At 44.3% G+C, this 71808-nt stretch overlaps 3 protein-coding genes and 1 long non-coding RNA gene across 4 annotated transcripts; 2 read left to right on the forward strand and 2 right to left on the reverse strand.

Moving 5' to 3' along the window:
• Nucleotides 1-28965: 28965 nt before the first annotated feature.
• Nucleotides 28966-33830, forward strand: LOC125539921. Its single transcript, XM_048703455.1, has 5 exons — nt 28966-30274; nt 30467-30690; nt 30778-32332; nt 32547-32788; nt 32870-33830. The coding sequence occupies exons 1-5, from the start codon at nt 29056-29058 to the stop codon at nt 33581-33583; spliced, it is 3954 nt and encodes a 1317-aa protein (XP_048559412.1). The 5' UTR covers nt 28966-29055; the 3' UTR covers nt 33584-33830.
• A 459-nt stretch (nt 33831-34289) lies between these two features.
• Nucleotides 34290-35710, forward strand: LOC125534233. The gene is made up of 3 exons (XM_048697506.1): nt 34290-34470; nt 34616-34933; nt 35150-35710. Exons 1-3 carry the CDS (start codon nt 34436-34438, stop codon nt 35400-35402), a joined length of 606 nt encoding a protein of 201 aa, XP_048553463.1. The 5' UTR covers nt 34290-34435; the 3' UTR covers nt 35403-35710.
• Nucleotides 35711-37268: 1558 nt separating this feature from the next.
• On the reverse strand, nt 37269-40730 carry LOC125534234. The gene is made up of 6 exons (XR_007294430.1): nt 40433-40730; nt 40171-40218; nt 39964-40069; nt 38652-38773; nt 37725-37813; nt 37269-37649 (listed from the first exon to the last, which is right to left on the reverse strand). It is a non-coding gene; the product is annotated as an uncharacterized LOC125534234 (long non-coding RNA).
• A 40-nt stretch (nt 40731-40770) lies between these two features.
• Nucleotides 40771-48338, reverse strand: LOC125538051 (L-Ala-D/L-amino acid epimerase-like). The gene is made up of 5 exons (XM_048701359.1): nt 47602-48338; nt 41800-42017; nt 41361-41694; nt 41125-41186; nt 40771-40911 (listed from the first exon to the last, which is right to left on the reverse strand). Exons 1-5 carry the CDS (start codon nt 48336-48338, stop codon nt 40796-40798), a joined length of 1467 nt encoding a protein of 488 aa, XP_048557316.1. The 3' UTR covers nt 40771-40795.
• Nucleotides 48339-71808: the final 23470 nt, after the last annotated feature.

The raw sequence follows: 71808 nt of genomic DNA on the forward strand, positions 1-71808 counted from the left end.
GAGTGTTCTCTAAGCTAGCTAACCCCCTCTACGTTGCGCATGGGCCTCCTTTTATATGCTCAAGGGGTCACCGACAGGTGGCAACGTAGACGAGGGTAAAAATGGAAAGGTGATGCGGTAGGTACAGCTACCTGTTACAGTGTATCATACCTAACCCTGACGGCAGGGGACAAGGGTATTAAATGCCCGTCTGTGTCGCCTAAACAGTGCAAAAGGGACCGTCAGGGACGCCACCACTCGCCACGATGGCCAACTTGTCAGCGCCGCTTGCCACCGCGCGCCGCTGGCTGCACAGCCTCCCGCCACGTATGTCTGGAAGGGCCCCAGAGCGACACGTTGGTGGATGTGCTGGAGCGCGGTCCCAGAGAGGTGGCTTGCCACGGCAAGCGCCTTGCCGCTGTCGTTGTCTTGTCGCATCCGGAAGCTTGTCGCTCACCGGGCCTTGCCGGGACGCGTGGCGCGCCGCGGCAAGTTCCTTGAAGTGCCTTGGTAGGCCTTCCCCGCAAGCTCCTCTTGCCGGGGTCTTGAGATGCCTTGGTTTGGATACTTTGTTCTTGAATGGCTCCAAAGGAACCACGGAGGACCTTGGCGGTCACCCGACAAGCCTTGCCGCGGGACGCTGCGACTGCCCGTGCACAAGTTCGGGATACTAGGGTACCCCTACCCTAGTACACCGACAGGAGCCCCCGGGCCTGGGCCATACACGGTGCCGAGCACTGTTGGGCCAGGCCCAAAACAGGGCACGGGCACGCGCGGCCTAGGTTACGCCGTATCTCTCTCCGTATCCACCGCGCCCTCCCTGAACGGCACGCGTTGAATGCGGCGTCGTGGGAGAGATCGTGGGTGGTTACTTTATTCGGAAATGCGGAACGTCCGCCCCCTCCCTCTTTATAAGCAGGGGAAACAGGGGTAGTTCGCCCATTCGCCCGTTGCTGCTTCCAATCTCAGAAATCTCCGCCGCTCCCCCATCTTCTCAAAGCCGAAAGAGAGCAGCGCTCCGCCCCCCATCGCCACCAGCACCACCAACGCCGTCGACCTCCCCCACCACGACATTGACAGGGAGTTGGCGCAGCTGGGGATGGAGGATCTCGGGTATCCCTCCGACGAGAACCTCCAACCCAGCGCCAAGCTCGTCCTGTTCTTCAAGGGCGTGGCGACGGCCCTTCAGCGGCTCCGGGAGAAGATCCCAAGGCAGTTGGCTGACGAGTCGCGCAAGATTTGCGCGGGAGCTCTCCAGAAAGTGTTGATGAAGGTGGCCTTCCGCAATCCGGGCCTCAACCTCACCAACGTCCTCAGGCCCCTGCCGCCGGATGCTGATTTGGAGGCGCTCAAGGCCCTTATCGCACCCATTGTGGACCAGGTGAGCGGGATCAAGAGGATCGAAGGCGATCGCGTAGATTAGGCCGCCCATTTCTTCTTCTCTTGTCGCTGTTTGCCATGTTATGAAAACAATCTATTAGAGCCGCGACAAGCTATCTTTGTAATATAACGCTATTCTGGGTAATGATTGCAATGTTATTCCCTTTACTTGATTCCTTCCTTTGTATGTTTTTGCCCTACGCTTTTAGGGAACTTGTCGGTGCAGGCACCTGAGCCGCGAGCGCTGAGTGCGGGACGTCAGCAGCCTGCTGGCGGTGCCGCTACCGACAAGAAACCTTGTCGCAACTAGTTGCAGCTCACTTAAGTTGTTGAGCGGACTCGAAACAAAATAAGGGTGCAACTAGCTACGAGTTGGTTCCTCCGTGCACAGGTTTTCCATACAAAGTGCGGTCGTTCAAAGGAAATAACTTAAAATTTAAAAAATCTGATTGCTCAAACTTTGGCAACTTAGCTTTTCTGTTGTTTGCTTCCCGGCAAGGCGAAACTTTCTTGAACGACGCCTTGTCCATACCATTATCTTCTTCCTTCCCCCCGGGCAAACTTGTGGGCGAGGGAACCTTTCTTTCCTTGAGAAAAAAGAAACAAGAGAAAATAAAGATATGGAGCCTTACGGCTCGTTATTGCTTACCGTGGAGTAGGTGCTGCACAAAGTGTCAGATCATATATGCCAGAAAATAGAAAGCATGAAATCAACAAAATGTGCAGAGCACATGAGCTTTACTTATGCACGGGGTCTGCGCCCGGCTTTGTACAAAGGATTACATGCAACAGCGGCAAGACTTGTACAAAAGGTGGTTGCCGAAACAGGTTCCGGCAACCGCGCCTTACGGGTAAAACTTACGAAGATGCTCAATGTTCCAGGAGTTGCTCACCGGAATGCCATCTTCGGTCACAAGGCGGACAGCGCCAGGCCTAGTGACTCGTTTCACCCGGTAAGGGCCTTCCCACTTCGGCGTCAACTTGTTGGAATTCTTGGCGGACTGAACACGCCGAAGAACAAGGTCGCCTTCCTCGAGACTTCTGGCGTTAACTTTGCGGCTATGGTAGCGGCGCAAAGCTTGCTGGTAGCGAGCAGCTCGCACAGCAGCCTGAAGACGGTCTTCCTCAAGGAGCAGCGCGTCATCTTGTCGCAGCTGCTCTTGCTCAAGCTCATCATAAGCGAGCACTCGAGGTGACCCGTATACGAGTTTCGTGGGGATAACTGCCTCTGCTCCATAGACTAGAGCGAAAGGTGTCTGTCCAGTGGCTCGATTTGGCGTCGTCCTGATCGACCAAAGAACCACCGGCAGCTCCTCGATCCAGTTTCTTCCGCACTTGTGCAGCCTGTCGAAAGTTCTGGTCTTGAGCCCGCGCAGCACTTCAGCATTTGCCCTCTCCGCTTGACCGTTGCTTCTCGGGTGAGCAACAGAAGCGAAGCAGACCTTGGCGCCAAGATCTTGGACGTACTGCATGAAGGTGCGGCTCGTGAATTGTGTACCGTTGTTAGTGATTATCCTGTTAGGGATCCCGAAGCGGCAAACAATCGACCTGAAGAACTTGACTGCTGACTGTGCTGTCACCTTCCTCACTGGTTCCACTTCCGGACACTTTGTGAACTTGTCGATTGCAACGTACAAGTACTCAAAGCCCACGACTGCTCGGGGAAAGGGGCCGAGGATGTCGAGCCCCCAGACCGAAAATGGCCAGGATAAAGGGATCGTCTGGAGAGCTTGAGCTGGTTGGTGTATCTGCTTGGAATGGAACTGGCACGCTTCACACTTGGTTACTTGTGCAGTTGCATCCTGGAGGGCTGTCGGCCAAAAGAAACCTTGCCGGAATGCTTTGCCGACAAGTGCTCTTGCGCCAATGTGGTGGCCACATATGCCTCCATGTATCTCTGCCAACAGCTTTTGTCCGTCTTCCCGGTGAATACACTTCAATTTCACACCGTTGAGTCTTCTTCTGTACAGTGTCTTGTCGACAAACTGGTACATACTTGACTGTCGGGCTACTCTTTCCGCTTCTTCTTGCTCTTCGGGAAGTTCTCATGTCTGAAGGAAACGGACAATCTGCTGCGCCCATGCTGGAGCTTGTGGCTCGACAACAAGGACTAAAGGCAAATCTGCCGCTGCGGGAACATCCGCTTCTACGGCGAGAACCTGCGAGTCTGCCGGAGCTTGACGTTCCCCGGCAAGCTTGCCGGAGCAAAACTTGTCGGGAGCTTCTGCTTCAACGGAACAAACCCTAGGGCTTGCCGGAGCAGACTGCTCCTCAGCGCTCTTGGCGTTGATCTTGGGGACCTTCTTGGCGGCGGCTTCGGGAAGCTCTGCCGGCAAATAGTCACCAGAAATCAACTTCCTCTTCTTGCTCTGTCCAGTTGATGGCGTTACGGACGGCTGAGTCAGCTTGAGCACAAAGATCCCTGGTTCCACAGGTAATTTAAGTGCGGCGCACTTTGACAGGTCATCGACAATGACGTTCTGAGCTCTTGGAACATGCTCCATTTGTAGGCCGTCAAAGTGCTCTTCTAGCTTTCTCACTTCGTCGACGTAAGCTTCCATCAACGGACTCTGATAGTTCTTGTTCACTTGGCGGATGACAAGCTATGAGTCACCCCTGACAATGAGCTTCTTGATCCCAAGGTCTGTCGCGATCCTGAGACCGGCAAGCAAGCCTTCATACTCTGCAGTATTGTTTGTTGCTTGCTCCTTGGGAAAGTGCATCTGGACTACGTACTTGAGGTGCTATCCGGTGGGTGCGACCAGCAGCACACCAGCGCCGGTGCCTTGCAGCGAAAAGGCACCATCAAAGTACATCAGCCACTCTTTGCCTGCTTCCTTGACGGGGATGCTCATTTCTGGAATTTCTTCATCTGGTGTTGGCGTCCGTTCTGCTATAAATTCTGCCAATGCTCTGCTTTGGATAGTTGAAGTACTCTCAAACTTGAGGCCAAAGCTTGACAGTTCCAGTGCCCACTCAACAATCCTGCCTGTCGCTTCTGGATTCTGTAGTATCCTCTTCAACGGAAAGCGAGTGACAACTGTGATCTCATGTGCTTGGAAGTAATGGCGCAGCTTTCTCGAGGCCATGAGAAGGCCGAAAAGCAACTTCTGCACGCCAGAGTACCTTGACCTAGCCCCCTGCAGAAGGGAACTGACAAAGTAAACTGGGCGCTGCACCATCTTCTTCTGTATTTCCTCGCGCATCTGCGCAGATCCATCCTTGTCGGGACCAGAGCTTGTCGGGGAAGCCCCCTGCTTGTCGCTGGATGTGCTTGCCGTGGTTGCTGGCTCGTCATCTGCCTCCCTCTCCGCTACTAACGCAGCACTAACCACTTGATTGGTTGCCGCTATATACAGCAGCAACTTCTCTTGTGGCCTAGGTGCGACAAGTATTGGAGGGGAGGACAGGTATCTCTTCAAGTCTTGCAGCGCAGCCTCCGCTTCCGGAGTCCATTTCATTGGACCTGCCTTTTTCAATAATTTGAAAAATGGCAGGGCACGCTCAGCAGACCTAGAGATAAACCTGCTGAGAGCAGCCACGCAACCGGCAAGTCTTTGTACATCCTTGACGCGCTTTGGTGCTTCAACCTGCTCAATGGCCTTGATCTTGGTCTAGCAAACGCATGGTACCGTGAGTACCATGACGCTGCCAGTCCCGCGCCTCCTGAGATGGGCGCGGTGCATGTACGGACGCCGAGGTCTTGGAGTGCGCCCAGTCGTTGTGGGAGCCGGCTACGCCGCCGATGGGCAGCGCAGCCTTGTCCTTGGACCTGGCAGCACCGTGAGCTCTCTTGTCGACGCGCGTTCTTCCGCTGGCGCCTGCCCCATCAGCCGTTTGCTCCGGCGATGGTGGGTTCGGCACGGACGGAGCAGCCGCCTCCGAAACCTTCTTCTTCGGCGGCATGTCGATGAAGATGATGAGGATCTAGCTCGCGAGAACGCCGGATCTGGTTCACACAACCTTGACGCCCCTACCTGGCGCGCCAAAGATGCCAGGGTACTGATCCACGGGCACCTATGGGACCGGCGGACCGGGTCCCTTTCGGTTCGGCGGGGGCGGAGATCGTGCAAAGAGCGGATCGAGGCGAAGCACACGAGCGGTTTACCCAGGTTCGGGCCGCACGGATGCGTAAAACCCTACTCCTGCTTTGTGGTTTGTATTGAGTTCTTGCTTGGGAGCGCGGAGTGCTACAGTACACACCAGCAGCTAACGAGACCGTGCATGAGTGTTCTCTGAGCTAGCTAACCCCCTCTACGTTGCGCATGGGCCTCCTTTTATATGCTCAAGGGGTCACCGACAGGTGGCAACGTAGACAAGGGTAAAAATGGAAAGGTGCTGCGGTAGGTACAGCTACCTGTTACAGTGTATCATACCTAACCCTGACGGCAGGGGACAAGGGTATTAAATGCCGGTCTGTGTCGCCTAAACAGTGCAAAAGGGACCGTCAGGGATGCCACCGCTCGCCATGATGGCCAACTTGTCAGCGCCGCTTGCCACTGCGCGCCGCTGGCTGCACCGCCTCCCGCCACGTACGCCTGGAAGGGCCCCAGAGCGACACGTTGGTGGATGTGCTGGAGCGCGGGCCCAGAGAGGTGGCTTGCCGCGGCAAGCGCCTTGGCGCTGTCGTTGTCTTGTCGCATCCGGAAGCTTGTCGCTCACCGGGCCTTGCCGGGACGCGTGGCGCGCCGCGGCAAGTTCCTTGAAGTGCCTTGGTAGGCCTTCCCGGCAAGCTCCTCTTGCCGGGGTCTTGAGATGCCTTGGTTTGGATACTTTGTTCTTGAATGGCTCCAAAGGAACCACGGAGGACCTTGGAGGTCACCCGGCAAGCCTTGCCGCGGGACGCTGCGACTGCCCGTGCACAAGTTCGGGATACTAGGGTACCCCTACCCTAGTACACCGACAACGGCTGGCAGCACCATTGACACAACTCACTCGAAAGGGGACAAAATTCATTTGGGATGAAAAATGTGAAGAGAACTTCCAAGAATTAAAGCAACGATTGGTGACGGCCCCAGTTCTAGCAGTACCGATCAGTGGAATTGGATTTACAATTTTCTGTGATGCTTCAAAAGTAGGCTTGGGTTGTGTGCTTATGCAAAACAATAAGGTAATTGCATATGCATCTCGACAGTTGAAGACACATGAGAAAAATTATCCAACTCATGATTTGGAATTGGGTGCTGTTATTTTTGCATTAAAAATATGGAGGCATTATTTGTATGGAGAACGCTGTGAAATTTTTATGGATCATAAGAGCCTGAAATACATATTCACCCAGAAGGAATTAAACATGCGGCAACGAAGGTGGTTAGAATTACTTAAGGATTATGATATCAACATAAATTACCATCCAGGTAAAGCTAACGTTGTTGCTGATGCACTTAGTAGAAAGACTGATTGCAACATGGCATGTCTAATCACTACACAAAAAGACATTTTGAGGGATTTGAAAAAACTGGGTATAGAAGTATATGTACGTGATTCAACTAGCACTGTTATGGCATTACAAGTCAAACCTGATCTGCAAGACAAAATTCGGATGAAGCAAATGGATGACCCCTTTCTTTTGAACCTCTGAAAGGGAATAGAACAAGGAAAGCCATCAGAGTTTCATATACGAAGTGATGGGTCTGTATGGCTGAGAAACCGCATATGTGTCCCTGACCAGTCAGATTTAAAGTTGGAAATTATGCAAGAGGCACACTCCACACCATACACTGTGCACCCAGGGAGCACGAAGATGTATCATGACATTAAAGGAAATTTTTGGTGGCCCAATATGAAGAGAGAAATTGCAAAATTTGTTCTAGAATGTCCAATATGTCAGCAAGTAAAAGTAGACCATCAAAAACCAGTCGGTCTTCTCCAACCTTTAAATATTCCCACCTGGAAATGGGAAGAAATCAGTATGGATTTTGTCACGGGTTTACCTAGGACTTCTGCGGGATACGATGCAATATGGGTCATAGTGGACAGATTGACCAAAGTGGCACAATTTATTCCGATAAAGAAAACATTTTCTCTTGAAAGATTAGCTAAAATATATATCAAGGAGATAGTAGCCAATTATGGAGTTCCTGTTGACATTACTTCTGATCGAGATCCAAGGTTCATTTCAAGATTTTGGAAAAGTTTACATAAGGCATTGGGAACAAAGTTAAATTTTAGTACAGCATATCATCCGCAATCCGATGGACAGTCAGAACGAGTTATACAAATATTGGAGGATATGTTGCGAGCAAGTGTGTTGGACTTTAAAGAAAAATGGGATGAAGCACTTCCTTTGGTCAAATTCGCATATAATAATAGTTATCAATCAAGTATTAAAATGGCTCCTTATGAAGCATTATATGGCAAGAGGTGTCGATCTCCAATCTGTTGGGAAGAAATTGGAGAGAGGAAATATTTAGGCCCAGAATTGGTCCAACAAGCCGAGGAAAATTTATGCATTATTCGTGAGCATCTAGAGGCAGCACAAAGTCGACAAAAGACTCAAGCGGATAAGAAGTGGAGAGAAATTGAGTTTAAGGCAGGAGATTTTGTCTATCTGGAAGTTTCTCCAAAGAAAGGGACGAGACGGTTTGGGCTACGCGGAAAATTGAGTCCAAGATACGTCGGACCATTTCAAATAATTAATAAAGTTGGAGCTGTCGCTTATCGTTTGGAATTACCCCCAAATTTATCCGGGATACACAACGTGTTTCATGTATCCACTTTAAAAAAGTGTGAATTTCCACCAAAAACAGTAGAATTATCACTCACGGAGCTCCAACCAGATCTATCCTATGAAGAACACCCGATAAAGATTTTGGATATCAAGGATAGGGTAATGAGAAAAAGGACCATTCGGTTTGTAAAAGTCCAATGGAGCAACCACACAGAAGATGAGGCGACTTGGGAGAAGGAAGATGAATTGCGTGCATGTTTTCCTCATCTTCAGTTTACGGGTAACTAAATTTCGAGGACGAAATTTCTATAAGTAGGGGAGGATGTAACGCCCGTGAAAATTAGATTATGCAAAGTAGTATAGTAGTAATATTTTAAGCCAATTATAGAGATTATCGGATGGATTGATAGCTTGCACTAATAATATATATGATGGATGCCACTTTTTGAGAATTAGTAGTAGTTGCTTAGAACCCAAATGCATGTACACGTACTGGTCTAGGCAGACTTTTTTTTCCTTAATTTGTGAGAAGAGTTAGACCAGATATTTTGCTCAACAAGTAGCTGGCTGTAGGAAGGGTCGAGGAGGCAACTATAAATAAAATTTTTAGTAAATGGAAATGATTATGCTGCTGACTCAGGTACAGGCCAACAAGCTTATCTATTCCTGTTGTCAGACATACCTGTCAATTAGATCAATTTTACTTAGTGGCAATTAAAATAAAGATATGTGTAGAAGAGCCCGGATGGGTGGTAGATATTTTAGATCACCGCATGCATTGCTGTCCCTTGCACGGCTGCACGCCTATATAAAGGGCCAAGGACCGGGTAGCTGGACCTCACACCACAACCATTGTCTCTCTTCACTAGAGGTAGTAGTAGTAGAGTCATAGCTGCTGGTGCAGAGCAGGCGTTAGAAATCTTGCTGCTGTGTCTAGAGAATCAGGAGAAGGCAAGCATGTGTTCCATCTAGCTTCTCTAGATGTCCTGCTCCTTCTCTTTCTTTACTCATGCCATGCCGCTGTTGCTAGTACTTCTCTATATAGCTAGTCTGTAGCACTATTCTTGTTGTTAATTCTTTCACATCAGCTAGTGTGTCCTTGTACAGTACGCATGGTGGTTTGGATCTGCATGCTAGTTGTGAAAGATGCATGCGTCCTATCTCCCAAGAACTCCTCTAGATTATTTTGTCTTTTCTTTCTATCTATCTTGTACCACATGTCTTATTCTGACTAAGGATGCCTCACTTCTACTTGTTGGACCGGTACACTCGTTATGCTAAGAATAGCACATGCAAGACTAGCTAATCTTTGCAGAAGCTAGAGATGATATATTGGTGATCTTTTGAGATAATATTCCTCTTCTAATGTTCCAGTCCTAATGAAAAAATCTAACACTAAGGCATCACGACGGCAAAAATATTGTACCGGTCACAGTACAGGTATGGGACTGTCGAGATTCTCCGCCAAAAACGACACCCGTTCGGAAGCGTGTCGATGATGGATCCGTAGGAGCTATCGACACTAGTAAGGTCGGGTAGTCGGGTCTTAGCGGGTAAAAGAATCTTGCTCAACTAGAGCCTGTGTGGTTCCAGTTGAGACTGTTGACGTCGGAGTACCCCTCTTAAGAGTGTAAAAGCGTGAAATTTCACCCCTGTGACTCCCGGGTTGGGAAGCTTGCGGTCATGTGTGATGCCAAAATTATTATTCCTAAGCACATCTTTATTTTTCTACCATTCTTGTTTCTTTTCTTTTCTTACGGCTAATCCATATACTTGCTTCTGGTGTCACATATTTTCCCTGCTACATGTGTGCTTGCTGAGTATGTTATCATACTCATTCTTGCTATCTTATTTATTTTTGCAGAGATAAGCAATGGAAATGATGGTGAACAATAGAAGTAATACTACGGGAGGGGATGATATAAAGAAACTTGCATCCATGTACTAGCAAGAACACTTGTAGTCGTTTCTATGATAATGAATAAAAATGTTCCCAGTGTACTACCTTTGTTAACCTGATGGCCTAGCACGCTTATAAATTTGAATTGAATTTATAAGCATGTGGCAATTGTCACTGCTATGTTTTGGGGCGTGACATGTTTTGCGGAGTCCAGGGGCTAGACGCCAGGGTCCCTGGCGTCTGGGTCCAGACGCCGGGAACCCTGGTGTCTGGCCCTGGAGTCCGAGAAGGACTCTTGCCTTTCGGGTGAAACCGACTTTGTGGAGGCTTTTACTCCAAGTTTCGACCCCAGGGCTCAACATATAAATAGAGGGGCAGGGCTAGCACCAGAGACAGATCAAGAAACACCAAGCCGTGTGCCGGCAACCCTGTCTTCTCTAGTTTATCCTCTGTCATAGTTTTCGTAGTGCTTAGGCGAAGCCCTGCAGAGATTGTTCTTCACCAACACCGTCACCACGCCGTCGTGCTGCTGGAACTCATCTACTACTTCGCCCCTCTTGCTGGATCGAGAAGGCGAGGACGTCACCGAGCCGAACGTGTGCAGAACTCGGAGGTGCCGTGCTTTCGGTACTTGGATCGGTCGGACGTGAAGACGTACGACTACATCAACCGCGTTGATATAACGCTTCCGCGAACGGTCTACAAGGGTACGTAGACAACACTCTCCCCTCTCGTTGCTATGCATCACCATGATCTTGCGTGTGCGTAGGAATTTTTTTGAAATTACTACGTTCCCCAACAGTGGCATCCGAGCCTAGGTTTTATGGTTTGATGTTATATGCACGAGTAGAACACAAGTGAGTTATGGGCGATATAAGTCATACTGCCTACCAGCATGTCACACTTTGGTTCGGCGGTATTGTTGGACAAGACGACCCGGACCAACATTACGCGTACGCTTACGCGAGACCGGTTCTCCCGACGTGCTTTGCACATAGGTGGCTTGCGGGTGACAGTTTCTCCAACTTTAGTTGAACCGAGTGTGGCTACGCCCGGTCCTTGCGAAGGCTAAAACGGAGTCTATTTGACAAACTATCGTTGTGGTTTTGATGCGTAGGTGAGATTGGTTCTTGCTTAAGCCCGTAGCCGCCACGTAAAACTTGCAACAACAAAGTAGAGGACGTCTAACTTGTTTTTGCAAGGCATGTTGTGATGTGATATGGTCAAGGCATGATGCTAAATTTTATTGTATGAGATGATCATGTTTTGTAACCGAGTTATCGGCAACTGGCAGGAGCCATATGGTTGTCGCTTTATTGTATGCAATGCAATCGCGATGTAATGCTTTACTTTATCACTAAGCGGTAGCGATAGTCGTGGAAGCATGAGATTGGCAAGACGACAACGATGCTACGATGGAGATCAAGGTGTCGCGCCGGTGACGATGGTGATCATGACGGTGCTTCGGAGATGGAGATCACAGGCACAAGATGATGATGGCCATATCATATCACTTATATTGATTCCATGTGATGTTTATCTTTTTATGCATCTTATCTTGCTTTGATTGACGGTAGCATTATAAGATGATCTCTCACTAAATTATCAAGAAGTGTTCTCCCTGAGTATGCACCATTGCCAAAGTTCGTCGTGCCCAGACACCACGTGATGATCAGGTGTGATAAGCTCTACGTCCATCTACAACGGGTGCAAGCCAGTTTTTGCACACGCAGAATACTCAGGTTAAACTTGACGAGCCTAGCATATGCAGATATGGCCTCGGAACACGGAGACCGAAAGGTCGATCGTGAATCATATAGTAGATATGATCAACATAAGGATGTTCACCATTGAAAACTACTCCATCTCACGTGATGATCGGTTATGGTTTAGTTGATTTGGATCACGTGATCACTTAGAGGATTAGAGGGATGTCTATCTAAGTGGGAGTTCTTTAAATTTGATTAATTGAACTTAAATTTATCATGAACTTAGTACCTGATAGTATCTTGCTTGTTTATGTTTGATTGTAGATAGATGGCTCGTGCTGTTGTTCCGTTGAATTTTAATGCGTTCCTTGAGAAAGCAAAGTTGAAAGATGATGGTAGCAATTACACGGACTGGGTCCGTAACTTGAGGATTATCCTCATTGCTGCACAGAAGAATTACGTCCTGGAAGCACCGCTGGGTGCCAGGCCTGCTGCTGGAGCAACACCAGATGTTATGAACATCTGGCAGAGCAAAGCTGATGACTACTCGATAGTTCAGTGTGCCATGCTTTACGGCTTAGAATCGGGACTTCACCTACGTTTTGAACGTCATGGAGCATATGAGATGTTCCAGGAGTTGAAGTTAATATTTCAAGCAAATGCCCGGATTGAGAGATATGAAGTCTCCAATAAGTTCTATAGCTGCAAGATGGAGGAGAACAGTTTTGTCAGTGAGCATATACTCAAAATGTCTGGGTATAATAATCACTTGATTCAATTGGGAGTTAATCTTCCAGATGATTGCGTCATTGACAGAATTCTCCAATCACTGCCACCAAGCTACAAGAGCTTCGTGATGAACTATAATATGCAAGGGATGAATAAGACTATTCCCGAGCTCTTCGCAATGCTGAAAGCGGCGGAGGTAGAAATCAAGAAGGAGCATCAAGTGTTGATGGTCAACAAGACCACTAGTTTCAAGAAAAAGGGCAAAGTAAAGAAGAAGGGGAACTTCAAGAAGAACAGCAAGCAAGTTGCTGCTCAAGAGAAGAAACCCAAGTCTAGACCTAAGCCTGAAACTGAGTGCTTCTACTGCAAGCAGACTGGTCACTGGAAGCGGAACTGCCCAAAGTATTTGGCGGATAAGAAGGATGGCAAGGTGAACAAAGGTATATGTGATATACATGTTATTGATGTGTACCTTACTAGAGCTCGCAGTAGCACCTGGGTATTTGATACCGGTTCTGTTGCTAATATTTGCAACTCGAAACAGGGACTACGGATTAAGCAAACACTGGCAAAGGACGAGGTGACGATGCGCGTGGGAAATGGTTCCAAAGTCGATGTGATCGCGGTTGGCACGCTACCTCTACATCTACCTTCGGGATTAGTATTAGACCTAAATAATTGTTATTTGGTGCCAGCGTTGAGCATGAACATTATATCTGGATCTTGTTTAATGCGAGACGGTTATTCATTTAAATCAGAGAATAATGGTTGTTCTATTTATATGAGTAATATCTTTTATGGTCATGCAGCTTTGAAGAGTGGTCTATTTTTGATGAATCTCGATAGTAGTAACACACATATTCATAATGTTGAAGCCAAAAGATGCAGAGTTGATAATGATAGTGCAACTTATTTGTGGCACTGCCGTTTAGGTCATATCGGTATAAAACGCGTGAAGAAACTCCATACTGATGGACTTTTGGAACCACTTGATTATGAATCACTTGGTACTTGCGAACCGTGCCTCATGGGCAAGATGACTAAAACACCGTTCTCCGGTACTATGGAGAGAGCAACAGATTTGTTGGAAATCATACATACCGATGTATGTGGTCCGATGAATATTGAGGCTCATGGCGGATATCGTTATTTTCTCACCTTCACAGATGACTTAAGCAGATATGGGTATATCTACTTAATGAAACACAAGTCTGAAACATTTGAAAAGTTCAAAGAATTTCAGAGTGAAGTTGAAAATCATCGTAACAAGAAAATAAAGTTTCTACGATCTGATCGTGGAGGAGAATATTTGAGTTACGAGTTTGGTGTACATTTGAAACAATGCGGAATAGTTTCGCAACTCACGCCACCCGGAACACCACAGCGTAATGGTGTGTCCGAACATCGTAATCGTACTTTACTAGATATGGTGCGATCTATGATGTCTCTTACTGATTTACCGCTATCGTTTTGGGGTTATGCTTTAGAGACGGCCGCATTCACGTTAAATAGGGCACCATCAAAATCCGTTGAGACGACACCTTATGAACTATGGTTTGGCAAGAAACCAAAGTTGTCGTTCCTTAAAGTTTGGGGCTGCGATGCTTATGTGAAAAAGCTTCAACCTGATAAGTTCGAACCCAAATCGGAGAAATGTGTCTTCATAGGATACCCAAAGGAGACTGTTGGGTACACCTTCTATCACAGATCCAAAGGCAAGACTTTTGTTGCTAAAAATGGATCCTTTCTAGAGAAGGAGTTTCTCTCGAAAGAAGTGAGTGGGAGGAAAGTAGAACTTGACGAGGTAACTGTACCTGCTCCCTTATTGGAAAGTAGTACATCACAGAAAACTGTTTCTGCGACACCTACCCCAATTAGTGGGGAAGCTAATAGTGATGATCATGAAACTTTAGGACAAGATACTACTGAACCACGTAGATCAACCAGAGCGAGATCTGCGCCAGAGTGGTACAGTAATCCTGTTCTGGAAATCATGCTGCTAGATCATGATGAACCTACGAACTATGAAGAAGCGATGGTGAGCCCAGATTCCGCAAAATGGCTTGAAGCCATGAAATCTGAGATGGGATCCATGTATGAGAATAAAGTATGGACTTTGGTTGACTTGCCCAATGATTGACAAGCAATTGAGAATAAATGGATCTTCAAGAAGAAGACTGACGCTGATGGTAATGTTACTGTCTACAAAGCTCGACTTGTCGCAAAAGGTTTTCGACAAGTTCAAGGGGTTGACTACGATGAGACCTTCTCACCCGTAGCGATGCTTAAGTCTGTCCGAATCATGTTAGCAATTGCCGCATTTTATGATTATGAAATTTGGCAGATGGATGTCAAAACTGCATTCCTGAATGGATTTCTGGAAGAAGAGTTGTATATGATGCAACCGGAAGGTTTTGTCAATCCAAAGGGAGCTAACAAAGTGTGCAAGCTCCAGCGATCCATTTATGGACTGGTGCAAGCCTCTCGGAGTTGGAATAAACGCTTTGATAGTGTGATCAAAGCATTTGGTTTTATACAGACTTTCGGAGAAGCCTGTATTTACAAGAAAGTGAGTGGGAGCTCCGTAGCATTTCTGATATTATATGTGGATGACATATTACTGATTGGAAATGATATAGAATTTCTGGATAGCATAAAGGGATACTTGAATAAGAGTTTTTCAATGAAAGACCTCGGTGAAGCTGCGTACATATTACGCATAAAGATCTATAGAGATAGATCAAGATGCTTAATTGGACTTTCACAAAGCACATACCTTGACAAGATTTTGAAGAAGTTCAAAATGGATCAAGCAAAGAAAGGGTTCTTGCCTGTGTTACAAGGTGTGAAGTTGAGTCAGACTCAATGCCCGACCACTGCAGAAGATAGAGAGACAATGAAAGATGTTCCCTATGCTTCAGCCATAGGCTCTATCATGTATGCAATGATGTGTACCAGACCTATTGTGTGTCTTGCTATAAGTCTAGCAGGGAGGTACCAAAGTAATCCAGGAGTGGATCACTGGACAGCGGTCAAGAACACCCTGAAATACCTGAAAAGGACTAAGGATATGTTTCTCGTATATGGAGGTGACAAAGAGCTCATCGTAAACGATTATGTTGATGCAAGCTTTGACACTGATCGGGACGATTCCAAATCGCAAACCGGATACGTGTTTACATTAAACGGTGGAGCTGTCAGTTGGTGCAGTTCTAAACAAAGCGTCGTAGCGGGATCTACATGTGAAGCGGAGTACATAGCTGCTTCGGAAGCAGCAAACGAAGGAGTCTGGATGAAGGAGTTCATATCCGATCTAGGTGTCATACCTAGTGCATATGGTCCAATGAAAATCTTTTGTGACAATACTGGTGCAATTGCCTTGGCAAAGGAATCCAGATTTCACAAGAGAACCAAACACATCAAGAGACGCTTCAATTCCATCCGGGATCTAGTCCAGGTGGGAGACATAGAGATTTGCAAGATACATACAGATCTGAATGTTGCAGACCCGCTGACTAAGCCTCTTCCACGGGCAAAACATGATCAGCACCAAGGCCCCATGGGTGTTAGAATCATTACTGTGTAATCTAGATTATTGACTCTAGTGCAAGTGGGAGACTGAAGGAAATATGCCCTAGAGGCAATAATAAAGTTATTATTTATTTCCTTATATCATGATAAATGTTTATTATTCATGCTAGAATTGTATTAACCGGAAACATAATACATGTGTGAATACATAGACAAACAGAATGTCACTAGTATGCCTCTACTTGACTAGCTCGTTAATCAAAGATGGTTATGTTTCCTAACCATGAACAAAGAGTTGTTATTTGATTAACGAGGTCACATCATTAGTTGAATGATCTGATTGACATGACCCATTCCATTAGCTTAGCACCCGATCGTTTAGTATGTTGCTATTGCTTTCTTCATGACTTATACATGTTCCTATGACTATGAGATTATGCAACTCCCGTTTGCCGGAGGAACACTTTGTGTGCTACCAAACGTCACAACGTAAATGGGTGATTATAAAGGTGCTCTACAGGTGTCTCCAAAGGTGGATGTTGGGTTGGCGTATTTCGAGATTAGGATTTGTCACTCCGATTGTCGGAGAGGTATCTCTGGGCCCTCTCGGTAATGCACATCCATAAGCCTTGCAAGCATTGCAACTAATATGTTAGTTGTGAGATGATGTATTACGGAACGAGTAAAGAGACTTGCTGGTAACGAGATTGAACTAGGTATTGGATACCGACGATCGAATCTCGGGCAAGTAACATACCGATGACAAAGGGAACAACGTATGTTGTTATGCGGTCTGACTGATAAAGATCTTCGTAGAATATGTAGGAGCCAATATGGGCATCCAGGTCCCGCTATTGGTTATTGACCAGAGAGGTGTCTCGGTCATGTCTACATAGTTCTCGAACCCATAGGGTCCGCACGCTTAACGTTCGTTGACGATATAGTACTATGTGAGTTATGTATGTTGGTGACCGAATGTTGTTCGAAGTCCGGAATGAGATCACGGACATGACGAGGAACTCCGGAGTGGTCCGGAGACAAAGTTTGATATATGGGATAATAGTGTTTGGTCACCGGAAGGGTTCCGGAAATCACCGGAAGGGGTTCCGGATGTTTCCCGAAATGTTTGGGTACGAGAACACTTTATTTGGGCCAAAGGGGAAAGCCCACAAGGTTTTTGGAAAGCGCAAAAGGAAGTTTTGCGGAGTCCAGGGGCCAGACGCCAGGGTCCCTGGCGTCTGGGTACAGACGCCGGGAACCCTGGCGTCTGGCCCTGGAGTCCGAGAAGGACTCTTGCCTTTCGGGTGAAACCGACTTTGTGGAGGCTTTTACTCCAAGTTTCGACCCCAGGGCTCAACATATAAATAGAGGGGCAGGGCTAGCACCAGAGACAGATCAAGAAACACCAAGCCGTGTGCCGGCAACCCTGTCTTCTCTAGTTTATCCTCTGTCATAGTTTTCGTAGTGCTTAGGCGAAGCCCTGCGGAGATTGTTCTTCACCAACACCGTCACCACGCCGTCGTGCTGCTGGAACTCATCTACTACTTTGCCCCTCTTGCTGGATCGAGAAGGCGAGGACGTCACCGAGCCGAACGTGTGCAGAACTCGGAGGTGTCGTGCTTTCGGTACTTGGATCGGTCGGACGTGAAGACGTACGACTACATCAACCGCGTTGATATAACGCTTCCGCGAACGGTCTACAAGGGTACATAGACAACACTCTCCCCTCTCATTGCTATGCATCACCATGATCTTGCGTGTGCGTAGGAATTTTTTTGAAATTACTACGTTCCCCAACACATAGCATTAGTCAATGATGCAACTCATGAAAGAATTAATAAGGGAAGAGAAAATTCACATATAAATATACTATCTCAGAAATCTTTTGTGATTGTGAACCCTCATCAAAATATTATATGCCAAAATTGTTGAACTTGGACAAGAAAGACAACTTAATGGTTTATGTTTGTTTATATTCACAAAGAAGTCATATTGTCATAGATCCTTCAACATGTGGTGCTTGCCCCTATCTTTGCTAGCCAAAAATTCCGCACTAAGTAGAGATACTACTTGTGCATCCAAAAACCCTTAAACCCAAATCTTTTTCAAGTGTCCACCATACCTACCTATGGATTGAGCAAGATCCCTCAAATAAGTTGTCATCGGTGTGAAAAGGCAATAAAAATTGCTTCTAAATATGTGAGATCATTTAGTGTAAGAGAAAATTGAGCGTTGTACAAACTTGGATGACAAAGAATAAAAGCGACATACTGCATAATAAAGGTTGTCATCTTAAGGGGCAATACAACATGACATTCTCTTGCACTAAGGGATTGAGCATGCAAACAAATAAGCGCATGGCAACCTCTGCTTCCCTCTGCGAAGGGCCTATCTTTTACTTTTATGTATTTACTTTTATGCAAAGTCAAAGTTTTCCTTCTATTCCTTTTTATTTTCTCTTTTGGCAAGCATCATGTGGTGAGGAAAGATCTAGGCACATATGTCCAGTTGAATGTAGATAGCATGAGTTATTATTGTTGACATCACCCTTTAGGTGAGTATGTTGGGAGGCGAAACTATAAGCCCCTATCTTTCTATGTGTCCGATTGAAACGTTTTGCTCATGGGTAAAAGGTGAGTGTTAGCAACCATAGAAGACTATATGATGGTTGAGTATGTAGACTTGCTTAAAAGTCTCCAACACGTGACTCTTCCTGAAAAGATGATGAATTGTAGTTGCAAAGTTGACTGAGAACATAGTTTGTTGGTTTCTAATAGAATTTTTGCTTCATACTTCGATTATGTGATGAACTGTTACTTATTCATAGGAAGTATATGATGCAAGATCTGTGGTAAAAGTCCCATGTTTAATTTTGTTGCTGTTATAATAATCAACATGATGCTTCTTTGTCTGTATTTTGTTTTTATCGACACCTCTCTCTCAAAGCATGTGGACATGTTTTTTGATTTCGGTTTTTGCTTGAGGAAAGCGAGGTCTAAGCTTGGGGGAGTTGATACGTCCATTTTGCATCATGTTTTCTTACTGTTATTTATAATGTTTTTATCCATAATAATGCTTTTTGGAGTAATTCTAATGCCTTCTCTCTCATAATTTGCAAGGAACACACCAAGAGGGAGAATTCCGGCAGCTGGAAATCTGGACCTGAAAAAGCTATGTCAGGCCACCTATTCTGCACAACTCCAAATACGCTGAAACTTCACGGAGATTTTTTATGGATTATTTAAGAAATATTGGATCCAATAAACACCAGAGGGGGGCCACCAGGTGGGCACAACCCACCTGGGCGTGCCAGGCCCCCCAGGCGCGCTCTGATGGGTTGTGTCCTCCTCGGCCCACCTTCGGTGCCCATCTTTTGGTATATAAGTCATTTTGACCTAAACAAATAAGGAGAAGGCTTTCGGGACGGAGCGCCGCCATCTTAAGGTGGAACTTGGGCAGGAGCACTTTTGCCCTCCGGCGGAGCGATTCTGCCGGGGAAACTTCCCTCCCGGAGGGGGAAATCATCGTCATCATCATCACCAACAGCTCTCCCATCTTGGGGAGGGAAATCTCCATCAACATCTTCAACAACACCATCTCATCTCAAACCCTAGTTCATCTCTTGTATTCAATCTTGTTACCGGAACTATAGATTGGTGTCTGTGAGTGACTAGTAGTGTTGATTACATGTTGTAGTTGATTACTATATGGTTTATTTGGTGGAATATTATATGTTCAGATCCATTATGCTATTTAATCCCCCTCTGATCATGAGCATGTTTATCATTTGTGAGTAGTTACTTTTGTTCTTGAGGTCACGGGAGAAATCATGTTGCAAGTAATCATGTGAACTTGATATGTGTTCGATACGTTGATAGCATGTATGTTGTTATTCCCTTAGTGGTGTCATGTGAACATAGATTACATGACACTTGACCATATTTGGGCCTAAGGAAATGCATTATGGAGTAGCAATTAGATGGTGGGTTGCGAGAGTGACAGAAACTTAAACCCCAGTTTATGCGCTATTCCGTAAGGGGCCGATTGGATCCTAAAGTTTAATGCTATCGTTAGAATTTATTCTTAATACTTTTCTTGTAGTTGAGGATGCTTGTGGGAGGGTTAATCATAAGTAGGAGGTTTGTTCAAGTAAGAACAACACCTAAGCACTGGTCCACCCACATATCAAATTATCAAAGTAGCGAACACAAATCAAACCAACATGATGAAAGTGACTATATGAAATTCCTATGTACCCTCAAGAACGCTTTACTTATTATAAGAGACCGTTTTGGCCTGTCTTTTGCCTCAAAAGGATTGGGCTATCCTGATGCATACTTGTTACTATTATCGTTATTTGCTCGTTACAAATTATCTTGCTATCAAACTACTCGCTACTTACAATTTTGGCACTTGCAGACAACACCTTACTGAAAACTACTTGTCATTTCCTTCTGCTCCTCGTTGGGTTTGACACTCTTACTTATCGAAAAGAGCTACAATTGATCCCCTATACTTGTGGGCCATCAATGTGGACTATTTGGCATTCTCGCAACAGATTAAAGCATGACCAAAAGGGCCTGGATCCGGCCACCTCCTTGCATTTGATTAAGGAGTCACTAGTGCTGTTGGAGTTGCCACGGAATGCTACGAAAATACTCCCAGGTTATGGCTAGCGGCCCCCAGATGTAGGAACTATCAAGATCATGATGGATGGCGCAATCAATTTTGCTGAAAATTGCAGTGGTGCGGGTGGTGTCGCGCGATCGAGCACTGCATTCTTGGGAGCTTGGTGTAAACCACATGTGGGAATCTGTGACCCACTTATTGCGGAAGCTTTGGCAATGCGTGATGGTGCTCGCTTTGCCAAAATCCGAGGATTTACGCATGTGATCATGGAGATGGATTATCTGGAGATGATGCAACTGTGGAACATTCGTCACAATTCTCGTTCAATTGTGGCCCCTATCTTACTTGAAATTGGAGAGCTAGTTAGAGATTTTCCGTTATTTGATGTACTTCATGCAAATCAGTCGGCAAACGTTCCTGCATATCTGTGTGCCAAGCATGCTTGCATGCTGAATGTGACCGAGTGCTGGCTCGATGAAACACCTAGCTTCCTGTCTGCTGGCTGATTGTTCTAGGCATGCCTTGATTTAATAAAGCTCTCTGAATTATCGCAAAAGTATATATTTGAGTATAAATAAAAAATAAAAATAAAACACAAAACAAAAAAATGTGAAGAAGGAACAGAAAAAACGAGGTTGTGGCTTGATAACCCACAAGTATAGGGGATCAATTGTAGCCTCTTTCGATAAGTAAGAGTGTCGAACCCAACGAGGAGCTAAAGGTAGAACAAATATTCCCTCAAGTTCTATCGACCACCGATACAACTCTACGCACGCTTAACGTTCGCTTTACCTAGAACAAGTATGAAACTAGAAGTACTTTGTATGTGTTTTTGGATAGGTTTGCAAGAATATAAAGAGCACGTAAATAAAAACTAGGGGCTGTTTAGATAAAGACACAATAAAGTAAATATAGCTAGTGTGGAAAAGTGGTGGTAGGAGTTGCGAAATTGTCCCTAAGCAATTGACTACTTTACTAGACCGATAGCAATTCATCAACCACCGATAGGACAACGAAAATCTACTCAGACATCATAGGATGGCAATACATCATTGGATAATAATATGAAGCATAAAGCACCATGTTCAAGTAGAGGGTACAGCGGGTTGCGGGAGAGTGGACCACTGTAGATAGAGGGGGAAGGTGATGGAGATGTTGGTGAAGATGGCGGAGGTGTTGGTGTAGATCGCGGTGATGATCATGGCCCCTGGCGGCGTTCCGGCGCCACCGGAAGCGAGGGGGAGAGAGCCCCCTCCTTCTTCTTCCTTGACCTTCTCCCTAGATGGGAGAAGGGTTTCCCCTCTGGTCCATGGTCTCCATGGCGTGGGAGGGGCGAGAGCCCCTCTGAGATTGGATCTGTCTCTCTTTGTTTCTGCGCTCTTGTCTGGTGCCCTTTCACTGTTTTGTATATATATGGAGATCTGTAACTCCGATTGGACTGAAACCTTCGCCGTGATTTTTTTACCAAAAATTAGCTTTCTTGCGTCCGAAGAAGGGCATCAACCGCCTTACAGGTGGCCCACGAGGGTCAGGGGCGTGCCCAGGGGGCAGGCGCACCCCTGCCTCGTGGCCACCTCGGGCACCGTCTCGTGTTGATTCTTCTTCCCATATTCTCCAAATATTCCAAAAATATTCTCCGTCCATTTTTATCCCGTTTGGACTCCGTTTGATAAGGACATTCTGCGAAACAAAAACATGCAACAAACAGGAACTGGCACTGGGCACTGGGCACTGGATCAATATGTTAGTCCCAAAAATAATATAAAAAGTTGCCAAAAGTATATGAAAGTTGAATAATATTGGCATGGAACAATCAAAAATTATAGATACGACGGAGACATATCAGCATCCCCAAGCTTAATTCCCGCTCATCCTCGAGTAGGTAAATGATAAAAAAGATAATTTTTGATGTGGAATGCTACCTAGCATAATCTTGATCATGTATCTAATCATGGCATGAATATTAAGACACGAGTGATTCAAAGCAATAGTCTATCATTTGACATTAAGACAATAATACTTCAAGCATACCAACCAAGCAATTATGTCTTATCGAAATAACATAGACAAAGAAAGCCCATCCCTACAAAATCATATAGTCTGGCTATGCTCCATATTCACCACACAAAGCATTCAAATCATGCACAACCCCGATGACAAGCCGAGCAATTGGTTCATACTTTTTAACGTGCTTCAGCCTTTTCAACCCTCACGCAATACATGAGCGCAAGCCATGGATATAGCACTATAGGTGGAATAGCATATGATGATGGAGGTTGTGTGGAGAAGACAAAAAAGGAGAAAGTCTCACATCGACGCGGCTAATCAACGGGCTATGGAGATGCCCATCAATTGATGTCAATGTGAGGAGTAGGGATTGCCATGCAACGGATGCACTAGAGCTATAAGTGTATGAAAGCTCAAACTGAAACTAAGTGGGTGTGCATCCAACTTGCTTGCTCGTGAAGACCTCGGGCATTTGAGGAAGCCCATCGTCGGAATATACAAGCCAAGTTCTATAATGAAAATTCCCACTAGTATATGAAAGTGATAACTCAAGAGACTCTCTATATGAAGAACATGGTGCTACTTTGAAGCACAAGTGTGGTAAAAGGATATTAACATTGCCCCTTCTCTCCTTTTCTCTCTTTTTTTTTCTTTTTTTTCTTTTTTTTGGGCCTTCTTTTTTTTGGCCTTTATCTTTTTTTTCGTCCGGAGTCTCATCCCGACTTGTGGGGGAATCATAGTCTCCATCATCCTTTCCTCACTAGGGCAATGCTCTAATAATGATGATCATCACACTTTTATTTACTTACAACTCAATATTATAACTCGATACTAGAACAAGGATATGACTCTATATGAATGCCTCTGGCAGTGTACCAGGATGTGCAATGATCTAGCATAGCAAAGATATAAAAAATGGATAAGCCATGAAAACATCATGCTAGCTGTCTTACGATCATGCAAAGCAATATGACAATAAATGCTCAAGCCATGTATATGATGATGATGGAAGTTGCATGGCAATATATCTCGGAATGGCTATGGAAATGCCATGATAGGTAGGTACAGTGGCTGTTTTGAGGAAGATATAATGAGGCTTATGTGTGATAGAGCCGTATCGTATCACAGGGTTTGGATGCACCGGCGAAGTTTGCACCAACTCTCGAGGTGAGAAAGGGCAATGCACGGTACCGAAGAGGCTAGCAATGATGGAAGGGTGAGAGTGCGTATAATCCATGGACTCACATTAGTCATAAAGAACTCATATACTTATTGCAAAAGTTTATTAGCCCTCGAAGCAAAGTACTACTACACATGCCCCTAGGGGGATAGATTGGTAGGAAAAGACCATTGCTCGTCCCCGACCGCCACTCATAAGGAAGACAATCAATAAATAAATCATGCTTCGACTTCGTTACATAACGGTTCACCATACGTGCATGCTACGGGAATCACAAACCTCAACACAAGTATTTCTACTAATCCACAACTACCCACTAGCATGACTCTAATATCACCATATTTATATCGCAAAAGTATTGCAAGGAATCAAACACATCATATTCAGTGATCTACAGGTTTTATGTAGGATTTTATGACTAACCATGTGAATGACCAGTTCCTGTCATCTCTCTAAATAGATATAAGTGAAGCAAGAGAGTTTAATTCTTTCTACAAAAGACATGCCCACGCTCTAAAAAATATAAGTGAAGCAAAAGAGCATTCTACAAATAGCGGTTTTCTATGTGAAGAGAAACAGGCAATCCAAACTTCAAATGATATAAGTGAAGCACATGAAGCATTCTATAAAGCCATACACAAAAGATATAAGTGAAGTGCAATGAGCATTCTATAAATCAACCAAGGACTATCTCATACCAACATGGTGCATAAAAGAAAAATGAAAACTAAATGCAAAAGACGATCCAAGATTTGCACATATCGCATGAACGAAACGAATCCGAAAACATACCGATACTTGTTGAAGAAAGAGGGGATGCCTTCCGGGGCATCCCCAAGCTTAGACACTTGAGTCTCCTTGAATATTTACTTGGGGTGCCTCGGGCATCCCCAAGCTTGTGCTCTTGCCTCTCTTCCTTCTTCTCACATCGAGACCTCCTCGATCATCGAACACTTCATCCACACAAAGCTTCAACAAAAAACTCGGCAAGATCCGTTAGTATAATAAAGCAAATCACTACTCTAAGTACTGTTGCAAACCAATTCATATCTTGTTTTTTCATTATATCTACTGTAATATAACTTTTCCATGGCTTAATCCACTGATACAAATTGATAGTTTCATCAAAACAAGCAAACTATGCATCAAAAACAGAATTTGTCTAAAATAGAACAGTCTGTAATAATCTGAACATTAACCATACTTCTGATATTTGAAAATTTCTGCCAAAATTAGGAAAATAAACAATTTTTATAGAAAGACAGTGCAAAAAGAATCAGAACCATTTGACGTTCCAGTAAAAAATTAAAATCGCGCACTACAGCCAAAGGTTCTGTCCTGCACCGTACAAACCAACAAACATTATAAACATCCTAAAGGCAAACCTTGGCACATTATTTTTATAATACAATGGAATTGTACAAGGGGATAATTATTTTTATTGCAAAGTTTCTGTAATCAAGATTCACAAAGTTTCCGTGAGCATGAACAAAGTTCAAGGCTAGCTCCCACTTCAACAATGCTCGTCTTTCTCACTTTCGCTTTTCTTTTTGAAAAGTTTCGGGTTCCCTCTTTATTTTTTTTTGCTTTTAAACTATATGAAAGCACTCAACAAAAATAAATGACTCTCTAAAACTTCCGGGTTGTCTCCCTGGCAGCGCCTTTTTAAAGCCATTAAGCTAGGCATATAGTGCTCAAGTAATGAATCCACCCGGATCCCAAGGTATATCAAAGCCAATTTTAATTAGCAATGATTTGTAATTTAGTAGTGATCACAAAGTAACATACATCATGAAACAACGAAGTCTAACTCTCCCAGTCAAAAAAAAAGAAGTCTAACTCTCTTCCTATGCATCGGCATGTCATAAAAGAACAATTCATGCACACATAGTAAAGGCCAATGCATAGTATAAACAGTTTCTTGCAATTTTATCATGTGGGAAACATAGAGAGGTGGAGATATAGTTCCTCTCTCATAATAATTGCAAGTAGGAGCAGCAAGCACATGCATATTATATTCATCAAAATCATCATGTGCAATGGTAAAAGGCAACCCATCAATATAATCCTTAATAAGGGCAAACTTCTCCAATATAGTATAACCGGGAGAATTCAAAAAGATAATAGGACTATCATGCGTGGGTGCAATAGCAACAATTTCATGTTTAACATAAGGAACTATAGCAAGTTCATCTCCATAAGCATAATTCATATTGGCATCTTGGCCACAAGCATAGCAAGCATCATCAAAAAGGGATATTTCAAGAGAATCAACTGGATCATAAAAATCATCATAGCAATCATCCTTCGGTAAGCACGAAGGGAAATTAAACAAAGTATGAGTTGAAGAGTTACTCTCATTGGAAGGTGGGCACGGGTAGCTAATCCGCTCTTCCTCCTTTTGTTCTTTGCTCTCCTCGTCATCTTTTTCATCCAATGAGCTCACAGTTTTATCAATTTCTTCTTCCATAGACTCCTGCAAAATATTAGTCTCTTCTTGGACAGCGGAGTAGTCCTCAATATATGGTTCAACATATGCATTAGAAGCATAATTATCATAGCAATATTTAAGTATGGCAAAATTTTCAGATTTGTAAAGAGTAGCATCATACATTTCAATCAAAGAAGCAATTTCATAAGCACCCTTAAAAGCAACAAATTCTTCAATTTGTTGAACATCATAGTAGTTATAAACACCCTTAGCATACGAAGATACGATTCCATTATCAATAAACTCACATTGGTAGGGAAGGTGTTTCTTAGGGTTTTCAGAACAACAAGTAACATCATATATTTCACATAAATTCCAAGCATAGCATTGCAAACGATGAATTTGATCCAGTAAATGTTTCCCTTTTCAGATATACGGTGTCGCACATAACAAGCATGCTCATCTAAAGATTTTCCCTCAACTAAGCTAGTTGGGGTTTCAGCACGAGCACATAGGGATTGAAGATAATCCAAGTAATAAGCTTCAGGAGTGTGATAGATTTTGAGTGGTTCTTCAACCATTGGTTCTGTAGGTACAACTAATTTTTTTGGTATTTTGCGTTTCCTACCCATAACTAAAGATAGAAAACAACTAAGAACAACAAATAAAAATTACTTAGTGATAAAGCAAACAAGCACACACGAGAATATTCACCCCATGCTATTGCTCCCCGGCAACGGCGCCAGAAAAAGGTCTTGATAACCCACAAGTATAGGGGATCAATTGTAGCCTCTTTCGATAAGTAAGAGTGTCAAACTCAACGAGGAGCTAAAGGTAGAACAAATATTCCCTCAAGTTCTATCGACCACCGATACAACTCTACGCACGCTTAACGTTCGCTTTACCTAGAACAAGTATGAAACTAGAAGTACTTTGTAGGTGTCTTTGGATAGGTTTGCAAGAATATAAAAAGCACGTAAATAAAAACTAGGAGCTGTTTAGATAAAGACACAATAAAGTAAATATAGCGAGTGTGGAAAAGTGGTGGTAGGAGTTGCGGAATTGTCCCTAAGCAATTGACTACTTTACTAGACCGATAGACATTCATCAACCACCGATAGGACAACGAAAATCTACTCAGACATCATAGGATGGCAATACATCATTGGATAATAATATGAAGCATAAAGTACCATGTTCAAGTAGAGGGTACAACGGGTTGCGGGAGAGTGGACCACTGTAGATAGAGGGGGGAAGGTGATGGAGATGTTGGTGAAGATGGCGGAGGTATTGGTGTAGATCGCGGTGATGATGATGGCCCCTGGCGGCGTTCCGGCGCCACCGAAAGCGAGGGGGAGAGAGCCCCCCTCCTCCTTCTTCTTCTTCCTTGACCTTCTCCCTAGATGGGAGAAGGGTTTCCCCTCTGGTCCATGGTCTCCATGGCGTGGAAGGGGCGAGAGCCCCTCCGAGATTGGATCTGTCTCTCTGTCTCTCTCTGTTTTCGCGCTCTTGTCTGGTGCCCTTTCGCCGTTTCGTATATATATGGAGATCCGTAACTCCGATTGGACTGAAACCTTCGCCGTGACTTTCCCAAAAATTAGCTTTCTTGCGGCCGAAGAAGGGCAGCAACCGCCTTACGGGTGGCCCACGAGGGTCAGGGGCGCGCCCCCTGCCTCGTGGCCACCTCGGGCACCGTGTCGCGTTGATTCTTCTTCCCATATTCTCCAAATATTCCAAAAATATTCTCCGTCCGTTTTTATCCCGTTTGGACTCTGTTTGATATGGATATTCTGCGAAACAAAAACATGCAATAAACAGGAACTGGCACTGGGCACTGGATCAATATGTTAGTCCCAAAAATAATATAAAAAGTTGCCAAAAATGTATGAAAGTTGAATAATATTGGCATGGAACAATAAAAAATTATAGATATGACGGAGACGTATCATGGCTTGTGGCCTCCTGCGCGCCGGGCCGGCCCAGTCTCGCACTCGGCCAGACGAGTCCGCCCTACATCTCGCAGTACGCGAGACATAGACGCGGCCAGTTTTATTTATGACGTATTCAGCAAGCCACGCGTACAATAGGAAGTTTAGGTGCGTCTCGATCTACCGGGTCGGGCTAAGCCTGAGAGAATATATAGGCACACGCCCATCTCTCCGTATCTTGAAACCCTAAGTTGGGGACCTTTGCCTTTCCCCAAACAATAAATTGTTTTTGATACATAATGTACACTTTTCATAAAATCGAGGAACATTTTTTTATACACGTTTCACATTTTTCGAATACATTTTTTGAAAATAATTTTTTGATGGCTACCTACTTTTATTTAATATATGTTGCACATATATATAAATAATATTTCGTATACACGTTTAACATTTTTTAAATGGACCTTCAATATTTTACATACACATTGTATATTTTTTATATGAGAATATTTTTCTATACGTATTTAATATTTTCTATATACATGACCAACTTTTATCATACACATTGTATATATATTTTTGTATACATGAGAAATATTTTTTATATACTACATGTCTAACATTTTTAAATTTCTTGATTAACGTTTTTCAAATGGTTTATGTAAAAAATTTTTAGGCAAATATTTGAGTATAAATAAAAATATAATACTAATAATATGGTTTTTGGCCGGACGGGGCTGCCCTACGTCTCGCAATAAGCGAGACATAGACGCGCCCGGTTTTATTACCTGCCGCTTGCGGAATAGGTGCGTCCGTCTCGATCTATTACTGGGCCGGGCTGAGAAGAAAATATAAGGCGCACGCCCGTCTGCAACCGTATCTTGCAAACCCTAAGTTGGGACCTTTGCCTTTCCCCCAAACAAGAAACGAGAGCGGCGGCGGCGAAGAAAGGAGAAGGGATATTGGTGAGGAGGGTGAGATGGCCACCGCAGGGAGTTCGGAGGGAAAGACTGGCGAGTCGATGTTTAGCAAGGAGGGTGAGATGGCCACCGCAGAGAGTTCGAAGGGAAGGACTGGCGGGTCCATGTTTAGCAAGGAGGGTGAGATGGCCACCGCAGGGAGTTCGAAGGGGTGGGAGTACGAGTTTCGCGGGGTTACGATCGCCACCATAGAGAGTTCGAAGGAAAGGCCTGGCGGGCTTAGCAAGGAGTTCCATCAGGCTGGGCTCTGTTTGCAGAATAGTATTCGAGAGATCGAGGCCAAGATTTCGAAGATTGGACATTGCGACCAAGGTGAAGGGAAGAACTTCGATTATCTTCACGTGTTCAGATCGGATATGCTCGTCTTGTTGGCCAAGATCTTCCGTTTGGCCTATGAGGAGGACCAGCAGACCGCCGGTTGGATCGGCAATAAAGAAGAATCGATGGAGACCGAGAGCAAGATTGGCGACTGCAGAGAGATAGAAACTCTAGGGAAGTCGTCGAAGGGATGCAGAAGTGCCGGATACCTAGAACTCGAGAATCTGCTCCATCGTGCCAGAATCCAAATCGCTGAACAGATAGGCAGAGGCTTTCAATGCAGGGGGCTGCATGATCTGGTTGCAAAGGAGACCCAGGGGCACGTTGTTGGCCAGGCACACAGCCAACTCCCCTGGGATACCGTGCCAGATGTGACAACTGAGATCCTGTTAAAATTTGAGAAAGTGGTCGGTGACATTGACAAGCTATTTCAAGCAGAAAAGATCCGGAAGGAGGCAATGGCAGTGCTGAGGTTCGGCTTCAGACTGCACTTGTTCTCCGAGCAGATTGTGGAGCTGCGGCACGAGATGTCCAAAATGCTGCAATCGTTCTCATCAGTAAACAAAGATATAAGGAGCACATTGCTTAAGTTTATTTCTGAGCCATACTTAGGCCGTATCTGTAAATTGCAACGGATCTCTGAGCGTCTTAGTATGCTCCAGCGAATGTACCCAGATTTTAACACGAAATTGAAATCAACAATCATCAAGCTGAAATCAGAATCATTCTCCTCAGCAATGGAGGAGTTGAAGCAGGAGGAGGAGAGCGGCAGGGAAGGAGTGGCCGCAGAAGGCCATGGAGACCAAAAAGTTTCCATGGAGATGGAGGGGAAGAGATTCGCTTCCTATCGTCGCTGCTGGGAATGTATATGGGGCAACGACCGCAACTTCGAAGACCAGAGTGAGTAAACATGAATGCTGCTAGTTATCTAGCCTTAGTTATAGTTTTCTTCTTCACTTACTGCATGATTCCTTAGATGTTGGAATTTACTTCACTTATTGATTATGCTTTATTCTTCTTGAATGCGTAAAAGGATTCTGGCCACTATAATTACTTCATGTTTGACCTACTCATACTTTAACTTGCATACAGCATTATTGAGCCCCATGCTCTTTACACATTGCACAACCCGCATCCCAAGTGAAGCTGTCGCAGGGAGTACCTTGCAGATCTACTCCATCAAAATCTCAACAGCAAAAGAACTCACATTGCCACTGGAGGTGTACGGAGTGGTTGCAGTCCGAGATGCTGTGGACCGTCATCGCAATCCTCTATTCCTTCGTTCAAGAATGCATTGCCAAGTCCTCGAAAAAAATGTATGTATGGTATTTTCATGTTCTTAATATTCAGTTTGTTGCCTGCATCCTTGTTGATTAGTTAATGGCAAACGATTATGCGTGCAGGATTCTTTTTTGAGCTTGACTGGCCCGGTTCGTGCAATTGTGTCAATGGACACTGTTTACATCGAAATCCAACTAAAAGTAAAGGGCGCGACAGAATCTGAAGATACATCATTGATCAGTACATTTGGCTTTTACAATGGTGATAGTTCTGGTAGCTATCTCGCCAAAAACAGTTTGTGCACAGTGGAGTTATGCTATGAGCAACTTAAACAGTCGGTCCAAGCCACTATCGTGGGTGTGTTTGTTACACCCAAACAGGAATCATTGCCTTTTCCATATGGCGGCCGAGTGATTTGCTCCTCACTGCCTCAGGATGGTAATGAAGACATCGATGGGCTCCCACCTAGGGAAGTCTTGCTGCTTGATTCGAAAGGTGAAGGAATGTCTCTGACTAGTAATGGTTACCTTAGTCTGGCAAGACGTGTAGTTTCTGTGGAGTTAAAAGGAAAGCTGCAAGTCCTCATAATGGCTGAATCATCATCACAAAATGCTGAGATTGCTGCTCAATTCTTCTTCACACCCGAAAAATACGACACAAGTAAATGTGACTGTTCCCTCCCTGATGGCTCTAAGGTTGAGATTACTGTTGCTTGGTCCCTTGTTCCCTCGACGATGCTACAGTCAGGTGACAGTCATGAGGACAGTGGGATGGTGACCGCAAGATATTCGAAGGGAAGGAGTGACGGGTGCTTGTTAGGTGACTCGCTATGCATGGCTACACTCTCAATGCAGCAGAGTGTCAGTTGGGTCCAGGCCCGGGAGGATAAGATTTTGGAGATTGGACTTCGCGAATCCGTGGAACACTCGAATCTTCTGAAGTTGAAATTTGATATGTTGGAGTTGTTGGAAAATATCTTCGCTCGGGCCGAGTATGATACCCATAGCAAAATTTGCGACGACGGTGACGTTCGGCCCGAGTATGAAACCCATATAAAAATTTGCGATGACGGTGAGATGGAAACTGGAGGGAAGCCTTCGAAGGGAAGGAGTGGCGATGTTGAATTGTTGAGGATTGGCAATGAAGGCAGAATGTTGCAGACCCCGAGCAAGATTGGTGACGGTGGCAAATTGGTGTCCAAGCATTTCAAGGAGCAGATGGTCAGGTTCTCAATGTCTGTAGCCAGATCTGTCAGAAACGTGCTTGAGGAGGAGGCAGAGGCAGAGACCGAGACTTCGGGGGTGGTGCCGATGGTCGGCTTCAAATTAGGTTTGCTCTCCAGGCAGTTTGATGAGCTGTGGGACGACATGCGCCAGCTTGTCTCAACAGAAGCAAAATTTCTAGCAATATGCATGCTTATTCATGAGCCCTTCGCACGCTATTGCTCCACATTGAAGTTTATCTCTGCAGTTTTCAACCGGCTTTGTCGATGGGTGCCAGATTTGACAACGGCAATGGGATCGATAAGGGAGCATGAGGAGATAGAGGATGGGGATAAGGTTGGGAAGTTTGTGAATGAGTATGAAGAGGAGAAGAAGGCTGAGCAGTTCTATTTCAGTGCCCATCGTGAAAACTGGGAATTTAGTCGCAGCAACTTTGGCAGCTTCGAAGACACAAGTGAGTAAATGTGCTAGTGATATGGTTTTTAGTTAGTTTGCTTTTCTTTTTCCACTTGCTGCATGTCTCTAGCAAGCCAAATTGTCCTGTAAGCGTAAAGATTTACTCTACTTAGATTGATACTTCTTAAATGTGTAGTAAAAGCAATCTGTGCACTCTTTAGTTAGTTCACGTTAGATTTCTATCTAACACATACTTGACTTCTTGCATGCAGCGGTATTGAGCTCCATGCTCTTTACCCACTACATACCAGGCCACACCCAATTGGGTGCTGATGTTGGGAGGACCATGCAGGTCTACTCTATTAAAGTTGTAGAAACCGCAGAAACAGAAGGCTATGCCCTTGAGTGGCCACTGAAGGTATACGGTGTAGTCGCTGCACGAGATGTTGTGGACTATCGTCGCAACATTCTCTTCCTTCGCACTAGGGATGACTGCCAAATCCTGACAAAACAGGTACCATGGGTATTTTCCTGTTCTTTTTATTATTGTTTGCATCTTTGTTGGTAAATTAATGGCGAATAATGATGCTTGCAGGATCCTTTTCTGCACTTGACTGGCCCGTCTCGTGCAATTATTTCGGGGGACATACTGGACAACACTCTTATAATTGAAGTACACCTAAGACTAAAGGACATGGTGGAGTCTGAAGATAGAACGTTGATCAGTAAAGCCTTTGTTTATGATGAAGATGATCTTGGCAGTGGTGATAGTATTTCTGAGCATCTCCTCCAGGGCCTTTGTTCAATAGAGTTACGCTATGAGCATATTGAACAATCACTCCAAGCCACTATTCTCGGTATCCGTGTTATACAGGGCCCATTGTGTTGTGGCAATGGCATCAAAGTCTTTTGCTCAGCACTACCTAAAGATAAAACTCAAGACCGTGTTAAGTGCCCATTCGAGTGTGTTTTGCTGCTTGGTTCACAAACTGGAACTGTGCCTGTGGGTGGCTATCTAGATCTGTCAAGGCAGGTTGTATCAGTAAAATTAAGAGGGGAGCTGAAAATTCTCATACAGGCTGAGGAAATCAGCGGAAGTGTTGTCTTCAAAGCTGAAGACAGCAACATAAGTCGAGAAAGGTGCCGGCTTGGTGATTGTGAGGTCGAGATAACCATTGCTTGGTCCCTCCTTGTTGAAAGCCAGCATGATCTCTCGGTGGAGGGCTATATAGCGCCTTACGCAGAAGAATTAATTTCACCTATGCCTATCATGAAGCTTTATAGAAGTCGCTCGTTAAAGATGGTTTAGCATGCTCACCTGGGAGAAGGATTCATGCATCTGACATCTTGTGAAGTCTACCGTGAACTTGTTTGCTACTTGTTCCTGTACTATGCTCGTTATTTCTTTACTATGGTCTTGTGTATCCTATACGCTTAGTGCTATTCAGTGTGGACAAGGCCTGTATAAAATAAAATTGCTGTTGTTCCTATATTTTGTTGAGCCACTTTAGCTTCTTATTTTTGAATTGTATGCCAATTTGCATTTGTTGTTTGGATACCTGTTGATTTGTCTGTGAATCTGGAGATAGATGTAGATTTGTGTTTTCGACATAGCTGATTTTCAGTCCTTTGAAAAGCAGGCCATGGAAAGAACTTCGCAGCAAAAGCCTGCCTATCAGCATGGCCGCCTTCAAATATTTTCACCACACATGAGAATGATTCTGCCCAGAATCTACACAATCCTGCACAAAAGCGAGGTGGATGTTGCTTTTTTTTTTCCTTTGAAGATGGATGATCATTTAGTAGCAAGCAGAGGAGAGGGGCGTTTTGGAGGCCGAGCACCCTGGAGGCCGTAATCTCTGTCGACCATTTCAACATCTGGATGCGTGCTGTCAGCCTTCAGAGCTGTATACGATCGATAGTGAAAAGAAATACAACGGTGCCGTCTCGGTCGTGTTCACCATTTGCGTGGGCCTAACCTGCGCCTCGCGCGAACATGATGTTCTTGGTGGGCGGCTTTGAATTTGGCCCACTGCGCGGGCTGGCGAGCGGTCGATTGAGAGTAAATGTATCTTGTGGACCCGCTCGCTGACCCGTAGGGTACGCGTTTTCGGCCCGTCGACCGCTAAATGGATCTTAGCGGAGAAGATGCGCTTTCGCCATGGATGGCATGAAGTTCACTGCGAGGAATCAGATGTAGGTGTTCCGTTTAACTCTGAATTTTCGCCTATTTTCGGTCTTGGTGATGTCCCGTAGTTGGCGTGGCAGTGGTTTGGATTGTCGCTTTCCCGTATTTCTTCATCTGAAATCAGATCTGGCTCCGCGTTATTTCTCTGGGCAGATTCGTTCCTCGTTTGGAAGTTGGGGTTGTCTTGAGAGATGGAGTTGGCGACGCGCGCTCGATTGATGATGGGACCAGTGGAACTGCTGGTGTCCAAGATGGCTTGATTTCCTCTGAGCCAGTGCGCATGGATGGGTACCCCCTAGAAGACGAATCAGTTGAGCAGACGGAAGAAACATTTGTCACCGACAGGAATTGCAGCTCGTACAATGGTTGTGGCGAAGGGGTGGGCGATTCATGTGAGCTAGGCGCTGCAAATTTTAGAGAGGAGGATGGCGTGGTCGTGTTAAAGTCAAACGGATCTTATTGGACCAGGAGGTGACTTCCCCTGTTTTTTCATTCTAAACCTGTCACCTGATCTTTGCTATATATTTTCTGCAGATGTCTTTGTGTGAAATTCAGAAGAAGCCTGCTCGTGTGTCTTATTCTTTAGATGTTTGTTAAATGCATGGTAGCGAGCGCCTGGGGATGGCACTTGTAGTGTTTTTGCATTGAGAAAACCATCTTATTTAGTTGATATGGCATGGTTTGCAGGATCAGAATTGGCGAGGCGGCAGATGAGAGGGAGCAGAGTTCAAGCAAAGTGCCTGCCCTGGGGACTTCAGTTCGTGCTTATGTCGACAACAAGACTGGAAATGCTATTAATTCAGCAATTGGCACTAGCTTCGATTCTGTCGAGGAGGGCTACGAATTTTACAATCTCTACTCGTGGGAAGTTGGTTTTGGTGCCCGTTACACAAAAAGCCGTTTGAATGTACACCGGAAGAAGTGCACGCGCAGGAGATAGTGTGCGCCTGTGCGGTGAGTCACCAAGACCAACATTTTTTATCGTGCTTGTGAGGAACGATCATTTAGGTTAAATCTTACGTGGAGTGTGGTCTGTGAGTGTGTTTTCTGCAGGGTGTAAACCATTGTAGGCTAAGAGAACTCTAGCAAACCCCGCATCCCGCCGACCCGCAAAATGCGTTTGCAGTTCGCGGTAGGCCGGTCGCAACGGCGGACCCGTATAAAAGGATATTCGCAGAATATGCTTTTTTACGGGTCGGCTTTGCGAGGTCTGGTCTGGCGCCGCTCCCCCCTGCCCGCAAAACCTAAATTTGCACCTCAATTTGACACAACATAATGCATTTCTTTTCTTTTTCAACAACATTGAATACATAGGACATCACCAAAACTTTGCTAGAATAGCAAGACCAAAGAAAACAAGAACCACAAGTATGCATTTTAGAAGATTTCCAACTTCCATAACTGCTCCCACTAGTTGGACCAATATATTCTTCATGCATTCATTGTTGATCTATGGATTCTTGATTTTGCATTCTTCATTCTTCATCTTTGGTTCTAAAGAAGTAGACGTTGCTTCCCCTCTAGTTGCACATGCAGCCGCATCATTACCTTCGATTCTACTAAGGAGTGCACGAACGTCTATCTTTCTATCAATAAATCAATGTATTCGCCTTCCCAAAACCAAAATGAGCATCCATCGTCCTACACACATGATGATGTTCGAAATAAGCTATTGCGATTGAACCAAAGAATGAGCTATCGAAATGAGCCGAATGAAAACAGCACGTACCCCGTCGTTTTCGCATTTGAAGAACACCCATCTAGGGTGCTCCGGCGTGCCCGAAGTTAGCCGCAGCATTGTCTGCGTGCACTCGTCGCACTGTATGAGCGGCATCGGCGAGCCATAAAGCCTCAGTGCAAGCGCCGAGCCCGACGGACGGCCGAATCCATGCCCCCAAACCGTCGGCGGCGGCGACAGGACGAACCCGTACCTGCATGCGGCGAGGCGACTTTGTCGGGGCTGTGCGAGATGCTCCCCGACCATTCCATCGCTTGGCGCAGCCATCGGCGGCCAGAAAAGCCAAATCCGGCCGCCCGCGACGAAGGGTCGTAACTTCCTGGCCCGCCGACACAGGAGGAGGGGGGGCGGAGGGCAACCTCGTGCGTGTGGCGGCCTTTCGGCGTGCTCCCGCCGGCTACTTTCGCCAGAATCTTAGGCGGCGGGGCGAGGTTGTTGGTGGGGAAAAGCGCGGGCTGAAATGTCCTCCCCACTAACCGCTCCCGCAATATGCAGGGCACCGACGGGCCGGGGGGGGGGGACCAGCGTATTCACGGGTTGGGCTCAAGATTTTCCGTGCCCCTCAAAGTTTTTTGCGGGCTGGCCGCGTTTGCGAGGTCTGTTCAGGCGGGATTTTCCGCGCCGACCCGCATTTTGGTGGTTATTTTGCGAGTCAAGGCTTTTTGCGGGGTCTGCTAGAGATGTTCTAACATCAGGTCACTAGGTGTGGGTGCAAAGCAATGATGCGGCTGCTGAGGTCAGATGATGCTGGCTGGTATGTGTGCAAGCACAGGTCAGGTCAGATCCATGATCTATTAGTTAACTATGGAGAGAATTGCATCAGAAGTCACACCGGCACATAGATAGTTACACAAGGGACCTGGTTAAACAACTGAGGAAGAGCTATATAAGCATTAGCAAAATTTAAAGTGTTGTGGCAGTTTCTTTAGGACGATAAAGGACGTGCCATTCACGAAACGGTCCTTAAAAATAATATGCGGCAAGCAAAACTGGTAACAGTCGATCAATGATGCAACCAAAACCATAGAGCGTTCAATGCGATTAGGGCAAAGGACGCTGAATTTGAATACAATGTCCAGGATGAGATGAGGAGGGGGTGGGCAAGTATGATTGAAAAATACTAGTGGCTGGGGCGTGTCATTGGCACGCCTCCTGAGCGTTCATGTGCGCACTTATCTAGCTTATGCACCTCAGCAGATCTAGGTTGACCCTTAATGGCACTTATACACAACTGTAAGTGATTTTACTACAGAATTATTAAAAAAAGTGATTTGACTACATTGATTTATTACAAATATGCTATTATGAGGATCACATGTGCTCAAACAAGTGTTTTCATCATTCCAATTCCCATTGAACTGATCCTTGATTCTTTTTTTAAGGTAATGTTGAGTAGGAGAGTCTCCTGTATATTTCATCAAGTAGCTGATCCTTGAATCTGGTGCATACCTATAAGAAAGAACACATATTTATGTATATTCCATCAAGTATATGCTTTATCAACAAGTGAAGTTGAATGTAAACCTGTGCAGTTTGACCTCAAGTCCCACCATCCTAGCAACAGATGGATCATCATCCTTGTGGGTGTGTATGGAGTGCTTTTCATCCTTGCTCTAGAAACAAATTTGTATATATGATTTTATTCCAGCATACTGCCCCTTGATATGTTTTGCTTATGTAGAAATGCTTTAAAAAATACTCATACAGATTTCGTTCTTCATGTGCTGAAGTAAAAGTAGCTAGTATCCATATAAACACAAGTGATTCGGTTCATCTAAAACACACCAGGAAACGTAAACAAAAGACATATTGGTGGAATTTAGATCTTAGACTGAATATCTGAAACAAACAACAGGAGCAAGTCTCAGTCCAAAAATACTGCCTACGCCTAACATGTTAGAGAACATAAAACTAACACATACACCTAATCAAGTGGCCACCTAGTCACAGTAGCTCATGTGTTTTTTAAGCTCATTCCTAGAGAAACAAGGCATCCACTTTAATAGTAAACTCACACTGTTTATTTTTTTTGAAACATGAGCGCTGCTCATATGAAGTAGGATGCATGTACCACATTAATTCAATGTTCAATTAGTCGAAGGAGAGAGAATGTCAATGTAAATACAAATAGAATCCTATCGGTTCTCAATGTTCTGGAGAAAATGATGTTGGCGGGTTGCTCTCAACATCATTATACCGATGATGTTCTCTATAAGACCTCAACCATCGAGCGAGATGAGAAAACGTTGATATTTGGATTTTTATTTATAAAAATTCTTTAAGACCCCCCACATTCCAATTCCCATGAATCATTCAAGTCACCTCTGACCGATAAAATTCGAAACGTTGAGATTAAAAATGAAAATAGTAGAGCAAGGCATTAGATTGCAAAACTTAATAACGTAAACATCATACAAATTACGACACCTACAGGGTAGAGTAGGAGCTCACCTAGAGCTTAGGTGTTTTGCCCGCCATCTATACTCTGAATAAAATGGATGGCGATGAGCAAGGGGAGGGTCGAGAGGGCAAGCGGAGGAGCACGCGCCAGGGACCAGAACTGCTGCAAATTCCTGCACAAAAGGCGATCCTCTACTTAGTATCTCTAGATTCAGGCTGTAAAGAAAGTCAATACACAAACCAACTGAGACCATCAGTTTCAAGCTTACTCGAAATAAGAAAATGGCACGTGAATAATATCTCTTACAATATATCTATATTAGTCAGATCCACCGATTGATCAAAAATGGAATATGTTTCAGTTAATGATATCGATAGAAACATTTCTTTGTGTGTGCTCAGTGGGCAAAAATATGCAACATACATGTCCTCTGAAGCTAATATGAGATCATCTTGAGTAATAGGCAACCACGCCATAACCGGATTAATAAACTTTGAAGCAAGCTAACAAAATCTGTGAATAAGTATTACTGTTCAGATGAACTAAATAGGCTCCATGTACTACCCATGTATACCGGAATGGAAATCCTCATATACATTTTCTATGCATCAACATATAACCCAATAAAAAACAGAGAACACTTGATGTGCATCCACATATACTTACTAAAACACAAAGAGAATGGTAACTGTTCCTCTACTGTCTGAATGAGTTCACATACACTCGTTAGAAAAACAGAGAATACTAATTCCTCCAGAGAAGATTTCTTTTCTTTGCAGGTTTAATGCTAGAAAAAACGAGATCTGCCTAATCATTTCGTTAGATGAAGTAGTGGGAGGTCACGAAGGAAGTAAGGGGGCATGATATGTCAAGCAGTACAAATAATGCCATAATAGTGGAAAATTAAATAAGCTCCATGTACCAGCCAGATAATCCAGAATGGAAACCACCATATACATTTTCTATGTATCACATATACTCGTTAAAAAGAGAGAGAACACTTTATGCACATCCACGTGTACTCGCTAAAAAACGAAGAACACTTTATGCACATCCAGATGGCAATTGCTCATCTACTATATGTATGCATTCAGACACACTCATTAGAGAAACATAGAAGACTAATTACTCCTCTAACCTCTGCAGACCTTAAGAAACAAGAACTAAAAACTGATCCATTGGAACCTAACACCAGCTCCTAATCTGTCAAGTACAGAAGCAATTCCTCTAAACAAAATACATAACAAAAAATGAGCAAATGTAATTATATCAATGCTCCAGGATGACATATGTTTTTGTCACTAAATCTGCTACAACACACTAATATGTAAAGAACACCAGATGTAAAAAAACATCTCATACCTAGATTTCCATGAGATATATTTAATTTCAGTGAAAGGTTGCGCTGAAATCAATCCTCGACGCAACAGAGAACAATGTATTCAATTTTCTGCTGCTTCTTCTATACCTGTATCACATTGGGAAGAGAAGTACTGTGTTAGTATGATCAATAGGCATTTCGCTCAAGCAAGCATCACTAAATTTTTTTGGACATCAAGCATATCCAACCTCAATCATAGGAGCACAACACGGACTTTGCATCAATCATCATAGAATCTGTACCAAAAATCAAGCCCGATTCAGAGAAAATAGAAGTTAATTTTTAATTCCTCACTTCTTTCAACAAAGTATACAATTAAAAATAAAACAGAGAAATGCAAAACCTTTGAATATGTAGAGACGCATTTATCAAACAATCACATCAGACTACGTGTGCAGGCATACAAGTGAGATCTGGGTATGGGAAAAACCAGGGGGTGGCACCACTGACCTGGGGAGGCTGCTGCTCCTTGGCGTTGATGGGAAGCGGCGGTTGGAGCGTCGGGAGGCTTTGTCGGATCGCGCCTCCACGTCCCGCATCGAAGTGGACCACAGATCGAACACCCCGCCGCCATCATGTTCTCGCTCCTCTCTCTTGGAGAGCCATTGGTAGGGACGCCCATCTCCGCCGCTGACCTTGAGTTCAGGGCTCCTGGATGAGCTTCAGGCCGGTGGGCGCGCTCTCGACCTGGGCGACCTCGACCAGCAGTGGTGACCTTCCCTGTGCGCAAGGTCGACGACGGGGATGCGGGCTCCGGGGACGACCTCGTTCGGGCGCGGCTGTTCCCCCTCCTCGCCTAGGTACAAACAATATCTACCGGAAATGGCGGTTCATGAGTGAGCTGTGACATACCCATCCATTATTGTTGTCCAAATGAAGGAAACCGCCATGGCCTCGAGCATTCTTAAACTTGTAGACAGGTCCAGAAGCTGATAATAGAAGTCGAGTAAGACAGTAAGTTACAGGCTAGAAAGCAGAGATAATAATCTGATTATATTGATTTGTTACTCTGAAGATCCATAGCATAGCTTGCCAAGAAGAGAACAATAGATTTTGAACAAACATGAATAGAGCGGCATTTTGCTTTCAGATATCAGCACATAAGCATCAGAATAGCTGTACAGGATTTTGTGTAAGAATACCTTCATAGCCACCGTACACTGGATCTTCGGACAATAAAAGAGGTGTGTCCAGGTCAATAAAACTGCAACCACAAAAGAAGAAGAACCGTTTAAGCACCTGATCTGACAGACATAATGTCTACAACTTCATGCCATCATTTCTAGTTTGAACTTCCTAGTGATATTGTCTTTAGTTGTAAAATACCATAATTTTTAGAAGCAATCATTTTTTAAGGGAATTTGCCCAATTAACCAACCTGAAACAACCAAGCCCAGCAGCGAGATGGCCAGCAAAGCCCATGGCAATCCTAGTCTCGACCATACCACCAATCATAAGTGCAATACCAGCTTTTCTTGCGGCATCAATTACTTCGAGGGCTCCAAGAACCCCTAACTTTTCTGGTTTGATGTTAATAACATGAGCAAGATTTCCATGTATTATTTTTTGAGCATCAAGTAATCCGCGGCAACTTTCATCAGCAGCAACAGCAACTCTGTATTTCTCCATAGCAGCAATGCTAACATCATGGAGACCTTCCCAATCATCTCTATGAACTGGTTGCTCAAAGAGTACAGGAGTCACTCCCATTTCTGAAACCAATGAAATAAATAAGTTATAGTACTAAAACACCGTAGAACATCACGCTGACTGAAATATTTAAGAGTGAAAAGATTGAACATAGTGAGAGTACAAACCGTTTAGTCTGTCAAGAACTTCAATTGCATGGTTTGCTGTGTACCCTTCATTTGCATCCAAGATAAATGAGCAGTCGGGATGCACAAGCCATATAGCCTTCAGAACTTCTATGTCTGAGTTCAAGTTTTTCCCTACTTTGAGCTTCAGAGTCTGAAACCCTTGTCCTCGATATTTTGCAGCCAATTGAGCGGCTTCATTTGGGGTCACAATTGGAATATAAATTCAGAAATAGATGAACTTAGCAATTTTGATAAAGCATACCTAAGCTGCTAAGCATGCTGAACTCACTGCAGTGGAAATTTTGATAACCATACCGTGATGTCTGTTGTCACACTAGTAGAAAAAGGGTCAAATGTGAAGCACATTAGTGCCGGTTTGTAATAAAACCGGCACTAATGTGATCAATAGTACCGGTTCGTGGCGGCGATCAATAGTACCGGTTCGTGGCGAACCTTTAGTACCGGTTCATGCCACGAACCGGTACTAAAGAGGCTGTGTCAGCCTGCGGTCAGGCTATGGCCCCACCATCACCATTTAGTGCCGGTTCGTACCACGAACCGGTTTTAATGAGGTTATGGCAAGTTGTTTTTAGTCCCACCTTGCTCCCCTAACAAGGCTTTTACCACCTTAAATATGTTACTTCTTAAACTATCACAAGCACTTGGTCTTCATTGAACTCTATGTAGAATTTGTGGCCGCAATATGAGTCTTCACCGGTTTATAAATCGTTGAGGACTCATATTGACAATTCAGATTGTACACAAAAAGATCATTGATGATCAAAGTATTTTTGATGTATGAGATCGTATTGACAATTCAGACTGTAAAGAAATATAAGATCATGATCTAAATGCTCTTATATTTTTTGCGTTCAGTATGCACCATTCAAAGCGACGCCATCAACTTTCCACCATTTATGCCTTCATTTGCTATTTTTCATGCATTTAATGATTTGTTTTGAGAACTAAATGACCTGGAAATTGAAAAGCACTACAAATGAACTCTGAAAAAGTTGAAACTTGGCATGGTATCATCATTTCACCCACATATCATGTTCAAAAAAGTAGAGAGGGTTACGGCAAAAACTGGATGCACTTCGTTTACAAACTGGACAATCTCTTTCGAAGTATTCGGGTTTATGACAAAATTAAACTCATCTGTTACAAAGGCATTTCATTTTTTTAAACTTATTACAACTCCAGACTTTTTGTGCATTCAGTATGCACCATTCAACTGCTAGGCGGGAGGAGCTCTTAAGTACCGGTTCCAACTGCTAGGCGGGAGGAGCTCTTTAGTACCGGTTCCAACTGCTAGGCGGGAGGAGCTCTTTAGTACCGGTTCGTGGCGAACCTTTAGCACCGGTTCGTGCCACAAACTGGTACTAATGAGGTTGTGTCAGGTAAGGCTGGGGCCCCACGAGCACCTTTAGTACCGGTTCATGGATGAACCAGTACGACAGTTTCTTAGTAAGTTGTTTTTTAGTCCCACCTCGTGAAGAGAGAGGGACTAGGAGCGGTTTATAAGCCCTGAGTGCAGAGACGATGAAGACGAGGCTCAATGCTCACGTTGCTTAGCTTCAACCCTTCAGGAATATGGTAGACTGCACGGAGCTATGCGCAGTGCAGTTTACACTATTCCGAAAGGCTTGAAGCAAATTAACGAGCATTGCACCTCTTTTTTATTTTTAATAACTTATTACAACTCCGTACTTCTTCTGTTATGGCAAAAACTAATTGCACGTCGGCATTTCTTCTTTTTAAACTTTGGTTATAACTCCATACTTTGACCATCAAGTTTTGCAGAAAAGAAAAAATAGCAGAAAAGAAAAAATAGCTGAAAAAAAACTATAGCTGAAAAGAAAAAAACTATATAAAAAAACTATAGCTGAAAAGAAAAAAAACTATATAAAAAAGCTATAGCTGAAAAGAAAAAAACTATATAAAAAACTATAGCTAAAAAGAAAAAAAACTATATAAAAAAACTACTCAGAAATAAATAGAAGAAAATAAATATAGCAGAAAAGAAAAAACTACTCAGAAATAAATAGAAGAAAAAATAAAGCAGAAAAGAAAAAAAATGGCCGTGAAATTGAAAATCACTACAAAATAAACTCTGAAATGTTGAATTTTGGTAAACTAGATGAAAAACTACTCACAAACAAATAGAAGAAAATAAATATAACAGAAAAGAAAAAACTATATAAAAAACTACGCAGAAATAAATAGAAGAAAATAAAGCAGAAAAGAAAAAAAACTATAAAAAAATTGGGGCGCTGCCCTGTGGGCCTGCTAGGCCACGGGCGTGCAATTACAGGCCTTAAAGGCCCAGCAGACTCACAGGGCAGCGCGCAAAATTTAGGCCCACAAGCCTGCTATATAGAGGAGTTCAAAGATGTAGCCGCGGCTGGGTTTATAAACCAGTGCGGCTGCCCTTCACCGGCGAGGTGGGACTAAACTTTGGGGTGGCAGCGCGAGGCCTTTAGTACCGGTTGGTGGCTCCAACCGGTACTAAAGACCACCCTTTAGTACCGGTTGGAGCCACCAACCGATACTAAAGGCCTGCTCTTCCCGCCTCTTGGCCTGGCCAAAGTTGGCCTTTAGTACCGGTTGATGGCTCCAACCGATACTAAAGGCCTCTCCTATATATACAACACTTACGAAAATTCAGTTACATCTCCCCACTTCTTCGTCTCCAACCTCTCGCGATGTCGCGCGCCGCTCGAGTCCCGTCGTTGCCGCCTGTCACGCCCGTCGCCCGTCGCCCGTCGTCCGCCCATCGCCCGTCGCCCGCCGTCGCCCGCCGTCCGTCGTCGTCGCGCCGCGGTCCGGCCCGTACGTACTCTCTCGCTCTCGCGTACCCGCGCCGCGCGCGCACCTGGCCCGTACGTACGCCGCCGCCCTCGCTTGTACGTACGGGGCGGCGGCGTACGAGGCCGCGCACTGTAGTACGTGTACGTATACGTACACAGACACACACATATATACACACACACGTACACACACATTTTTTTTACTTATTTTCTGTTTTTTAGAAAATTTAATAAGATATTAATTAGCTAGCTAGGTATGTGAGATTTGAACTAGTTGAATAATTAATATAACTAGTTTATTTTTAGTAAGAAAATTGTCGAACTAGTTTATTTAGGTATGTGAGATTTGAACTAGTTGAATAATTAATATAACTAGTTTATTTTTAGTAAGAAAATTGTCGAACTAGTTTATTTAGGTATGTGAGATTTGAACTAGTTGAATAATTAATATAACTAGTTTATTTTTAGTAAGAAAATTGTCGAACTAGTTTATTTAGGTATATGAGATTTGAACTAGTTGAATAATTAATATAACTAGTTTATTTTTAGTAAGAAAATTGTCGAACTAGTTTATTTAGGTATTTGAGATTTGAACTAGTTGAATAATTAATATAACTAGTTTATTTTTAGTAAGAAAATTGTCGTATCTGAGATTTGATGATCTAATTAAAATATTATTTGTTAATGAGTTTTTCTGTTTATTTAATGTTTTTATATATTTTGAGTTTATATAAATGTTAGATTAATGTCGAATGTTAGATGAATTAGATAGAAAAGTTAAATATATAGTAATGTCAATTGTTAGAGATGAATATAGTTAGATATATATTTGAATTGGCTAGATATTAATTAATGTTAGATAGTAATAAGTGTTTAATGTTTCACCTATATGAACATATAGGAAATGTCATCTGACGACGAAAAAGATTTCATTATGTGCGAACACTGTGAAGACCAGCGCAGCCTGTGCGACAGAAATTTCCTTGTTGATGGTAGGCGCTTCAGCATCAAGCTGAATGAGACATTCGAAGTGGATACAGTAAGTCACAACGGCAATTATTATTTGAATGTAAAACTTATGCTTCATTTGCTTCAACTTATAATTTTAAAGCATGACTTATGCTTCATTTGCTTCAACTTATAATTTTAAATTTTCACTATTCTACTAGCGCATCCCCAACCATGCAAGAAATTTTGTCTTGGATAAGATAGGTTTTAGTGTTATAGATGATATGGAGGTAAAGAGAGTTTACTTGAAGACGGAGCATGGGTATACTTTCAACGTCAAATTATATAATGGAGACACATACACCCATTTTGAATGCAAAATTTGGCAGGCACTATGCAAGGCTTATGCATTTGAGCCTGATATGGTTATCACCTTTGATATTCGTCCGGAAGATGATATTGAAGGTAATATAGACATCTGGGTCGATGTGCAAACGCCTCCAGTTCTACCATTATGTGAGTTTTTCTCAACCATGCATGCATATGTTTATGTCTTTGATACAGTTTATTCAAAAATAGTTGACAACTAATTTGTATTGTTAGCTTATTTCGGTTCAAGCAAACATGTTCGGCGCTTCGTAGACAGGACCTACTACTGCTCCGGGGCTCAACTAAACTGCAAGGAGATAAGTCATTATGTTTCATGGCTTGAGGATCTTAATACTGTCAAGACAAATTTTTTTTCTGAACTTAGAAATGTTAGTACTCAAAACGTGCGACCAATGGTGATCGTATTGAACTACGGTCACATCTATAATCGAAAGATGGTAAGATTTTAACTATTTGTCCTTAATTAGTGCATCTTTTGCATACATTATTTTTGAAGCTAAACTTTCATTGCTTAGTATATTAATTACTATACGATGTTCTTCAACAGGGACTTTCGATGACAGTTGTGCCTCAGTGGATCGAGACAAAAGGTCACATGTCAATGGTTAGCTTACGATCAAGATTTCCTACATTGCACATGAGTGCATTCAGGATTTCTGAATGCGAAGAATGCTTAATAGTGAAAGATTGGAGCAAAATTGTTAACGATCGCAGAGAAGTACTAGGGGGCAGCAAGGAGAAGCGCAACCCAAGATTAGGAGACAGATTCATCTGCATGCTTTAGTATGATGAATCATGAGAGCTATACATGTTCTATACTATTCTACCTGAGAGGGAGCAGTAGGAGTAGCTAGTTCATGCTCTTAATTAGTACTTGTCCTCTCTCATGTCCGTATTGTCCTGAACTTCGATGTTGGTGATGATTATGTTGAACTCGATGATATTTTTGCTTCTGTTACAAAGTGAATGTTTCTTCTTTAAGCTAGCCAATGTTGGTGATGATTAGAGCGGTAATGACTATGATGATTAAATAGTGGTAATTAATGACGACTACGATGATTTTTAGCTAGCTAGAGTTTATTTATTTATTAATATTCGATGATGATGATGATGACGAGTACAACTCATTATAACGTAAAACAATCCTAAATTAAATTGATAACACAAATTTAATTAAAAAATAAAAAATAAAACAAAAACCCGCAAACATTTAGTACCGGTTGGTATTACCAACCGGTACTAAAGGGCTCCCGGCCCCTGGACCTGGTTCGTGCCACGTGGTTTCCCTTTAGCACCGGTTCGTGCTGAACCGGTACTAAAGGGGGGGGCTTTAGTGCCGGTTATGGAACCGGCACTAAAGGGCCTTACGAACCGGTGCTATTACCCGGTTCCGCACTAGTGTCACAGTGTTTGATAAGCATACCTAAGCTGCTAAGCATGCTGAACTCACTGTAGTGGAAATTTTGATAACCAATACCGTGATGTCTGTTGTCACAGTGTTTGATAAGCATACCTAAGCTGCTAAGCATGCTGAACTCACTGCAGTGGAAATTTTGATAACCATACCTTCAAAGGAAAGTTGGTTCTCAGTTCTCCATCTACATCAAGGCCTAGGATCCAAAAATAAATTCCCCATCCTTCCATCTACATCCGCTAAAAGAACTGACTTCTAAACTCTGAAGTCTGTCTTGTGGAGTAGAACTCCTCAAACTCCAAAATTGTACCGAAAACTGAACCAAAATTGCTTGCCAAGAGCATGAAGACAAACAGGTGTGGATGTCTCGCCGAGGCGAAGGTGTGTCCGGGGAGCGCATCGGCGACGTCCTGGAGCACGGCGCCGAGGGGCGCGGTCCGCGCAGCGCAGGCGTGGGCGATGGCGGCGAGCGCAGCGGGCTGCTCCTCGGTGGTGACGGAGGGGAGGACCGGGGCCTCGCCCCAGCCGACGGCGCTGCTGGAGAGCTCGGCCCGAACGGCGCCGAGGGTCGCGGTCCGCGCGACGCAGGCGCGGGCGATGGCGGCGAGCGCAACGGGCTGGTCCTCGGCGGTGACGGAGGGGAGGGCCGGGGCCTCGCCCCAGCCGACGGCGCCACTGGAGAGCTCGACCCGCACGGCGACGTTGGCGACGTCCTCGAGGCGCGAGGAGGCGATGTTCAAGGGTGTGGCGAGCGGCACGTTGAGCGGGCGCGCCTCGGCCGCTGCCACGTCCACCGAGAAGGTCTCCTTGAGCGCATCGAAGCCGAACGCCTCCATCGGCTGCTGCAGCGTCGGGAGGGACGGTGACGGCGACGGCGACAGCGAGATGGTGCGGAGGCGGCTAGCGCGCCGCCGCGAGTGGAGTGGGTCTGCGAGAGAGAAAGAAAGAAGAAGCGGGTTGGAACGGGGCGGCCGCATCTGGGACCTCTCTTCCTTCTAGTCGAAGGAAACCTGGGGCTGGGGCCTGGGGGCAGCGACGAACGGAATGAAAAGGCAGAATAGTGCCACCGCCATCCGTTTATGTCCAGGTGGCATAGCCCTTCGTGCGCCCTTATAGCGACTGTTAACGGGTTGAGTTAATTACACCTGCAATACAAAAACTTGCAGCAAAATAACAGAATCATACACAAACTAAAAAACCTCAGAAAAATGGTACATTAACTTTTCTAACAGCACGCATTCGTACAATTTCCGTTAATCCTAACGGTGCACCCTCTGTCGCTGCTAACTTCGTGTAGGTGGCTTGACAGCTGACCTGACACTCTCGGTCTTTCCTGTATGGGTCCCACTTGTCACTGAGCCAGAGAAGTGATTCGAACCTGAAACTAACTGTATGAAACACGCACATGCCGACCACTCCACCACTTCTATCACTAGGTCAGAAAAGAGGCAGTTTTCTTTGTAAACTCGTCGTCTTAGATATCTCCTGCTTTTTTTTTTCTGAGGAACATGCCTCCTTTTTTGCGTGTGGCAAAGATACCTCCTTTTTTTTTGAGACAAGGCAAAGATACCTCCTGGCCGGTCGACGATCAGCTTTGCTGAAGTTGCCTTCCATCCGGGCCGGACTTTGTCAGCTGTTTCGTTTATTTTATTTTTTCTTTATCTTTTTTCATATATTGGGGTTTCGTCTATTTTAATTATTTTGCATATTTCTATTTTTACATAGTTTTTTTGCGAGATTTCTTTACATAGGTTTTACGATATACGGTGAATTTTTTTACATTATATGCTGTACATTTTTTTTAAATAGACACTGAACTTTTTAGTATGGAAAACGTTTTACGACAACGCGCCGACCGAAACTTTGGCCGGTCGCATCCACGCACACAGCACCCCTGCGATTCAGATCGAGACAATGGACCCACGCGCCCCAGCGGCGAGGACGGGGGACGCTGCTCCAAGAAACAATCGGCGTCATCGGGGGGATTTGCTACTACTGCGTCCTATTCGGCTACAGCCGCTATCTTGTTTTGCTGCTGCGGTGGCGAGCGCACCGGTGAGCTGCTACCGTCGCCACCGAAGCTACAACCATCGCCGTGCGGAGCTGCAACCGGGGGGTGCAGCTACGGCATGGGTGGAGCCGGCGGCAAGAACGGCCGGCGAGGGCCTTGACTGGTGACGAGGACGACCGACAAGGGCGGCGACTGGCGACTTCCATAGAGCGTGTGCCCCGGCGAGATCCAGGGGAATCCTTCGTACGGACGGGCGAAGAAGACGCAGTACACGTTTAAGATTTCGAAAATACACTGAAAATTAGTACATACATACACATTGAACATTATTGGATAATATAGAATGAACACTTTTGTTATATACACTTCTAATATGCAATGAACTTTTTTAAGGGAGAATCTATCAAGTTAACCAATCAAACTGCATTGCAGACAGTTTTTGGATGAAAATGGACAATCTATCACATTCAAGTTTCAACCAGAGAATGACAGAAAACTGAATTCAAGGCTAAAGCTTACGCTCTAGAATTAATCTTTTTTTTACGATGGTCCAGAATTAATCCTGTATCCTCCTTCCTTTTTTCAAACATAGCCACAAGCCACCACACACAAAAAAAGGGTCAAATATATGCAGCACGATTTCAAAATGTAAATTAAACCAATAGGCAATAGTCTATTATATACTGGCCGAGCATTAATGTTGTTGCTTCTGTGCTCCAACAGTGCTTAGGCTAGTCATAATGGGAGTAACTTAGTAACATAGCGCACTTCAAGAAAATTCTGCTTATGTGGCAAGTAATTAATGAGAGGTGGTAACATAATATGTTACTGTAACATAGCGCTTTTCAAAACAAGATGACTCTACGAGCTAATAAATGAAGCCATCTATGATAGTACTACTATTATGTTAGTTTGCATTATGAAGGTAGTAACTTAGACTAGTGTCATATGCATGACACTAGTCTAAGTTACTCTCCACTATGACCAGCCTTAGCCCAAGGAAAACCTTTCTACATTGCTTATAGCACGTGTCTGAAAAAAATTAGTACGTATAGAAACATGTCCACCTCAATTTTGACAGAAAAACTGGAGTTGGCTAGTGATTAGCGCACCAGCAAATGCTTTGTCTCCTCCAATCAGGAGGGGCGGAGGTGAGGATTTCTATGCTTGGGCCTTTGAAAGATCAGGCAACTACACTGTTAAGTCGGCTTACCGTACTCTAGTGACTCAGAACGAGCGCAATGCTCTAAAGGAAGGGGCGGCTACCGGTGCTTCAAGAGATGACAAACAGATGTGGTCTGCTTTGTGGAAACTCAAAGTGATCCCAAAGGTACGAGTGTTCTGGTGGAGGGTTCTACGAGGGATTCTACCGGATGAATGCACTCTCAAATACTGTCATATTGCAGTTTTAGACACTTGCAAGGTTTGTCTGGCTAAGGAGGATGATCTTATGCATGCCCTAATTCAATGCTCGCATGCACGCCGCTTCTGGGATGAAGCGTGTGCGTGGTTCGGTCTTCGGCTTCCTCGCTTACACCCAGGTTCTTGGGCCAGGGACATCCTATGTGGAGACCGAGTCAAGGATGAAGATCGAGCAAAGGTTATCACCATCATGTGGACGATTTGGCATTCTCGAAATCGGATCAAACATGGTGAAGAGGGAAGGGACCCAACAGCCGCCATCAGGGTGACGAGGGAGGCTCTTGCATTGCTGGAACTGCCTCAGACCGCTCCCATTCTGTTGCCAGGACATGGCTGGCGGCCGCCCGAGCCAGGTATGGTGAAGATCACGACGGATGGTGCACTTAATGTCGCGGAAGGTAGAGGAGGGGCGGGTGGCATAGCCTGGTCCGTGTCCGCGCTGTTGGGAGCATGGTGCAAGGCGTTCGATGACATCTCAGATCCATTATTAATGAAAGCTATATCGATGCGGGAAGGAGTTCTATTTGCAAAACTTCGAGGCCTCTCGCATGTGATAATGGAGACCGATTGCCTAGAGTTGGTGCAACTCTGAAACACTCGCCTATCTCTCGGACGAGATGAGGAAGACTACAACGCCATGGCTACGGTGTTGGTCTTGTGTGATTTTGCTGTGTTGCAATGGGTACAGACGGTACTCTTCTTCGCCGGTATAAATAGATGGCTTCCAAATGTTCTGACCGTGAGCCTCAAAGTTCGGAATCAGATGGATGTCGTGCAAACGGCTATTGGATCTGAATGGGAACATGAGAGCGTACGCCAGCGCCCATGTTCTTATACTGCTCGCACTGGCTGAATCAGATGGGTGAATCGATAGCACGTCTGACCAGGTTGACAGCGCGCCATCGACTACATGGGCTGACACTGTACGTAAATAAGAAATGGTGCGTGGTGGGTGGATGCCTGTGAGCTGAAAATACGTGCAATTAATGCGAGCCTGCAGCTGATCGCTATGATGACAGACGTTCGAGATTACGGCCTCCAGGGTGCTCGGCCTCCAAATGGCATTTTCGTTGCAATCGAATATTTTAAAAAAAATCTATATAAGAAAATCTCACTTCAATGCACCACTACTCTTCCATCTGATAGTGCGAAGCTGAAGGAGGTGTCGTCGGAGTACATGAATGCGACTTCATAATAAAAATTTAATTATGGATGCCAAAAACCATACCATCATCGACTAGAGGACAACATTGCAAACATTAAAAGTGCCAACATGAATAAATAACTCACTAGAAAAGTGCGACGGTTTTTTTCCTTGAAGCATGATATGCATTTCTTTTATATACCTCGACATGCGATGGGTGTTTGATAGACACATCAATTTTCTTCCCAGCAGCACATTATATGTCAACACCCCCCCTCACGTGTGGCTCCCTCAGGCCTAAACGTGGACCAAAAATGGGCTGCAATTGGCTCCAATACCATGTAGAAGTGCATGCTCTAGCCAATGCAACTAAAAGACTGATCTAATGGAAGAGACTAGTCAGCACATTATACGTCAACAACAAAAGCTGCATATTTGACAAAGGATTAATTGAGAGGCTAATGGATGGATGGATCAGAAAAGCTAATGGCACACATACGGTCTTGGCGTCGCCGAGGGCGCTGCTGGCGATGGCACCGCACAACCAGGTGTGATGGCAGATGTTCGCCTTCTCCAGCGCCCACCTGCAGGCGAGTTAGCTCGAGGTCATTGTCATGGACAAGGACGCGCTCCGTGATGACCTCGTCGGCCGCGCCGACAACCCCATCCGCTGCGCTCATCGAGCAGTTCCTGGACATGGAGACCGCGGAGTGCGAGCGCGTGCACGGAGTCTTCTGCGGCCTCGCCAAGTAGATCGTGTAGTGCAAGGACGCCTACGTCTGCCGCCAGTCCGACGTGCCGGATGTCGAGGTCATCACGCAGAAGAAGCTAGAGCTCATGAACGAGTTTACCTGCGGCAGGCGCGGCGCTGAGTCGCAGCAGAGGCTGGCGCCGCCGTCGCCGGAGCCGTCCAGCCCGGAGCCAGAGGTCGAGGAGTACGAGGGGGGGGGGGGGGGGGGGGCAGGCCCCTGCTCGTGGCAGTCAACGCCCGCGTGGCTCGAGTTGACTGAGGCCAGATCAGCGCATACGTAGAGAAAATCGTATAATGGACCGTATGTGAACCCCTAAAGCAAGTTTAAGCTAGTATTTCGGCTATTTTGAACCACAGGGACCAAAATGACCACCGACACAAGTTATAGGACCTAGAGTGAATTTTTCTCATTACAAATAGTAACATATGCAATATTTGTTCTCGGCAAGCCGGGTTCATAATGCCACCAAATAAGCTATTACAAATAGTAATATATGCAATATTTGTTCTCAGCAATCCGGGTACATAATATTACCACGTGAAACATGTGGTAAGCAACTCAAACAATTCAAAAAAAATGTTGTATCCATAATTAATGTTTCCAAAGAACGTAAAATAAATTGACATTTACCAGTAGGAAAATCTAGCAACACAAGACCTTACTAGCCTTCCTGAGGAATATTAGGGTCACATCATGATAGGTCCCCTTTAGTTGACCTGTCTTTTTACCCTCCCCCAACCCTCAAGGTTTATTGGCCATGCCGCCCTTTTTATGCACTAGGTTTACTCAACTTTTTAACAAAAACACATGAGACAAAAAAAATCAACAACAGACTAAGGGCCTGTTTGGTTCCAATAAGTCACCTGACTTATAAGTCAGGTGACTTAAAATCAGTGACTTATAAGTCACGCTTGTTTGGTTGCCATCTGACTTATAAGTCACCTGAGCACATCTTCCCACCTTGTTTTTTTATGTAAAGATGGTGGGACCCATGTAAAAGGGGTGACTTATAAGTTTTAAGTTGGGGTGGAGCAACCTATGATTTATAAGTTGGGGTGACTCATAAGTTGGGTCCGTTTAGCAAAATAAGTCACTTTCTGCACTTTTCGACTTATAAGTTGGTGACTTATTTGAAACCAAACAGGCTCTAAGCACGGGTGTGGCATGGCGCCACACCTCCCCCAGCTAGTAAACATTATGGACAGGACAACCTCCCAAGCATCTATAATCTATAATCTATAATAACTAAATAGATGATCCCCACTAACCTATTTTTCTACACATGCAAGCTATACACATCAGCAAGCTTCTGATTGGTCCACGTCACCCCCACATACACATGCAACCACGTCACCTCTCCCAATGTGTGAACCGATCCATTTGTATCTGTCCCCACGCCTAATTTTAATCGTCCATTCGTTTGCCCTTCCCATTCTGTAACTGAAGAGTCAATCTAATCGTCCTTTTTTTAATGATAAAGAAAAACTGAAGAGTCAATCCTATATCCACATAAACAGGTCATGTGCACCCAGTACTCGAACCCTCCTGGAGAGTGACCCAGTGATCCCCGGTGATCCAGGCGTGGCATACAGTGTGACCCCGGTGAGCCGCCCAAGATCCCAGTGGTGTCGCCCGACCTCGCTACCCGGCGTCCCCATCGGTGCCGCCACACGTGTCCTCGGCGAGCCACCCGGCGACCCCCTGCATGTGATGCTGCTACGGCGACCCTCAATGACCGCGTGTCCGTTCGTCCATGGACCACTTTAGCTGCTGTATAGGGGAGGCCAATTCCGTGGGCACTTTGTGATCACTGCAGGTCAACCTAGCCTTGCACCCCGTTGCAGGTAAATCAAGTCCTGCGGCCTCCGCGGACCCATGCCCTGCACCCCAGCGTCGACCAGAGCTCCCGATGAGCCGCACGCGCCACCATCAGTGTCCTCCCTCAACAACACCAACACCAACGGTGGGGGATCTCCTTCCTCTATTTCCCCCAAGATATGAGTGATTTTTTTTTTTGAGTTAGCCTGGGTTGCAAGCTCTAATTCGTGTGTGGTCGGCAATTTTTTTAGAAGAAAGCTCTATTCTGTCTCCAGCCACTTCCTCCGGGGTAGCAAGTCCTGTCTCGAGCAATGCTGGCAAGCATTTTTCAAGACAGCGGTTTCATGATCATGTTTCCAATCCGGTTGGTTTTAATCCCAAGCACTAGCTGGTGAAAAAAAAATCTCTTCATTTGTTTTCTTTAGTGTTCTTGAAGAAATAAACAAACAAAGCTTACCATTTATGACGTGCAACTACAATCCTGTATCTCTCTCTATATTTCTCACTTACATACACATATATGTTAGTTTAGTGTGTTTTTTTGGTATTTCTAATGCTTCCCATTGATTTTTTTTGCAGAATCAGAGCATATGTGATATTTCTATTTACTTTCAGGTATGTTGTTGCCTAGCAGTTAGCATTTCATAAGTTAGACGAAGTGTGTTTGTTTCATTAATTTTCATACTGCCGCTTTTGATGGTCTATATGATGCAGGCAGCAGTATGTAGCACTTCCCCTCCCACTTCTCTGGAGTAGTTTCACGTTCTATTTCCAACAGGTGGTCGTACCCTGTTCACATGGAATTGTTAAGTCCCCCAAACTCATCATGTTCTTACAGATTTCTTCTCAGATTCTTATGTACATAGAGCAAGTACTATGACTCAACGCATTGTCTTCTTGTGCTAATTCTGCACCTGTTATATTTGAGAGAAGATATTTATTCTTCTTTCACATTTAGCAGAAACAATTGCTGACACAAGTGCTAGAATTTGGTGTGTATCCATCATGAATTCACTTTGCTTATTCATGTTCGCCACTACATCCATGTCTATTAAATCTTGGATGCTTATGTCACTTATATTGACCCCTAATATTTTAATGCATAGATGAAGACTTGGATTTGCTTTTGCTTTGGGCTCATTATTTGTGCGGATATTTGGTATCTCGAGATTTATTGCACCTAATGGTGCCGATTAATCTCAGATATTGAAAACGCAAATAGTATCTGGTAAGAATTTTTGGTACAGTTTGTGTTCCCAGAATTTTAGTATAGTTTGTGCTTTTCAGAAATTTTAAGCTGGCAGAAATGGTTAATATCAGATTAAGGAAATGCAAATTCTATCATTCTAAGGAGACTTAGTTAATTAGATTTTTATTGAGCTACTAGGAGTTCCTTTGCAGCTGCTATTTACTATTCAGTCTTGGGATAGCTGAAGAATAATGTGGAGAGAAGTCTTTTGTGAGCTGATTTGAGCCTAGGTACAATTGATCTCTTTCTTTCTCGGCGCCATTTTATTTTTACTTCATGCTTCACATTTATTCTAGACATCAGTTAGTTGACTGAATAATGCGGTGAGTGATCTTTTATTGGATGATTAGGAAAATGAATATTATGGAGATGGAAGCATTTGTCAGGTTGTTTCAACTTACGTAGAGATTGTTCTGTGGTTAAGGCTTGAAGCTGCTCATTTCTGTCAGGTTTGCATGAGCTAAAAGAATAAGATATAGTGAAATCTTTTCCCGCAAAAAAAAGATACAATGAAATCTTTCATCAGCTGACTTGAGCTTTATTATATTAATAGCACAAAGTTTCCCACATATGGGCTGTTCTCTGATAAATGTGGCATCGCTTCTGTATTGAAGAACATTACTAGATGGGGCCAAAAGAGTTGTCTCTGTTGATCAATATGCTATTGCTACAACATTTGTTTCATCATTTCTCACACTTTTTGCCTTCTTCCTCCCTCTCCATTTGTACCAGAATTTGGTGTGACTTTCAGATATATTTGAATGTGATTTGGGTAGACATTGACATGGACATATGCCCCCTACTTTAGTAGTTCAAGTAGTTCTAGAATAGGAGACTCCAGGACGGCAAGTAGAATACCAACCAAACCATCCCCCTGTGATTCCGATCGCCACATATCATCCCATGTTTTGGTCTATGTACCTTTCATCAGACAATAACTATAAACTTGATCAACAAGGGACCAGGAATGCAAATCTTGAAGGAAAGGCAAAGACATACTCCCTTTGTCATGATGCTATATTGTTCATACATAGTACTTGAACTATTAGGCCCGCTGCAACGCGCGGGGCATCATCTAGTTATGGAAATAAACTAGTACTGGATAAATTAACTGACTAAAGATAGCCATCAGAAAAGTTGGTCAACAAACGGCATGCACCAATATTATAGCAGCATAGTTATCCAATACAAGAAATTGGTAACATGAGCCATTAGTGACTTTCTTTCACTCCTAGAGTAAATTACAGAACCTAGGTAACTCAAAATTACATGTCAATTCTATTTTGACAGGCAAAAGAATCAGCTCATGACAGTTTTTTAGTCCATAAACATTACCGCACACCACACTTTCAATGAAACAAATCCAGAGGAAGTTACTCCCAGTCTTCATCGGGGTCCTGATCCATGGGAACATCCTCGGCAGGTAAAGGCACATTGTTCAACAGCAAGTCCATCACTTTCATCCTAGCCACACTCTTGGTCTCTTCCCAGCGTGTGTATTCAGCGAGATCTCCGGTTCGCCAAACTACTCTCTCATCTTCATCCTTTTGTAACGAAGTCCTCTGGACATGGTCCTCATAGCTCAGCTCAAACTCTGGAATGACATTGGTGATGTCGTGCTTCGTCCTCATGACGATCTTGATGATATCATCTTTCTCAGCTTTCAGCACTCGAAGATAAACACCAATCAATCTTCGCAAGCAGAACTGCCCGTCTTCTCCACAGAAGTTTGGCAAAAAATCTGCCCGGGCATTCTTAATTGCCATGTGCATTAGTCTCCTAGCTTGCAGAAAGCTCACCTTGCGGTCACGAAAGCCCATGTCAGACTCAATAATAGCGAAGAAGAACTTCAGCGCCACCTTCGACAAGCTTGACCATTCGTGTATAAGATCATAGAGCCTGTTGGTGATCAGTTTCAGAACAGGACTATGATAATTCACCATGACGAAGTATAAAACTTCTGGGAAACGTGGGCACTCTCCAAGAAGAACCATTCCGAGCTGCAGGAAAATAGTTAACTCGGGGTCAAAGATGTTGACATTTTTCACATTCAACACCCTCAACTTGTTAGTCATAGTTTCAAGGAAACCCTCCATGATTCCAACGTGCCTCCTGTGTAGACAAAGAAACGAATTTTAGGACAACAAATAAAAATGGCAGAACTCGATGTACTTTCAAGTTTAGAGATTGGAGCAAAGATATATTGTCAAAAGAGTTGCTTACAGTTTCGAGTAGGACTCCCCATAATGCTTTAACTCGAAGATGGTTCCAAACAAGCTTTTTGAGAAACGAATTTTCTTTTTCATTCCAGCAAAGGTCAGGAAGTTATCCTTTTGGTACCTCTTTTTCGGGTCTTTGGAATAGTCAGGTGTTGCCCGGAAAAGTGTAAAATAACCACTGTTATCAATGCATATCATCTGAAAAACAGATACTCCTCCTTGCATCATTTCTGTCATGTTATAGGTAAGCTGCAATGCAATAAAAGGTCTTGTAAACAGAACAGGAAAGGAACACTGGCAAGCTACCAGTTTGAGATGAAAAGTAGGATAAACACTGTAGTCATTAGCACTAAGAAAGAAAACATATATCTGCAGGAATAACTCGTTCTTGTATTAGAAGATACATAATGCAGGTTCCAAACCTACTTTCAAGATGGCCAATGTACGTTGTACAGAATATATAACTACCTATTGCTAGAGTCCATTCTATATAGCACAAATACACTTTCCAGTTCGTACCATATCATAGTAAAGGTTCAGAACTGAAGATATGTATTACTAGAAGATCATAAATCAGTTGAGATCCAGACCAAATCTCAAGATGAGCAATATAAGTTGTATTGCTGGAGTCCTTTCCATATAGCACAAATACGTTTTCCAATTCTTGTTATATCACAGTACAAGGTTCAGAACTGAATATAGATCTTACCAAGTCGTCCGGTGGAGTCGCTACAATCTTTTGCCCAAAACAGTAAGATGCGACATTCCGTATGTGCTGTCTTTTCTTTTCGATGAAAGCCTTGAATTCCTCAGCAGTAGATTCGACTTTCAGCTCGAATTTTGGAAGGTCCTGTTGAAATAAAGGTATACCAGTTATTCAGTCCACCAAAAAATTTGCTGCTAATCCAACAAAGCATAAAAGGGAACCTTTTTTTATAAACTGAAAATAATCAGTCCAAATACTCCAAAGTCATTCTGGCACGCCAGAAATATCAAGGTTTTGACAAGAAAAAATGGTCCGCTGCTTATGTGTGCATGTATGCAGCGGACATGTTAAGATTATGGACCAACCGCACACAACGACAGGAAGATGAGCTGACTATGGTGGAGTGGGTACATAAGCTAGAAGGCTAGTACTTTGGTGTTGTTGTGTTGCTCTTCCCTCTCTTATATGCAACAGCAACAGTAGGCTGAGAAGAAATTTGACACCAGTGTAAAACGGCTCACCTCAATGGAGTTTTGACCCTCTGCCATGATTTTGGCCCGAATTCCCGCCTCTAAGAAGGCTCGATTGTACCTATTCCCCTGGCCCGTAAGGTTTTGAAATTCTCGCTTCAACCGTTGCTGCACCAGCTCCTCAATGTCCCTATCATCCTGCTCCTCCTGCTGCTCCGGGGTAAGTGGAGGAGCACCTCCATCTCCCTTCCTCCCCGTCCGCTTCGGCATCAGATTCCTCCTTTAAGTCAGGCCGGACTCAGGGGCCTGAACAGGGGCGTCAATTTGTTTAGTAATTTGCTGGAAATAAAAATCAAATACAAAAAAAAATTAACATAAGATAGGCAGAGCAAACTCCGCCTATGTTGTCTCAACATAGCTGGTCCCAAGCCCAGGTAAAGGAGGAGGGTTGTTATAGACTTGGCGAGCCAACATCAAAACTCAGCCACTCTTATGGGGATGAAACCCAAGAGAAAATCGTTGGGGGCATAACACAAAAATACCGTTGAGTTTCTTTATTGATTCATGGATCTTGGTTTCTTACTTTGTACTCCTAAAATCCTTGTTGATTCATGATTAAAAGAAGCTTTTCATGATCTTTATCAAACGATACTTAGTCATTCAGGAGCTGCAGGGAACAAGTAAGATGACTACCCTACTAACAAGCAGGCAAGCAGCACATATCAAAGCAAAATAAAATCAGGATAAAAACAACTAGTACTGCTTTCACAATTTCAAATTGGACATCCTAAGTGCACTTCCTATTTAAATTTATACGAACCAAGAATCAGAACAGAGAGCGCATCATTTGTTTTTTTTTCATTCAAACTGTTGTGATAGAGGATAAGATTATACGGGTATATGTAGCTCATGCATCCTCAAACAGTCACACCATTCCTATTTTCAATCAACAACATCAAGACAACTGGAACAACATTAGTCACAATATCTCCCAGCCACTGATTCAATGAATTGGGAAACAGTGGTGATGGAGTTATAAGAATAGAATATTAACTTGACACATGGCTAAAGGAAGAAGCAAACATGCGCAAGATTCTTGAATTGCTGCAGATGTTCTCACTAGTTGGAGTATGGCGCAAGAATTTTTTATGAACTTGCTATAGTACAGAGCAAGAATTCCTGATGCTGCTGCGAAAAATATATATTATGGATGACCATGTTCTCACTTACCTAGAAAATTTTATATGATGATACTAAAGTACAGAGTAACAAAACACGGATGAAAAGATTGAATGAGCACGACATATAGCACGTTGGCTACAAACGACAGTAACACATAAGAGAAACGAAATCCTATCTGAACTTAGGCTTAGCAATTCCCCTTCCAGGCATTTGTAAATGTGCCAGCAGGCTTCCAGAAATGATTTGCTAGATTTAGCTGCACCTCAGGGTCCGTTTTGTAAATGTGCAGTAGGCTCCCTCGTAGATGGATCAGGCCCCTTCCTTCCACATCTAATGGCCCACGAGCTACGCACCGGATCGCTCTAATCACGCTCTCAGTACATGATGCAAACATGCAATGCAATAGTGCTTACATTGGATGTCGGCTTCGTCCTTGACGTCGCGGGTCGCTCACCTGCAGAGACGAAGCGGGGGGGGGGGGGGGGGGGGGGGGGGGGGAGCAAGAGGAAGAGAGAGGACACACAGACCCGCCGCCCAATGCCCCTCCTCTGCCGCGCGCCGCCGCCTGGACGAAAAGGGGGAGTGAGGAGGAGCCGCCGCCGCCTGGGGGGTGAGAGGTGGCAGACGGGACCTCCGGAGAGAGGCGGAGGGGAGGGTAGGAAGCAACCGGAGCACCAGCCAGCGGCAGCGGCCGGCGACCGGAGCACCAGCCGGCGGCAGAGGCCGGCGACCTCTAACCCTAGGCCGACGGCGCCCGTCGCACCGCTCGTGCTCGTACGCACACCAAACCAAATGCGTCTGGGTTTTGGGGGTTGATGAAAAGAGAGGCGCCGTATGTGGGAAGGGATGTGGGCTTATGGGTTTGGGAGTCGGATCCGAGGCAAATGCGGTCCGGGGCAGGTCGTCCCACCCAGCCGGCGGCTCAAGTCGGCGCCGTCTGTTGATCTGGGCCGGGCCCGTGCATCATTGTCGCCTCAAAAAGGGCGCAGCCGCCGGCTATCACTCAAAAAAAAAAGACAGAGTAATCATGTTACTGGTCATGAACTAGCTCAAATTGGGGAAAGTGAGGGTCTTTTTTTTTGAAAGATCCAGCATTGCTGGCGTTCAATTGATTTAGCAAAAAGAGAATACAAAAGTCTCTCAGACCAAGTGGCCGGAGAGGTACAGAGTGAATGAGGAAGGGCTAACTCCCCTCCCGCCCAATGTCGTCCCTCATGACTATCTCTCACGTTTGATCCCCAAAAGGGGGCACTAAGCATTTTGCTCCGGGGAGTCGCCATTGCTCCATGTCACTTCTGATGTCATTGACCACCTCATTTGTATTTGGGTCCCTCCCTCTGAATGTGCATCCGTTTCTGTGTAGCCAGATTCGCTAGAGGATCATGGCCAGCATCGATCGTGTCCCCTCCCTTGTTCCCGGCGCAGCCCTTAACACCATCGCTGACGCGATTTACGTCGTCGTCCTCCCGCCGATCAGTGCCTCCGCCACGAGAGCATTGCAGCATGTCCACTCCGCTGCCCGGGACCATACCTCTCTGGCGAATGGGCATTCCCAGAAGAGGCACACACAGGACTCGAGGCTTCTCCTGCATAGGGCACGAAAGTAGCCGTTCTCCCATCCTCGTCGCTGAAGCCGGTCGTTGCACCACAGGCGATTGTGGTGCAGTAGCTAGCTAAACATCTTTGCATGCCCTGGTGCCCATGTCTTCCAGATGAGCGCTTTGAGTTCCATCCGTGGCCGATCCGCGAATTACATATCGTAGGCCGCCCTCGCCGAGTACTCCGCCCCTCCTCCAGCAGTCCATACAATCTCGTCGGCGACGCTGACCTGCAGTCTGATCCCAGCTCCTCTGATCCGACGCCATAGGGAGATGAACTGGGGCAGGATGGGGTCGGCATTGCCATGCCTTAGGTCTCGAATCCATGTGTCGTGGTGCAGCGCCACCGCCACCGTTTTGTTTTTCCTGGTGGAGCGTGCGAAGAGGTTCGGGAAGTCATCGCGGAGCACGCGATCTCCGAGCCAGCGGCAGCTCCAGAATTGCGCTTGTTTGCCGCCGTGAATGGTGGCCGTCATCGCCGAGTGGAAGAGCTCGCGGTCCTTATTGTCGCATGGCGTCCCCAACTACACCCAGGGCCGATTTGGGTGCTTCCAGGACAGCCAGAGCCATCACAACCTCAGCGCTCTTGCGAACTAAGGCAAGTATGGTACCGAGGCCGGCCCGGTCCATCGGAGACGTGACCACGCGCCAGTTCACCTTGCACTTGCCGCCAATAAGCTCGTCATCTTGTTCCCACAAGAATTTCCTCCTGACCTTGACGATGTCTTTGTAGAACTTGGCCGGTGCGCGCAGGATGGTGATCGTGAACGCCGGAAGCGCCGAGAGCACACACCAGACCAGTACACGTCGGCCTGACAGTGGCATGAGGCGTCCCTTCCACCTCGCTAACCTAGCACGAATCCTATCTAGGATGAACTATAGATGCACTAGCCTAAGTCTACCCAAGACGATCGGGATGCCTAGATACCGGATGGGGAAGCGGACGGTCTGGTCCCAGAATCCCTGCAGAACTTGCCCCAAGTTAATCTGCGAGCAACAGATTGGTGTCACCGAGGATTTGTCCCGGTTAAGGTGCAGCCCTGTGGCATCCCCGAAGCCTTGTAGTATCTCAAAGAGCGCTTCCACCTCCTGCCTATCGGGGTTGAGGAATACTACCGCGTCATCCGCGTACAAGCCGACCCGCAGCCTGGCTGCACCAGCCGGGAAGGGCTGTAAAGACCCCGAGCTGGTAGCCGCCTTGATCAGCCTGTGCAGTGGGTCAATCGCCGGGATGAAGAGGAGCGGGGGCAGAGGGTCGCCTTGGCATAAACCCCTCCTGTGTTGCACCGGCGCGCCCTCCACACCATTTAACAGACATGAAGATGATGCCGAGGCCAACAACAATGCAATCCAGTCCCTCCACCTCGCCAGGAATCCCATCCTCTGCATCAGCTCCATGAGGTATTCCCAGGACACACTATCAAAAGCGCGGGCGATGTCGTGCTTCATGAGCAGGGTCGGCTTGTTTTTCCTATGCAATAGTCTGACCATGTTCTAAATGTAGAGGAAACTGTCGTGAATTCCTTTGCACTTCCAGAAAGCACTCTGCGCAGCTGGTCCATGGTGGCCGCTAGCCTGATGGAGAGTACTTTTGCAATTAATTTTGCTACGGGTGGATTAGACTAATCGGCCGAAAATCACCCAACTGACTTGCCCTGTCCTTCTTTGGCAGTAGCACAATCAGAGCCTTGTTAATGGGCTTGAAATCTCCCCTTGAAAGATTATGGAAGCTCTTGAATACCGCCATGATGTTGTCTTTGATCGTCTGCCAACATGCCCGAAAGAAAGTGCCGTTGAATCCATCTAGGCCGGGCGCCTTTTTCGCCGGCGACTCGCATACTGCCGCCCATACTTCGGCTTCAGAGAGAGGGTTATCAAGGCCATTGTTTGCGAGTGTAGGGGTAGGTGTCTCATCCTAGTTTATCGTGTAGGACCTCGCCTTGTTCTCTGCGAGTAGCCACCAAAAATGGTCATGAACCATCTCGGCCTTATCCCTCATGCAACGATTGAATAAAGTTCTTCCTTCTCCTTGAACAGATTTTCACCTGGAAGAAAGTTGTCTTTGCATCTCCTGCCTTAAGCCAAGTTACTCTTGATGCCTGCCTCTTCCTTGCTCTCCCCAGCGCTGCCAACCCAACCAGACTAAGTTTAAGCATCTTTCTTAGGTGGAATTCCGAAGGCGTGAGCCCCCTCTTCTCCTGGGCTATGTCCAACTACAACACAAGTTCAGCCGCCATATGAAATTGTAGTTTCGCCTCGCTAAAGAATGATTTTCCCCAGGTCTTTAGATCGGCAGTCGTTCTCTGGAGCTTGATCTTGATTCTTGTGAACGGGCAACTATGATTCACAGGCCTTCGCCATGCTCTTGCTAAGACGGTCGTCTGGTTACGGTCTGGTCCTGAAAACAATGGCGGACCCAGCCCACTCGGCTAGGGTGGGCCAACAGTGCATACACTCGTAAAGATTTGTTTTTATTTGTTTATTCTATCTATTTTGCTATGGTGTAAAGGTTGGCTCTTAAATCCAGGGTGGGTCGTGGCCACCCTGGCCACCCTATAGCTCCGCCACTGTCTGAAAAGGTGGTAAAACTATGGTGGTTCCTATACGGTGCATAGGTCGCTAGCTATCGACGTAGCGCGCACCGCCCTCGAGCGCTGGAATTTCTATGGGCCGGCCTAGTAAATTCGGGATTCACCCCGAACGGTTTTGGGAAGGTACTAGGACCTTCCCTGAACCGTTTTTTCTGGTTGTCTTATTTTTTTCTTTATTTGTTCTTTTTTCCTTTTTTGTTCCTTTTTCTGTTTTCCATTAGTTTTTTCTTTTCTTTTTTTCTTTTTTTCTTTTTCCTTTCCTGTTTTCCTTTTAATTTTGATTTTATCTTCTTTAATTTTCCACCTTTTTGTGAATTTTATTTTCAAACCCATGAACAATTTTTTGTTCATTGAATTCAAATTTTGTTCATCGAATTCAAAATTTGTTCATCGGGATTTAAAAATATTCATCAAAATTCAAGATTTGTTCATCGTATTATTTTTTTTTCATAAAATTCGAAATTTATTCATCTTTTAAAAAAATGTTCATCTAATTCGAAATATCTTCATCAATTTCAAAAAATGTTCCTCAAATTCAAAATTTGTTCATCCATGTTTTTTCAATAAAATCGTTCATCTAATTGAGAAAATGTTCATCATATTCAAAATTTGTTCACCATAGTTTTTATAAATGTTCACCAAATTTTAAAAATGTTCATCAATAACCAAATTCACTAGTATTTTTTGAAATAACAACACATGTTTTTGAAATCACAAACATTATTTGAATTCAGGGAAAATTTTTTGGCTCCACAAATTTTTCTGAAATTCACATTGTTTTTGAATTTTGGAAAGTTTTCTAAATCCCGATTTATTTCAAAAAGAAAAATAAAAACGAAAAAAACAAGAAAAATTGGGGGCTTCCCGCTGCCGCTCATGGGCCGGCCCAAAATGGGCGCACGGGCGGTGCACGCAGGTCGGCTTCCTGGCGCATGTTGTGCCATATAGGAGGACCCTAAAACTATGTGCACGATCATCTTGATCCACAAACATTTTCGCCCGCAAAAAAAAGGTCAGATCAAGCACAAACAAGCCCCTTTGGTTTAGCCCAGAATTGCTGTTTTTTTGCCTATTTCAGTGTTTTGGAGAAACAGAATATCAAACGGAGTCCAAACGGAATGAAACCTTCGGGAACGCGATTTTCTCATCAGATAATACCCAAGAGACTTGGACCCTCCATCAAGAAAGCCACAAGGCGGTCACGAGGGTGGAGGGCGCCCCCCTAGGGCGCGCCCCCTGCCTCGTGGGCCCCTCGAAGCTCCACCGACGTACTCCTTCCTCCTATATATACCTACGTACCCCCAAACGATCAGGGACGGAGCCAAAAACCTAATTCCACCGCCGCAACTTCCTGTATCCACGAGATCCCATCTTGGGGCCTGTTCCGGAGCTCCGCCGGAGGGGGCATCAATCACGGAGGGCTTCTACATCATCATCCAAGCCTCTCCGATGAAGTGTGAGTAGTTTACTTCAGACCTACGGGTCCATAGTTAGTAGCTAGATGGCTTCTTCTCTCTTTTTGGATCTCAATACAATGTTCTCCCCCTCTCTCATGTAGATCTATTCGATGTAATCTTATTTTTGCGGTGTGTTTGTTGAGACCGATGAATTGTGGGTTTATGATCAAGTCTATCTATGAATAATATTTGAATCTTCTCTGAATTCTTTTATGTATGATTGGTTATCTTTGCAAGTCTCTTCGAATTATCAGTTTTGTTTGGCCTACTAGATTGGTTGTTCTTGCCATGGGAGAAGTGCTTAGCTTTGGGTTCGATCTTGCGGTGTCCTTTCCCAGTGAGAGAAGGGGCAGCAAGGCACGTATTGTATTGTTGCCATCGAGGATAACAAGATGGGGTTTTTATCACATTGTACGAAACTATCCCTCTACATCATGTCATCTTGCTTAAGGCGTTACTATGTTTTTAACTTAATACTCTAGATGCATGCTGGATAGCGGTCGATGAGTGGAGTAATAGTAGTAGATGCAGGCAGGAGTCGGTCTACTTGTCTCGGACGTGATGCCTATATACATGATCATACCTAGATATTCTCATAACTATGCTCAATTCTGTCAATTGCTCAACAGTAATTTGGTCACCCACCATAGAATACTTATGCTCTTGAGAGAAGCCACTAGTGAAACCTATGGCCCCCGGGTCTCTTTGTCATCATATCAATCTCCATCACTTTATTATTGCTTTGCTTTTACTTTGCCTTTTACTTTTTACTTTGCATCTCTATACCAAAAATACCAAAAAATATTATTTATCATCTCTATCAGATCTCACTTTCGTAAGTGACCGTGAAGGGATTGATAACCCCTAAGCGTGTTGGTTGTGTTGAGCTATTGTTTTGTGTAGGTACGAGGGACTCGCGCGTAGCCTCCTACTGGATTGATACCTTGGTTCTCAAAAACTGAGGGAAATACTTACGCTACTTTGCTGCATCATCCTCTCCTCTTCGGGGAAATCCAACGTAGTGCTCAAGAGGTAGCAGTCTCTCAAAGCCATGAGAATTTCCATTGATGAGTGCAAAGAAAGAACCGCTAGGATGCGTGCTAAGAAAGATGCCTTTATAAGAGCGTGTTCTTCTAGTTCCTATGAAAATAAAGATGAAGATCTAAAAGTTATTGATGTGTCCCCTATTAAATCTTTGTTTTGCAATATGAATCTTGATAATGATGGGACTTAATATGATCCACCTTTACCTAGAAGGCGTTCGAAAAATTCGGAGTTTTTAGATCTTGATGCTAAATTTGATGAAAGTGGGACTGAAGAAATTAAAACCCTAGATGTTGCTAAACCCACTATTTTGGATTTCAAGGAATTTAATTATGAAAATTGCTTTTTTATTGATTGTATTTCCTTGTTGCAATCCGTGCTAAATTCTCCTCATGCTTATAGTCAAAATAAAAGCGTTTACTAAACATGTTGTTGATGCCTTGATGCAATCTTATGAAGAAAAACTTGATTTGGAAGTTTCTATCCCTAGAAAACTTTATGGTGAGTGGGAACCAACTATTAAAATTAAGATTAAAGATCATGAGTTCTATGCTTTATGTGATTTGGGTGCTAGTGTTTCCACTATTCCAAAGACCTTGTGTGATTTGTTAGGTTTCCGTGATTTTGATGATTGCTCTTTAAACTTGCACCTTGCGGATTCCACTATTAAGAAACCAATGGGAAGAATCAATGATGTTCTTATTGTCGCAAATAGGAATTATGTGCCTGTAGATTTTATTGTTCTTGACATAGATTGCAATTCTTCATGTCCTATTATCCTTGGTAGACCTTTTCTTAGAACGATTGGTGCAATTATTGATATGAAGGAAGGAAATATTAGATTCCAATTTCCGCTAAGGAAAGGCATGGAACACTTTCCTAGAAAGAAAATTAAATTACCTTATAAATCTATTATGAGAGCCACTTATGGATTGCCTACCAAATATGGCAATACCTAGATGTATCCTTGCTTTTTATGCCTAGCTAGGGGCGTTAAACGATAGCGCTTGTTGGAAGGCAACCCAATTTTATTTTTATTCCTTGCTTTTTGCTCCTGTTTAGTAATAAATAATTTACCCAGCCTCTGTTTTGGTTGTGTTTTTTGTGTTTAATTACTGTTTGTGCCAAGTAGAACCCCTTTTTTTAGGGGAAATCATGCCGCTTTATTTAAACAAAGCTAGGAATCTCGTCCGCAATTACATCAAGCAAGAAGTCTGGTGGGGAACCCACCCAAATCTCCGATCGATTATCTCCTACACCTACTTTAGCAAGTTTATGAGCGGCTACATTCCCTGAACGATGCACCCACGAAACCTTGGCGTCCACGAATGTGTTTAGCATCACCTTGATGTCCTGCACCCATGGTCCTACAGCGGATAAACTCTTCTCTGGACTATTAAGCATCTGCACCACAGCTTGGTTGTCAAGCTCAACATGAGCTCTCTGAATATGAAGATTGATCGTCTCCTGTACAGCTCTCCTGCAGGCCAGTACTTCCGCCATCTCAGGGTCAACGGTATTTGGGAAGAAATGGCACATACCAGCTCTAAACGCTCCATGGTGGTCTCTGAAAACTGCACCACCTCCTCCTTTGTCTCCATGTTTTGAGACTGCGCCGTCGGAGTTTATCTTTACCCATCCCTCGTCAGGAGGTTCCCAACGCTGAACGGTCTTTGGCTCTGGTTGTGACGCCCGCATCTCATGTGCGATTTTCCAGTCCGTGAGCTGCACTTGTACTGTAGCTATTATTTCCTGTGGCTGAGCTATCCTTCTTCCTTCTCTGACCTCGTTTCTAGCCAGCCACATTTCATACACCGCTTGCAACATGATCTCCTTCTCCTCTACAGAGGCCCCGGCAAGCCAGTCAAGCAGCCATGAGGCAAGAGCTCGCTGATTGTCAAAATGCCTCGGCGGTGATTCAATCCTTAAACCCAACTTCTCCCGCAATTGCTCCCAAAACTGAGCCGCATGTTGACATGCCCAAAATCGATGCATCATGGTCTCCTCTCTCCCACATACAACACAGAAAACTCCAGGTTTTATGCGTCGACGATGGAGTTCCGCCCCAACCGCAAGCCCATTGCGAATCATCCGCCACATATGTATTTTTGCTCCAGTTTAGTAATAAATAATTTACCCAGCCTCTGTTTTGGTTGTGTTTTTTGTATTTAATTAGTGTTTGTGCCAAGTAGAACCGTTGGGAAGACTTGGGGAAAGTCTTGTTATCTTGCTGTAAAAAACAGAAACTTTAGCGCTCACGAGAACTGCTGCCATTTTTATTTGGAAAGTGCTGTTTAGTTAATTTCTTTTTGCAGATGATTAATAGACAAATTCCTCACGTCCAGAAATTTATTTTAGAATTTTTGGGGTTCCAGATCGTGCGCTAGTTACAGATTACTACAGACTGTTATGTTTTTGACAGATTCTGTTTTTCGTGTGTTGTTTGCTTATTTTGATAAATCTATGGCTAGTAAAATAGTTTATAAACCATAGAGAAGTTTGAATACAGTAGGTTTAACACCAATATAAATAAATAATGAGTTCATTACAGTACCTTGAAGTGGTCTTTTGTTTTCTTTCGCTAATGGAGCTCACGAGATTTTCTACTTTAAATTTTGTGTTGTGAAGTTTTCAAGTTTTGGGTAAAGATTGATGGATTATGGAACAAGGAGTGGCAAGAGCCTAAGCTTGGGGATGCCCATGGCACCCCCAAGATAATCAAAGGACACCTAAAAGCCAAAGCTTGGGGATGCCCCGGAAGGCATCCCCTCTTTCGTCTACTTCCATCGGTAACTTTACTTGGAGCTATATTTTTATTCACTACATGATATGTGTTTTGCTTGGAGCGTCTTGTATGATTTGAGTCTTTGCTTTTTAGTTTACCACAATCATCCTTGCTGTACACACCTTTTGAGAGAGCCATACATGATTTGGAATTTGTTAGAATACTCTATGTGCTTCACTTACATCTTTTGAGTTATATAGTTTTGCTCTAGTACTTCACTTATATCTTTTAGAGCACGGTGGTGGATTTGTTTTATAGAAACTATTGATCTCTCATGCTTCACTTACATTATTTTGAGAGTCTTAAATAGCATGGTAATTTTCTTAAATAATCCTAATATGCTAGGTGTTCAAGATTAGTAAAAAAATTCTTATGAGTGTTTTGAATACTAAGAGAAGTTTGATGCTTGATGATTGTTTTGAGATATGGAGGTAATAATATCAAAGTCGTGCTAGTTGAGTAGTTGTGAATTTGAGAAATGCTTGTGTTGAAGTTTGCAAGTCCCTTAGCATGCACGTATGGTAAACGTTATGTAACAAATTTGAAACATGAGGTGTTCTTTGATTGTCCTCCTTATGAGTGGCGGTCGGGGACGAGCGATGGTATTTTCCTACCAATATATCCCCCTAGGAGCATGCGCGTAGTGCTTGGTTTTTGATGACTTGTAGATTTTTGCAATAAGTATGTGAGTTCTTTATGACTAATGTTGAGTCCATGGATTATACGCACTCTCACCCTTCCATCATTGCTAGCCTCTTCGGTATTGTGCATTGCCCTTTGTCACATTGAGAGTTGGTGCAAACTTCGCCGGTGCATCCAAACCCCATGATATTATACGCTCTTTCACACATAAACCTCCTTATATCTTCCTCAAAACAGCCACCATACCTACCTATTATGGCATTTCCATAGCCATTCCGAGATATATTGCCATGCAACTTTCCAACATTCTGTTTATCATGACACATTCATCATTCTCATATTGCTTAGCATGATCATGTAGTTGACATAGTATTTGTGGCAAAGCCACCATTCATAATTCTTTCATACATGTCACTCTTGGTTCATTGCATATCCCGGTACGCCGCCGGAGGCATTCATATAGAGTCATCTTTTGTTCTAGCATCGAGTTGTAATCATTGAGTTGTAAATAAATAGAAGTGTGATGATCATCATTTTCTAGAGCATTGTCCCAAGTGAGGAAATAAAAAAAGGGGGAGAGAAAGGCTGTAAAAAAAGAGAAGGCCCCCAAAAAAAGAGAAAAAGAGAGAAGGGACAATGCTACTATCCTTTGCCACACTTGTGCTTCAAAGTAGCACCATAATCTTCATGATCGAGAGTCTTTTGTTTTGTCACTTTCATATACTAGTGGGAATTTTTCATTATAGAACCTGGCTTGTATATTCCAACAATGGGCCTCCTCAAGTGCCCTAGGTCTTCGTGAGCAAGCAAGTTGGATGCACACCCACTTAGTTTCTTTTGTTGAGCTTTCATACATTTATAGCTCTAGTGCATCTGTTGCATGGCAATCCCTACTCCTTGCATTAACATTAATCGATGGGCATCTCGAGAGCCCATTGATTAGCCTCGTTGATGTGAGACTTTCTCCTTTTTTTTGTCTTCTCCACATAACCCCCATCATCATATTCTATTCCACCCATAGTGCTATGTCCATGGCTCGCGCTCATATATTGCGTGAAAGTTTATAGGTTTGAGATTACTAAAGTATGAAACAATTTCTTGGCTTGTCATCGGGGTTGTGCATGATGAGAGCATTCTTGTGTGATGAAAATGGAGCATGACTAAACTATATGATTTTGTAGGGATGAACTTTCTTTGGCCATGTTATTTTGAGAAGACATAATTGCTTAGTTAGTATGCTTGAAGTATTATTATTTTTATGTCAATATGAACTTTTATCTTGAATCTTTCGGATCTGAATATTCATACCACAATTAAGAAGAATTACATTAAAATTATGCCAAGTAGCACTCCGCAT

Source organism: Triticum urartu, chromosome 2 (genome assembly GCF_003073215.2).
Source record: "Triticum urartu cultivar G1812 chromosome 2, Tu2.1, whole genome shotgun sequence".
Lineage (NCBI taxonomy): Eukaryota > Viridiplantae > Streptophyta > Magnoliopsida > Poales > Poaceae > Triticum > Triticum urartu.

Excerpts from the sequence above, each read along its gene's own strand:
- LOC125539921 (XM_048703455.1), top strand. The coding sequence starts at position 29,056 with ATGGCCACCGCAGGGAGTTCGGAGGGAAAGACTGGCGAGTCGATGTTT. Across the intron at positions 32,333-32,546 it reads TGGCAGCTTCGAAGACACAA|CGGTATTGAGCTCCATGCTC; the intron begins GTGAGTAAATGT and ends TCTTGCATGCAG. Across the intron at positions 32,789-32,869 it reads GCCAAATCCTGACAAAACAG|GATCCTTTTCTGCACTTGAC; the intron begins GTACCATGGGTA and ends TGATGCTTGCAG.
- LOC125534233 (XM_048697506.1), top strand. The coding sequence starts at position 34,436 with ATGGATGGCATGAAGTTCACTGCGAGGAATCAGAT. Across the intron at positions 34,471-34,615 it reads TTCACTGCGAGGAATCAGAT|ATTCGTTCCTCGTTTGGAAG; the intron begins GTAGGTGTTCCG and ends TTCTCTGGGCAG. Across the intron at positions 34,934-35,149 it reads GGATCTTATTGGACCAGGAG|GATCAGAATTGGCGAGGCGG; the intron begins GTGACTTCCCCT and ends CATGGTTTGCAG.
- LOC125538051 (XM_048701359.1), bottom strand. The coding sequence starts at position 48,338 with ATGCGGCCGCCCCGTTCCAACCCGCTTCTTCTTTCTTTCTCTCTCGCA. Across the intron at positions 41,695-41,799 it reads AGTTCTTGACAGACTAAACG|AAATGGGAGTGACTCCTGTA; the intron begins GTTTGTACTCTC and ends CATTGGTTTCAG. Across the intron at positions 40,912-41,124 it reads AGTGTACGGTGGCTATGAAG|CTTCTGGACCTGTCTACAAG; the intron begins GTATTCTTACAC and ends TTCTATTATCAG.